This window comes from Marmota flaviventris, chromosome Y, assembly GCF_047511675.1.
Source record: "Marmota flaviventris isolate mMarFla1 chromosome Y, mMarFla1.hap1, whole genome shotgun sequence".
NCBI lineage: Eukaryota > Metazoa > Chordata > Mammalia > Rodentia > Sciuridae > Marmota > Marmota flaviventris.
In genome coordinates, this window is record NC_092519.1 from 16,493,577 (window position 1) to 16,564,739 (window position 71,163).

At 51.6% G+C, this 71,163-nt stretch overlaps 1 protein-coding gene across 1 annotated transcript; it reads left to right on the top strand.

The window, feature by feature from the left end:
- Positions 1-25,162: 25,162 nt before the first annotated feature.
- Positions 25,163-60,552, top strand: LOC114080992 (protein kinase cAMP-dependent X-linked catalytic subunit). The gene is made up of 9 exons (XM_071606940.1): positions 25,163-25,328; positions 39,139-39,307; positions 48,020-48,283; positions 51,842-51,961; positions 53,197-53,292; positions 54,049-54,106; positions 55,007-55,084; positions 55,727-55,877; positions 57,753-60,552. The coding sequence occupies exons 1-8, from the start codon at positions 25,163-25,165 to the stop codon at positions 55,850-55,852; spliced, it is 1,077 nt and encodes a 358-aa protein (XP_071463041.1). The 3' UTR covers positions 55,853-55,877; positions 57,753-60,552.
- The last annotated feature ends 10,611 nt before the right edge of the window (positions 60,553-71,163 follow it).

Genomic DNA, 71,163 nt, shown 5'->3' on the forward strand with positions numbered 1-71,163 from the left:
GCCCTTTTTACATATTTTTAATTAACTTAATAATAATTCAGTTAACTTTATTTATTTATTTATTTATTGGTACCAGGGATCGAACCCAGGGGCCTTCGACCACTGAGCTACATCCCCAACCCTTTTCATTTTTTTTGTTTACAGACAGAGCCTCCCTAAGTTGCCCAAGCTGGCCTCCAACTTCCCCATCCTCCTGCCTCAGACTCCTGGGATCACAGATGTGCACCCACTGTGCCTGGTTCGTGTGGGGTTTTAAGGTGGAAAAACACTAGACGTGCCCCAAATCACTGATTTCTGACTTAAGTCCCTATGTACGTGTATATGTGCACATTCACATGCCAGGTTGGGGCGCCACCTAGTGGGCAGAACGTGCCATTGACGCCGAATAGGTTCTATTGGTTCAATTCCGAGAACCGCCCCCCCCCCAAAAAAATAAATAAATAAAAAGTATCAGTTTTTCTAACAAAGAGGCGACAAGAGGCATTTTAAGACAAATAAAAGAGAAAATTATTTTCCCATAAAACCTGAGCTAAGTTTCAAATTTTCGATGTCGTTCTTTTTGCCGATTCCATTTAGACTTTGCTGAAGGGTGGCGTGTCCTTTGGGGACCATAACACGTGTCTGGGGACCCCACGAAGGTGGTGGCTGCAAGATGTGGTCCAGTCATAAGATGGAAGTGAGCATAGTATCTCAATAAAATGCAGATTTCACAGGTGACGGAGAGGGCTGGCGGGGGAAGGAGCCTGCGCCACTCGACACTCGGTTTGCACGCGTTTGCACGCCCAGGGGTCCTGGCCCGCGCACGAGTGAGCAACCTGGGCACCCGCGGAGGACGCTCGCGAGCTCCCGCACACACGGTCCTGCGCTCGGACCTGGGCAGCCCTTGGCCACGCCGCGGGGACTGGACACCCAGGTGGGCCTCTGGCGCGCACAGCCTTTGAACACCAGCCGGGGGCGGGGACAGTGGGGGCCGAGGGAGTGACGCCTTGCAAGCTGCAGGTCATCAGCTCAAACGGGGACGGTCCAGCTCACATGGGCGACATGGACTTGGCACCCAAAGAAATGCAGGCAGGAAATCCTGTCCCTGAGAGGAGCCAGGTGACCCTGAAGGGGGGACTTCTGGGACCCTGACGCAGACCAGGTCTCGGGACTCATGGGGACAATGATCTTTCCTCCAACCCTAAAATCTGCAAGAACAGGTTCCACTGAGAACCGGGCAGCAGGGGCCAGGGTGACCCAGAGTGGCCATGGCCCTGGGGACTGGAGAGTCGGAGGTCACCCTGCTGTCCCTCAAAGTCAGGAGGGGACCTGGGAGGGGCTCTCTGGGAACTTCCCTGGGACCCCAATAAAAGTGGAGGGCAGGAGGGGCACGCTGTCCCTGTCCTCTCTGAGAGGACCCCTCTGTCCCTTGAGAGTGTCCCCTTCCCCTTTCCACCTCTTCAATACACTCCTCCCTGTCACTTTGAGTGACAGGTCTGACATCTTTCTGATTTGATGGCAAGAATTGGGGTTGGAAGGGGGTCTTCAAGCTGCATCAGTTTCCCAGAAGGTCCCGCTCCGGGACAATTGTCAATGTGCATTGAAGGTGATGGTCAGACCCCAGACTCTTCCTCGTTCTCTCTTTCACTCCCAGCTTCTGAGGCAGCTTGTCCCCAACGCCCTCTCCACGATGACACGTTGTCTTAGACACTAGAGACCCCAACACCACCCGGCCACCCCATATAGACTGAAGCCTCCAGAACTCGCATTCACACTTGAACCTTTTCTCTTTATAAGTGGATCGCCTGGCTTATTTGTTACAGTGATGGAGAACGGGCCAGCACCATCTCCGAACACAGGACTGCTGCCCTTCAGGCCCTAACAATGTCCTTGTCACCAGGACCCTTGGAATTCTTCAAGGGCAAATTCATCTCATAAGAGCCATATTTCAGGAAGACAGTGGTCACCTTGAAAACCTGGTCAGCACACATGTCCCCAGGTCCTGAGCTCCCTCCACAGGCTCCAGGGAGGCTCCTCCTGCCTATCCAGCTCCTGGGCTCCAGGTGGCCCTGGGCTGGTGGCCCCTCACTGCAGTCTCTGCCTGCGTCTCCACGGGGCTCCTCCTCTGGGTCTGTGTCCCCTCCTCTGTCTCTTGTCTCTGTCTCACAGCCATTGCTTGAGGGCCCCCTGACCCAGGAGGAGCCCATCTCAGGACCCTTCACTAACAACCTCTGCAGAGACCCTGTTCCCTCACCAGGTCCCACTCACAGGGAAATAGGACTCAGACAGCCAACATTTGTTGGTTTGTACCAGGGATTGAACCGAAGGGTGCTTAACCCCTGAGCCCCATCCCCAGCTTTTTTAAATATTTTATTTAGAGACAGGGTCTCCCTAAATTGCTGAGGCTGGCCTCCAATCTGTGATCCTCCTGCCTCGGCCTCCGCAGTCTCTAGGATTACAGACCTGCACCACCCACACCTGACCCCCACTGGATTTTTGTACCAAATTTCCTTGACTCTGCCTCAGAAGCCGCTTCTTCTTAAGAACAAAAGCACCTTTTATTTACCAGGGAACCCACGCCACTCCCTGCCTATCATCAGCACATAAAATCTGCCAAATCGATGCACGTTTAACTGAAGCATAAACCCGTCATTTAAAAAAAGAAAAAAAGAAAGAAAAATAACTCTTTTTTGCACATCTCTGCAGAGCGGGTCTGAACCTATCCATGCCCTTTATCGCAAAACCATACAGAAAATAATATTCTTTTTCTTTTTCCCTATTTCATACATCATTTGCTGAAATGCCCTTTCCGACGGAATGGAATAGAGAGCTTTGGGGGGGGGGGGGGGGGGAAAGCTGTAGAAAATAGATGATCTTCTCTCTTTGTGCGAAGAGCTTCTTAACGACCTGGGAGAGTCTCACAAGGCAACCCCCAGGCAGCTGGGCTCAGATTTCATGCGAACACAGAGGCCTTGACCCCGGAGGCTACAAAGAGGTCCTCCCAGGGGGTCGGAGGCTCAGAAAGATCTTTATTAAGACCCTGTGGACGTAAAACGTGCTTTCTTTTCTTTTTTGGGGGGTACCAGGGATTAAACTCGGGGGCCCTCGACCCCTGAGCCCCCTCCCCAGCCCTATTTTGCATTTTATTGAGAGATAGGGTCTCCCTGAGTTGCGTAGGGCCTCGCTTTGGCTGAGGCTGGCTTTGAACTCGCGATCCTCCTGCCTCAGCCTCCAGAGCCTCTGGGAGGACAGCGGTGCGCCACCGTCCATGCGCACGGGCTCCGCGGTGCTTGGCGCCTGCAATGCGGCTCCCTGGCCCTGTCACTCACAGCCCTGCAATGGCCCGTTCCGTGTCATTTAAATAAGAGAGCTGTGCGCCTCTTCCCGGTTGTGGAGATTGCTGGAAAGAGTCCTCCAAGAATTGACTGGTGCTGTTTAAGCTCAAGAATCGGAAGGGACCGGAGAGCCCGCTCTTGCGAGTCCCTCCGCCAGGAACAGATCCGCGGTCAACTCTGCATCAACGCATTCCCTAAAGGAGGCCATTGGCCTCAAGTTACTCCGTTTGGAGTGCTAAGGTGGGCTGAGGCCCCAACTTGTTTCGATAAATCGGCCAGCGACATCCGTCCAGCCATCCGAGAGGCTCAGGAGGCTGAGGCAGGAGGATCACAAAGTGGAGGCCAGCCTCAGCACCTGAGTGAGATCCTCAGCAACTTAGATGGTTTGTTCAGAGCAATTCCGAAAAGATTCCACATAATTAACCCTGATGCAATTCCCCCCGGCCTCCTGCAGTGGGCAGCGTGTCCTCCTGTTGGTTCAAGGACGATGCTTACTGCAAACCTAGAGCCCGGAAGGACACGGCCCAGTTAGACCCTTTATCACGAATATGCATGAATAAGTAGCAAAAAAAAAAAAAAAAAAAAAAATCAATACAATAAATCACACCGTGATGCATCATTATCATGCACAGATTTTAAAAAATGGGGAAAAAGGAAAAAAACGGAACAGACCGCATGTCGGAGATGGGATGAAGGAGATTTGCAAATTCACAAAATCAAAATAATAGAAAAAGCAGACGCTGCTCTTCCCCAGACTGGCCACTAGATGGCGCCGTGCGCACGCGCATCGCCGGTGGCCGAGCTGTGCAGACCCTCGGGTGGAACCAGGGCGTCACCTGCCCATCAAATCCCACCTCCCCCGGGGTCACCAGCTTTAGCATCGCCGGGGTCGCCGTGCACGTCCCAGGATGTCCCCCGGCTGTTTGCAAAATAGCATGCAATTCGCTGGGTCTTAAAAAAAAAAAAAAAAAAAATCCACCGGGATCCAAATTTCAAACCAGATGGTACTTTTTACAAAGGGTCTGGTCCCATTTCTTTTTTCTTTTTTCTTTTTTCTTTTTATTGGTGGAGGGAGGAACCCAGGGGTGCTTCACCCCGAGCCCCAGCCCAGCCCTTTTTCTTTGTGAGTCAGGGTCTCCCTGAGTGGCTTAGGGCCTCACTCAAGGGCTGAGGCTGAGTTTCAATTTGTGATCCTCTAACCTCAGCCTCCAGAGCGCTGGGATTATAGGTGACATCGGGATCCCAGACGCCCTCCCTGTGGGTCCTTGGCAGCGCCACCCTGAGGTTGGTGAAGCCCTGGCTCCGCTGGTGAGGTGTCAGGACGCTGCATAATGACCCCTCCTGGGGCCCTGTCCCTGGAGGAAGAAACAAAGAAACAGGTGTGACCTTCCCTGCGGTTCCCCAGGGCGCATGGCAAGCCACACAATGAGCCACCTGCTAACAAACACGCTGCTCACCACCCCAGGGCGGTCTTTGTGCAGAGAGTTAAACACAGAGCTCCAAGCAAGCAAGGTGGGCCTCCAAGCAGGTGAGGGTGAGGAGGAAGTAGTCCGAGAGGCACATAGTGGGTGTGGTTGATCTCTGTTGTCCTCTGCTTTCTCCATCAGTGTGAACAAAAGACCTGACAAGAACAGTCAGAGGAGGGGACGTCTGGTGAGGCTCAGAGATTCCCACCCGCATCATTTCATTGCTGTGTTTCAGCTCAAACGAACCCTCACACACGTCACAGAGCTGTGACCTAGAAGCGGATTAATCCACTTGAATGGACTCACTGGGTGGTGACTGCAGCAGGTGGGGTGTGGCTGGAGGAGGGGGTCCCTGGGCTGTGCCTTTGGGGTCTCTGTCCTGTCCCTGGTGAGCAGAGCTCTCTCTGCTCCCTGGTGCCCTGTCCTGAGCTGCTCTCCTCCTCCAGGCCCTGCCGCCATCTTGTTCTGCTCCCCTTGGGCCAGAGCCATGGAGTCGGCCACCAGGGACTGGACCTCCGAGAATGTGCACAAAAATTGAAATAAAACTTATTGAAAAAGTAATGTCCATGCTTGATCTTACTGACCCGCACCCCCAGCCCTTTTTAGTTTTTATTCGGAGACAGGGTTTTGCTACGAGGCTGAGGCTGGCCTCCAACTGCTGAGCCTCCTGCCTCAGCCTCCCAAGTGGATGGGATCGTGGGTGTGTACCACTGGGCCTGGCTTCAGTACTTTAATTTTCAGTTGATTACAGCACCTCTAGTTCAATAGCCCTTTTATTTATTTGTTTCTTTCTCTATTATTATTATTTTTTGAGCACTTCCTCGCAGTTATATCCTGAGCTATAAAGGAAATGACATCATTTTTCCTTTAGGAAAAGGCGAAATCACTCCTGGGGAGGATTAAGATTCTCCTGCCACGCCTCTGAGCTTGGGGACCCTGAGGGCAGGTCACCTGTGACAGGGTCCCCACCTTACGCAGGCAGGACCTCGGTGCCAGGAACCTACCTGTGCACACCTGCCCAGGTGAGGTGGCATTTTCTCCCCTGCCCAGGTGTGGTGGCATTTGCTCCCCTGCGCAACTGTGGTGACATTTTCTCCCCTGCACAGCTGTGTCGCATGTCTGAGATGGGATTAAATAAATTTGCAGTTTCACAAAATCAAAAAAAATAGAAAAAGCAGACGCTGCTCTTCCCCAATCTGGCCACTAGATGGCGCCGTGTGCTGGCCTAGTCCCCAGCAGGAGGGAGGCTGGAGGCGGGGAGAAGAGAGGACCCAGGGGCCACCTCAGTCGCTGTAGGAGGCCCTCGGGTGCTTTGCTGAACCCTGCAGCACCCCGAGACTGCGTTCCTCTCTGCACCCCTTTTATGAGCCCCGTCTGCCCGGGTTCCAGCATCCTGCTGCAGGTGCCACCTGTCAGCCCAGCAGCTCGGGAGGCTGAGGCAGGAGGATTGCAGGTTGGAGGCCAGCCTCTGCAATTTATTGAGGCCCTGAGCAGCTCAGGGAGGCCCTGTCTCTAAATAAAATGCAAAATATTTTGCATTTTAAAGCAAATCCGCAAAAAGTCAAGACGTTCCTAAGTACTCTGGATCCAAGAGCTTTCAAGATATATAGCATCTCATTAAACAATGGTCATGCATATAAAAAAAAAAAAAAAGCAGGGGTATTTGGTGCATTGTACAGATAAAAGAGTCAGGGTCAGGGTCAGGGTGAGGGGTTCAGGTGAGGGGTTCGCTGTGGGGTGAGCAAAGATAAATGTCAATCAAACTCCATCTATGGGCACTGACCCCAGAAATGGGGATCCGTAGGCAGGGACATCTGATCCCCGAACGTGCATCCCGTGTGTCCAAGACGTAGCCTGGAGAGGATAGAGGGGCAGATGGAGAGAGGAGAGAGGCTCAGGCCTGCACCAAAATTCTGCAGGTGAAAATGCAGAGCATGGGGCTCTCAGTACACCAGACCCGACAGAGAAAAAAGATGAGCAAATTTGAAGATATATAACATCCAAATAAACCATGCGTAACCGAGGCCAGAGGGGGGAATCGTGTCCTGTGCAATAAGAATAATTCTGTTTTGCATGAAGGAAACAAAGGATGTGGAGACTCCAGTCTCCTCCTACCTGACTGCATTATGGAAAAGATACCCCAAATCATAAGCTGAATAAACCGTTTAAAAAAAAAAAAAAAAAACATTGCTTATCTCGGTTATTTTGTTACAGTACCAGCAAGCTGACTTCTGCAGAATCTCCCCCCCCCCCCCCGAAATATGTCCTTTTGTACATGCAAATGTTCCAGAACCTGAGATGCAAGATACTTCCAATTCGAGCATTTCAGATAGGAGACACGGGACCCAGACACATGTCCACTAAGTGGAGCCCACAGAAGTGGGTCATCTGTACCCTCAGGACCAGGTAGGAAAATGCAGAAAATCTTCTCATTGAGAGAAGGCTAGTGATCCTAAAAATACATTGCAGCCCGGATCGCTGGGCACATGCTTATAGTCCCAGTGACATGGGAGGCTGAAAAAGGAGGATCACAAGTTGGAGGCCAGCCTCGGGAACTTAGCGAGGCCCTAAGCAACTTAAGGAGACCCGGTCCCTAAATAAAATATAGAAAGGGCTGGGGATGGGGCTCAGTGGTTAAGCACCCCCTGGGTTCAATCCCCAATTTAAAAAAAAAATACAGAAAATAAACAGATACAAGAAAGTGAATCACTCTTGGTCAGTATCTGGGGACGTCGGTCACGGGTGGGACGGAGGAATTCTCTGAGGGTTGCCTCACGGGAGAGAGAGAGGTGCCCAGCATTCTGAATACTGTCACTCAGTGTCACCCGGTTCAGCCTTCTCATGTTCCAATTGCAGGACAAACGCTGCGTGTTCCACACCCCCCCTCCTGTCCACAGCTGTCGTGCCAAAGAGGTGGCCCATCCCTATTCCGAGTCCCCTGTTGGTCCAGAATGTCATCGGGAACCCTTTGTAAATTCAACATGCCATGTGGGGGTGGCAGCCCCAATAAAAAGACCCCAAACAGTGGGGAGTGGGGGGGGGGGGAGAGCCAAGATGTGCATCTGCTACATTGGCAAAAAGAAAGGGTGACCGGTGGGCACATGGCGCAGGGTCTGTCAGCCTGAGAAGTCAGAGTTCCCCTCTCTGCAGGGCGCTGGGTGGCCCCCGGGGCAGAGTATTATTCAGGGTCCAGTTGCAGCTGGGGGTCAGCTGTAGGACCCTGCAAAGGGAGTGACTACCCACCCTCCTGCAAGCAGGTGTGCAGGTCGGTGGGTCCCCGTGCGTCCTGGTCATGACTACCTTAATGAGGGCCACCCGGCAAAAAATGCCAGGGGGTGGTGACATGTTTCCTAAGACAAAGAAAAAATATGCGGCAGATGGGACTTCCCAGTGGAGGGGGGTGGGGGGCTTCCCTGGCCCAGCCAAGCTGTCAATCACCCTGAGCGCCGCGTGCCACCTGCAGCGCGCGCTCAAGTCGGCTCCGGGATCGCAGCTGCTGCCTAGCGATTTAAATATTCCCTTTTCCTAACGTCTCCTGTATTTTTTTTTAATGTGTAATTTTAATATTCTTTTTTTTCCCTGAGATTTCCTATGTTTTTTATAATCATGTCACTTTCATATCGCTTTTTTTGGTGAGATTTATTTTTTGAAAACAGGAAATCTTAATATTACTGTTTTTGTAAGCTTTGCTGGGTTTTTGTTGTTTGTTTTTTGGTACTAGGGATTTTACTCAGGGGCACTTGACCCCCTGAGCCCCATCCCCAGCCCTATTTTGTATTTTATTGAGACTCAGAGTCTCACTGAGTTGCTTAGGGCCTCGCTTTGGCTGAGGCGGGCCTCCAACTTCCAATCCTCCTGCCTCAGCCTCCCCAGCCAATGGGATTACCCTTTTCTAAGGCTTCCTCTATTTGTAGAAAACGAGTCAAAACATGTAGAAACGCTTTTTTTCTAAGCCCTCCTTTATTTTTAGAAAATTGCAATCTTAATATCATCATTTTCAGATTCCCTGTACTTCTTTAAAAATGTGTGATATTAATATTACTTATTTTCTTCAGGATGATAAAATTATTTCTGAACATAAAATAGCAAAGGACATTCATCAGGAATGATTGAATGCCCCAAACCAGTTCTCCCTTATTTCATTACAGATATTTAATATAGATGTCTATGTATATCTGTATATTTTATGCTAAATTCTCAGTTTTCAAACACAAAGCAAGCATGTCACCCCAGAGTCTTGGCAGAATTTAGTACAAATCATTTTACTTTCATAAATGACATAAACTCTTGCCGACTCACATCCTAAAATTAGTCATTTTGGGGCTGGGGGAAAGCGGTCTGATTGCTAAAGGGGCAGGAGAGAGTTCTTAAGGGACCAGATGTCCTCCCTGGAGATTCATGGTCAGTTCTACAACCACTTGGTCCCCTTCTGCCCGGTGAAATCACGACAGTGTCCTCCCAAAACCAAGACTCTGAGGATTATGAGAACTGACAGTCCCCGGGAGAGCGTGCTGAAGAGATGAATAATTTATCCGGATCAATATTTTAAACAGGGGAAAAAAATATAAAAACCTTTGTGGCTTTCCTTCTGAGTCATTCCTCTCTAACATCAGGCCTCTCCCTTTGGGGACAGACTCCAGCACATTCAGTAGAAAAAATATCATTTGGTATAAAGTTGCCTTCAATTATTTCTCCAAGTTAAAATTTCTAAGTCAAAAGTTAAGTTTTGTGGGCACGCCGGTCATCCCGACGACTCGGGAGGCCGAGGCACGAGGATCGCAAGTTGGAGGCTGGCCTCAGCAATTTAGTAAGACCCTCAAGAACTTATTGAGACTCTTTCTGAAAATGAAAAACATAAAAGTGGCTTGGGATATGGCTGAGTGATAGACTATCTGGGTAGCATTTGCAGGGCCCTGGATTTTTTTTTTTTTTTTTCTAATACCATAAAAATAAAGGCAGAAAAAAGAAAGAAAAATCACCTCTATTTATCAATATTTTAAATTTCATGATTTCGGTTTTTACCATCCAGTAAGGAAGAATTCAACTCACCACAAGATTAGACAACTTATTGGCAAATCCTGTACCTGACAGACTTGGATTCTAAATAAACAGCGGTTACAACTCAACCATGTGAGGTCTTGCCTCCGCCATGTTCTATGCCACAGGGTGGACTCAGAGGTCAAAAGTGGCTCTGAGGTCATTGGACATCTATGCTAATGGCTCAAGGGCCAGTGGGCTGCTTTTATAAATAAAGTTTTATTGAAACGCAGGTGTGCTCATTCCCGTAAGTACTGCTAAGATACCTTGTCCACACTTAGGAACAACTAGACAAACCCAGTGGGCATCCAAACTGAGACCGATGGGTGTACCCAGGTGTTTAGACGGCTGTGTCTCCCCTGGGCCCACGTCTCCAGGTAGGGCACCTGGGTGTTAGGGTCTGGAAACAAGTCAAGATGGCGCCTGGTATTTTGCCAGGGGGAGTGGTTTGTGAAGTAACGCCAGCGAGCCATTAAGTGTGGAGATTCCTTATTGGTTGACTGCTGTATCTAGTTTATGTTAATTAGATAAGCTGTGTGGAATGTATATATACCCCTCCTGCCCTACAATAAACGGCTCCCACTCCTGCTGCATCAATCTATGCAAGTTGTTCGTCACCCCCCAGTTAGTTTGCTGCAGCCAGACTGCGGCACCTGGGGGTCTTCCCTGTGCCTACTGTGAGGACTTCCACTCCTCCACTGGCCATTGAGTCTCTGACAAGTGCTTTTAGGTGAGTGTGTGGATGGGTGGGTGGATGGATGGGTGGGTGGGGTGGATGGGTGGGTGGTGGGTGGATGGATGGATTGATGGATGGGTGGATGGGTGGATAGATGGATGGAGGGATGGAGGGATGGATGGATGGAGGGATGGAGGGATAGATGGATGGATGGATGGACAGATGGATGGATGGATAGACGGATGGATGGATGGATGGACAGATGGATGGATGGATAGACGGATGGATGGATGGATGGGTAGATGGATGGGTGGATGGGTGGATGGATGGATGGGTGGGTGGGGTGGATGGATGGGTGGATGGGTGGATAGATGGATGGAGGGATGGAGGGATGGATGGATGGATGGATGGATGGACAGATGGATGGATGGATAGACGGATGGATGGATGGATGGACAGATGGATGGATGGATAGACGGATGGATGGATGGATGGGTAGATGGATGGGTGGATGGGTGGATGGATGGATGGGTGGGTGGATGGGTGGATGGGTGGGTGGATGGATGGATGGGTGGATGGATGGGTGGATGGGTAGATGGATGGATGGATGGGTGGGTGGATGGGTGGGTGGATGGATGGGTAGATGGGTAGATGGTGGATGGATGGGAAGGTATATAGATGGATAAATATATGGATGAGGGAGGGATGGATGAATGCATCAATGGATTGATGATGGATGGATAGATAATGGATTGATGGATGGTGGGTGGATGGATAAAGGGTGACTATGCCTTCTGTCCTGATATAGCAAACTTCCCATTCAGTGTGTCTTCATTTCTTTCCACAAGACAAAGCAGTGAGAACTGGTAGATGGTGGGAAATTCAGAATTAGGCCAGCGGCTGAGTTATGGCTTCAGGTGCCTGCGCTCACATGGGACCGTAAATGCAGAGCAAGACTCTGTCCATCAAGATGGGGTCCCACACCAAGTCTGTTTGGTTCTCTTCATCATGTAAATTGGCCCAAACAGTGAGAGTTAGAGGAGATACAAGACCAGTCCTCAGACAGAGGTGCTCTGAACGGTCAGGTATTGACACGTCCTGCTGGGACCTGTGCAGCCGAGTCTCCCTGTTCATGGGGACCAACCTGCCATCAGCTGTGGTCAGTCAGGGCTGACCATGATGGAGGAAGGCTGCTGGTGACCAGGAGGGGTGAGGAGGAGATGGAGGAGGAGATGGAGGAGGAGGAGGAGATGGAGGAGATGGAGGAGGAGGAGGAGATGGAGGAGGAGATGGAGGAGGAGGAGGAGATTGAGGAGGAGGAGGAGGAGGAGGAGGAGATGGAGGAGGAGGAGGAGGAGGAGATGGAGGAGGAGGAGGAGGAAGAAGAGGAAGAGGAGGAGATGGAGGAGGAGGAGGAGGAGGAGGAGATGGAGGAGGAGATGGAGGAGGAGGAGGAGGAGGAGGAGATGGAGGAGGAGGAGGAGGAGGAGGAGATGGAGGAGGAGGAGGAGGAGGAGGAGGAGGAGATGGAGGAGGAGGAGGAGGAGGAGGAGGAGGAGGAGATGGAGGAGGAGGAGGAAGAGGAGGAGGAGATGGAGGAGGGGAGGAGGAGGAGGCACCCCAGGTGATTCAACTACCGAGAAGTGGGAGAGCAATCTCTCCCTAAACAGAAGGGCTCCCACATGGTTCCTCTTTTCGCTTTCTTACAGGAACCGAGAAGCTGGAACTGGGCCGCAGCTTACTTGGAACAGGGCCACCCACCCTCCGGACCGCAGGCCCAGGACCGGTGCCCGGAGGACGCCCTGGATCCGCGCAGCGGTACCTGATCTGCCCGCGGAGGGCTGGTCCCGTGTTTCCGTGACACTGGATGCTCCTCTTTGCACCGAGGGATCGTTTCCTTGGTATCATCTGGTGACACTTGCTACCAAATCCTGTGACACCTGGCCCAGCAGGATGGCCCGGTGTCTGGGGCACACAGAGCCGTTAAAAATGCATGGAATACACTACAGCCCTGTACAGAGCCCGGTGGACGCTCCCTGGTCCGAGAATCCTGCAGGAACCCGTGCGCTCTTCCTCTTAGATTCTGAATTCCACGTCGTCTGCTGGTGACTGTCCCCCTTGATTTCCTGTGCGCTGTTTTCTAGTCCGTTCCCAGCCGCAGTGCAGGAGAGGGACCACTGGGAACCTTCTGAGTCCTGAAGACCACCAGTTCTCAGGTGGTGGGTCACAGTCTGTTTGCCCAAACACTGAAGGGGTCATCCTGTCTTTGACCTTCCAATGCTGAGACCTTAAGTCCAATTCCTTTACTTGATTCTCAGCCTCCTCTCTCTCTCTCTCCCCCCCCCCCTTGCATTTCTCCCACTCCCCATTATTGGAACATTTCTTCTCTCTACCCTTCAGGCTCCAAAATGTCACCACCCATTGACAACACGCGTCATTTCCTGCCCGTTGTGATGGACAGGCAGAAACTTAGACGACCCCATATCTCCTTCCATAAGTTTAGTTTCTTTTTCTTTATTATCAATGTAGCAAGTGGTCCTCCCCATGTTGGCCTGACATCCCAGCGGCTCAGGAGGCTGAGGCAGGAGGATCCTGAGTTCAAAGCCAGCCTCAGCAAAGCGAGGCCCTAAGCAGCTCAGGGAGACCCTGTCTCTAAATAAATTGCAAAATAAGGCTGGGGACGGGGCTCAGGGGCCGAGTTCCCCTGAGTTCAATCCCTGGTACCAAAAATAAAATAAAATAAAATCTGTGATGCATAAAATGACAAATTTGCGGTAGCAACGGGCCCCACAGGCTGTGCCCTGGAAGGTGACTGTCTCCTCCCGCCTGCCGTGAGTGATTGACAGTTCTGCTCCCTGTGGACCCACTTCCCTTGTGGCCTGATTTCCCCTCCTCTTAGCTTCTGGGGACTCCCTGGTCACCCACCTTGCACTTCCAGTGCCCTCTCCGCGGTCCTGAGTACTCTGCCCTCTGGTCTCCAGGGTGGGGCTCTATCCCTACAGCAGCCACCTGATCCCCACGGTGGGGGGGGGGGCTTCCTAGGACCCTGTGGGCTACACCCCCAGGGATCCTGATTCTTCCAAGGCTCAACAACAGCCTGAGAACTGGAACTTGTCACCCGCTCCCTGGGGACGCAGCTGCTCCTGGCCCAGGAGACCGGTGTCTGAGAGCTTCCGTGTGAAATCACAGCGGGGGTTGGGGGGAAGACCCCAGCTCAGCCCTCTGAGGACGGAGACTGCTTGGATGGTCTCCGTGAGGCTGTCATGACCTTGTAACCTCCCTGTCTGGGTGTTCAGGGTGTGGACTGCACAATGCTACCTGGGTGAAGATGTCCATGTGCATTGGCTCCCGGCCACCAGGAGCTGCCCCATTCCTGCCAGGCGAAGTCTCCAACATTATTATTTGCAGACTCAGGGAGACCCTGGTTTCTCCGGCCTCAAGCTGTCTGTCCAATGCAGCCCCTGAAGGTCACCTCTCTGTCTCCTGGTGAGTCCTGTCACCCAGGAGCCTGCAAGATGGTGCCCTTCTAACCCATAGCACAAACTACGCAGATAAAACCTCTGGTCGCCAGGAGCAAACCGGGGTCCAGGGGCTTCATCTGGTGGCCTTCACTCTTCTTTGCACAAGAGAATCCCCCAGGGAGAAGCTCAGGCCTGGATCCCGCCCCAAATCCATGGAACTCCCACCTCCTGGGGTGAGGCTGCCTCCAACCAAGTCCCCGGTGATCTGTGGCACAACAGCTGCAGGGCAGGCTCTATCTATCACCCGTCCATCCAGCTGTCATCTGCCTGTCTGTCTGTCTATCTATGTATCTGTCTATCATCTATCACCTATCCATCCTGTCCATCTATCTCTCTGTCATCGACCCATCCTGTCTGTCCAGGTGGCTCTCACACCCTGGGTGGGGCTGCTCCTGGCTCCTGGTGTGTGGGGCCCAGAGAGGCTGCTCCACCTCCTGCAGCGCACAGCACAGCCCACCCCAGAGCACCCCCAGCCCCAGAGGCCCCCAGGCTCAGGCTGAGCACCCTGTGATTAAAAAACAGGATGTCACACGCAGCAGAGTGAGTGTCATCAGACAGAAAGGAGCCATCTGTGACTCCTCCCTACTCCTTTCTCTGGACCTAGAGATCTACCCTGGGCCTCCGTGTGCAGAGACACAGAATCTCCCTGAGTTGCTCAGGGCCTCGCTTTGGCGGAGGCTGGCTTTGAACTCGCCATCCTCCTGCCTCAGCCTCCTGAGCTGCTGGGAAGACAGGCGTGGGCCACCGTGCCTGGCTGATTGACATTTATAATATATTCAATTTCCTCTTATTAACTCAGAGGACCTGTTTATTTTTGCAGCTGATTTCATATAAAACTTGCCTCAACTCCTCTTGGGTGCAGAAGAAGCTCCAGAGGTGAAGGACACACGTTCTCAGTGCTTTGTCCCTCCATCTGGGAGCATTTTTTCAGGAACTCTTGAGATGAGCTGGGGAGGTGGCCAGCCCGGGGGGCTTCTGTCCCCTTGGAAGGATTCCAGAAAGCGAGGCCATAGCTACTTTGCAACAATGTTGCAAGCAGAGCTAAAAAGCAGGCAGCAAAAAAAAATTGATTAAAAAATCTGTATATTTTAGGAGCTTTTCAAATCCCCAAAAGCACCAACACAGCATCACTTTTCTAGTCACCGACATTGACAAGCAATTTTTTTTGCAAGACGATGACGATTTCCTGCGCCAATAGGACTTCAGTTACACGTGGCCAACTTCTGGTCTAAATATAACGGATGGAAATTTCCACAAATAACAACGCAAGACTTAAAAGCACTCGTCCTTCCTTCCGAGCAGCTAATGCAATCTTGCAGGTTCACCTCCCACAGCGCCCCCTGCAGGAATCATCCCTTTGGTGCAGTGTGTCCGCGCTGTATACGCTACACTCCTGGTGGGTACCCACCAGGAGTGTAGCGTATACAGCGTGGACACACTGCAAAGGGCATCCACGGCTGGCACAGTGGGCACCCTCACCCCCCTTCTCTTGGCTCAGGACTAGGTCTACTCACAGGGAGGACCTTGGCCCCTGGGGACCTGCTTGTTTCCATTTCAACACAGGACCTGCTCTGCGGAGCCCCTGGGTCCCCGCAGTCCCCACCCCCAAACAGAAATACGCCCTGTCTAAACAGGAAGGTGGTGGCCTTGTCTGAAGTCTGGACTGTTTCTTCATGAGGTTGGAGGAAATGCAACTCGGGTGGCTGCCTGTCATCCCAGGAATCGGGGAGGCTGAGGCAGGAGGACGGTAAGTTAGAGTCCAGCCTCAACTCAGCCGTGCCAAAGGCACCCAAGGGTCTCAGGGACAACCTCCCCAAACGGGCAGGTTTGTTCTGAAGACGGATCTTTTGACCCCAGCGAGGCCAGCATTAGGGAGGCCATCGGCGTGGAGGTAAGATGGAGTCAGGTCGGATCCAGGAGGCCCGTTCTGAGCGAGTCCGGGGAAGTTGGAGGCTGCCCCCTGAGGGACTGAAAGAGCCCTTCCCCCACTCTTATCAGGAACCTGACCCTGCTCCAGCCTGTTGCTATGGGCACCAGTCCCGGGAGCTGGCCCTCCCTGCCGGGAGCCACAGGGTTGATAACCCAAGTGTCCCCAGCTGAGAGAATTTTAATTGCTTTTCTGTCACACAGAGAAACTCTCGTATAAGCTATTTTTTTTTTTTTTAAATAGAACCTGGGGATTATTTCATAAATATAGAAACCTGTCAAACATTTCTCTTTAAAATCCACATGTTTGAGTTTCCTTTTCCCGGACGCATCTCAAAGCATCTTGGGACAGAGAAGTGTTCTTATAAATAAGTTAAAAAAAAAAAAAAAGGAGAAGTCATTAGCAGGCAGAGTCACACACGGGCCATTTTTAGTCTCATGGGCTGTTCTAATTATACCAAAGAAGCCACCAAAAGAAAGAAGAAGAAGAAAATCAGAGGGGAAGCCAGGCGTGGTAATGCGCGCCTGCGATCCCAGCACTTCAGGAGGCTGAGGAGGGAGGATTGCAAGTTGGAGGCCAGCCTCAGCAACTTAGCAAGACCGTGTCCAAAAAAAAATAAAATAAAATAGAAATTCAAGGCGGATGATGTCGTTCTCCCTCAACCATGGGGCACACGCTTTTCCAGCCGCGTGTTGAGTTCCTTTTGCCTCCACCGGACTCAGAGATGCAGAAAGAAGTGGAGCAACAGGGAAGAGAAATCCGATCTGCGAGCCCCGGGGGGCGCCCTGCGCTCAGCCTGGGCACTCGGCCCCCTCGCTGGCCGGGCCAGGGACCCGCCCTCTCGCGGGCGCAGCGCCGTCTTCCCCTGGTGACCGAGGGCGCAGGGAGCCGGGCGGCCGGGCTCGGGTCTCCAACGCGCGTCCGCGCTCCAAGGTCTTTAGACAAATGCTCTCCGCAGCCTTTGCAAGTGGGAGATGCGAACAGCATAGAAAAAAAGCTGAGAGAGGGAAAAATAATAATAAGAAGTCCCTCTGTTTGGTCCCCACCCCCTCCGGACCTCGGCGAGCACCGGTGACCTCTAGAGCGAAGTGCGCAGACCTGCTCCTGACCGCGGAATGGAATGCGCTCTTGGAACCCTGGAACCCTGGGGCCTGAGCGTCTTCTTTCCAACCCAACTTTGAGATTATGTCACAAATACCTAGAAATCGCCTTCTTTGAAAAAAAAAAATATGTTTTGAGTTCCGTGGTGAAGAGCGCCTGAGTCCAATCCCCAGTCCAAAAAATGTCAAACTCAAGTCGCCAAATTAAAAAAAAAAAAAAAATAAATAAATAAGAATGCGGGTCGAATTGGGATGTTGGATAAAGAAGGAATAATTTATTTAATAGAAGAATTGTCCCTTGCAGGGTGCGGTGCACACGCCTGTCATCCTGGGAGATGGGGAGGCTGAGGCAGGAGGATGGTGACTTGGAGGCCAGCCTCAGCAATTTAACAAAGGTCTAAGCAACTCAGAGAGACCCTGTCTTTAAACAAAATGTGAAATAGGGCTGAGGAGGGGGCTCAGGGGTCAAGCACCTGTAGGATCCATCCTTTGTACCACAAAAAAAAAAAAAAAAAAAAAAAAAAAAAAAAAAAAAAAAATCAACGGGGTGTTTGGTATAAGTAGGTCCCAGATATTACTTGAGATGTACTTATACCATATATGTATATTGTGGATAAACCTGCTTACACCTAGCACACTGGGAATATCTGCCTCATTTTGCAGGAAGCTAAGGTTTAGCTGGGCTCCTGCTCTTTCTGCGGCTCCCCCTGGCCCCTGCTCAGGGGACCCGGCAGACAGCTCAGCAGAGCTTCCAGGGCCACACCCTGGTCTTGAAGTCAAGGTCCCTCCTCAGCCGCCCAAGGACAGGCAGCACCTGCTCACAAACAAGGGCCCTGTGTTTCCTGAGAAGCTCTGACTCACGCTTCCCGCCCTGGGGCTGTTTTCCAGATGCACTATCTATGCAAGGTCTGTGGGTCACCTGGACGACCAGCTCTTCCTCTTTCTGTGGTGACTTCTCTCTCCAGCCCCATCTCAATTTCCAGCTATCGAAGGATCCATCCGTGGATTCATCCAGCATCCATTCATCATCCACCCACCCACCCAACCACCCATCCATCCACCCATCCATCTTGTTATGAGAGGTGTAGACTAAAAGTGGATTAATCCACTTGGATGGACTCACTAAGTGGAGACTGCAGCAGGTGGGGTGTGGCTGGAGGAGGGGGTCCCTGTGCTGTGCCTTTGGGGTCTCTGTCCTGTCCCTGGTGACAGAGCTCTCTCTGCCCCCTGGTGCCCTGTCCTGAGCTGCTCTCCTCCTCCAGGCCCTGCCGCCATCTTGTTCTGCCTCCCCTTGGGCCAGAGCCATGGAGTCGGCCACCAGGGACTGGACCTCGGAAACCGTGAGCCCAAATAAAAGGTCCCCATCTTTTAAATAGATCCAGGCATTTTGATCACAGAAACATAACGCCCAGCAACACATTCTTTGAGCGTATGGGAATCTGGAAACCAAACCCCTACAGATACTGAAGGATGATTTTATATACATACACACACAGAGAAAAGTTTGCAAACAGATATAAAAATGAGTTTATATATTTATGTTTGTCTATATATGCATCTGGGGGTCTAAATCCATTTTTTAATATATGTGTGTGTGTCTATATAGATATCTCTATATATGTGTGTGAGTTTGTGTACGTACATAAAAACATGCATATTTTTCTAGACGATGTGAACAGAAATGTGCCTTTTTTTTTTTTAATTCCTTAGGTAAGTGTCCTTATTCCGAGTGACATTATTTTATATTAATTACGTAGAAGTACTTTCATTATTCCTAAGACCTACTATAACATAATAATGTAAACAAATGCTTATTATTATATTTTAAACCTTCATATTTTTTTTATCTAATCTTTGATGCTTTTATTTTCCAACATAGATTTTTTTTTTTCTTATATCAGGGATTGAACCCAGGGGTGCTTAACCACTGAGCCACATCCCCAGCTCTGTATTATTATCTATTATTATTATTATTATTATTATTATTATTATCATTATTAGGCAGGGGGTCTTACCAGGTTGCTTAGGCCTCACTAAGTTGCTGAGGCTGGTTTTGAATTTGCCATCCTCCTCCCTCAGCCTCTTGAACCTCTGAGATTACAGACGTGTGTCTCAGGGCCTGACCTCCAACACAGATTTTGACACATCAAAATTTTATTTTAGTACCAGTAGCCAAGAAGGAAGTAGCTTACAACCATTTTTTTTTTTAATTAATCACTAGGCAGTTGTCTGAACATCTGTCATCCGCTCCCCAACATTATTTTTATTTGTTTATATTTTTGATTAACAGGCATTCGTTGTACAGAGTGGATGGGGTTCGGTGTGGTATCTGTACTCACGCACAGGAGGTGCACTGATCAAATCCAACTTCTCCTCCCCAGCCCTCCCTCCCGACGGCCTCCAAACCCCACCCTCTGCTGGAGACGCGAGGGCGCTGAGTCATCCTCCACGGAAGCCTCGGAGTCGCCCAAGTTCATCTCCAAGGTCACGGTGCTTATGGGGTTTTTATTTATCTCGTCTCCCTGGCTCCCAGGCAAACCGGGTTTCCTCCTTGGTGACCTCGGGCTGGTCCATGCTGCAGACTGGCTCCCCCGGGGCTGGGGCTGGCAAGTGAGCTTGCTCCCCGGGGAGGGGTCCCTAAAAACTGTTTCCTCCTCTATTTAGACATTAAGGCACAGCAGTGACACACGCCTGTCATCCCAGCGGCTGGGGAGGCTGAGGCAGGAGAATCGCGAGTTCGAAGCCAGCCTCAGCCAAAGGGAGGCCCCTAAGCAACTCAGGGAGACCCTGTCTCTAAGTAAAATACAAAATAAGGGCTGGGGAGGGGGCTCAGGGGTTGAGGACCCTGAGTTCCATCCCAGTACCCTCCACTAGCCTCAAAAAATAAAAAAATAGAAATTAAGGTAAATACCCAGCATAGCTTTGTAGCCAGGGGTAGGGAGTCAGGTTTCTCAATCCTCCATAAAACCAGTTGGAGCCTGTTCTGAAGTCTGTCTGGGTTTCAATAAAAGTCGACCCGCTGCCAGGAAAAAAAAAAAAAAATGAGAATAAAAATGTAAACGGGAATGAAATGAAAAATGTACACATCCTCCACCCGCAGGACAGACGGGGGCCATTCTCCTAAGGATTGGGGGGATTTGCACACGTCCCTGTGTGTCTTAAAATGCAACCGGAAGCTTCCCATTTTGGAGACCCTGGTGCAGAATCTGACAGTGTCCGTGCACCTTGTCTTTAGATGCTAGAGTTCTCTTTCCTTCATAGTCAAAACTGCCTTAAAAAGTGGGGTCACTTTGCACACGCATTTTTATTTCTTCTCCTCTGCATGCTGCAAAGTTGACTTTGAAAAAATAAATCGCTCCGTGGAGAATCCGGAGAACCCCAACTGTGCCATCCTAGGTATCCCACCAAGGTTTTTGTGCTTATTCACATAGGGGCCCCAAGCAGGTGACAAGGGTTTGTTCTGAGGGTGCAGCGAAGGTGGCTGACTTCCACTTCTGGCCTCCGCTGCGTTACTTTAAAATGTATTTATTTGTTTGATGGCGCTGGCTTCGAACCTGAGACCTCCATACTGCGGAAATCTGCCACCTAGCCACATCCCCAGCCACTCTTATTTATTATAAATCAACTTTACATATGAATGACCCCCGGCTGGATCCCATTTCAATCTTTCCTTTCTATTCCAACAAGGTTCTTGACATTTTTTTTTTCCTATTCTGTGGGATCTCCGGTTCCATTTCTAGGAAATCTAGAAGACCCTTCCATTTGTATAGAGAATGAATAGCCCCCCTTCTTTCTGTTAAGCTTGATACCCCCATTTCAAGATGATTATTTCATTTTTCTTTTTCTTGTAATGTCTTTTGGGATTTTTTTTTTTTTCTTTTGGGTACCAGGGATTGAACTCAGGGGCCCTCGACCCCTGAGCCCCGTCCCCAGCCCTATTTTGTATTTTATTTAGAGACAGGGTCTCACTGAGTTGCTTCGGGCCTCGCTTTGGCTGAGGCCGGCTTTGAACTCGCGATCCTCCTGCCTCAGCCTCCGGAGCAGCTGGGGTGACAGGCGTGGACCCTGGGCTGCTCTTCGACCCCTAGATACAAGGTGCAGTAAGTTGTTACAATGTTTCCTGGGGATGCTCTTGAGTTCCTTAAAGGTTTGGATTTAGGGATGAGCCAAATGGATTCCCAATGTGGCAGTTTCCTGTGTCCCCAAGGCGACCACTTGATTGACAGTTCCCATCCACTTAGCAGGTCTCTATCTAGGTCCGGAGAATCTGAATATTTAAAGGAAACCCACCCCGTGGATGATCCCAGAAGGGGCCAGATGGATCTCCGTGGTGACCCTACTCTTCCGTCACCTCTGTCACCAACTGGTTGACAAACTTATTATTCTTTGGCTAAACTATGATCTATGCCACTCAGATTCAGGAGTCCAGTGAGACCATACAGCAAAGGGCGCAGAAATCAACGCCTGGTTTGGGGAGGCTCACCCCCACCAGCTCAGCGTCCCTGAAATAAAACCTCTCATGAATCTCTAGGTGAGATTTGGCGCCTACTAATTGCAGGCCACCGACCGACCCACGGTTTCCTAGACAGTTTTCTTTGGAATCACTCACGAAAAGCCTCTGAGTCAACAGACGCAGGGAGAAGTGATATTTCTAGGTCTCCCTTGGAACCGGAATCAAACCAACTTGTATTCTTTTTCACATTTGCAGATTTTAATTTTTATTTTAATTCACTTTGGCGGTTAAACCCAGGGGGTGCTTAACCACGGAGCCCCATCCCCAGCCCTTTTTATATCTTATTTAGAGACAGGGTCTCACTGAGTTGCTCAGGGCCTCGCTAAGTTGCTGAGGCTGGCCTCCAACTCACGATCCTCCAGCCTCAGCCTCCCAAGTTGCTGGGATTACACAGATGTACCCCTGCATCCAGATTTTTGGTCCGGATACAGGGTCTGGCTCAGTTGTGCGGACTGGCCCCCATTTTTTTTTTTTTTTTTTTTGTACTGGAGATTGAACCCGGGGTGCTTGACCACTGAGCCACGTCTCCGACCCTTTTTATTTTTAATTAGAGACATGGTCTGCCTAAATTGCTCAGGGCCTCACTAAATGACTTAGGCTGACCTTGAACTTGCAATGCTTCTGCTTCAGGAGATGGGATTACAGGGGTCTCCCAACTCCAGATTTTTTTTTTTTTTTTTTTTTTTTTTTTTTTTTTTTTGCATTATTGGAACCAAGGTATCTCCCACCGGGCTGTGACCCAGCAATGTGTTTTATGGGTTTTTATTCTTTTGAGAAAAACACATAAAATACAATGGAAGGTACAATAAGTACCCTACATTAGCATATATATTTATAAAATGTAAAATATATGGTAAAAGCACTTACTATTTTCACTCTTATTTGTTATTTTTTTCTGCATCAGGGACTGACCTCAGGGTCACTCGACCCCTGAGCCCCGTCCCCAGCCCTATTTTGCATTTTATTTAGAGACAGGGTCTCCCTGAGTTGCTCAGGGCCTCGCTTTGGCGGAGGCTGGCTTTGAACTCAGGATCCTCCTGCCTCAGCCTCCATAACAGGCGTGTGGCACCGCGCCCGGCATATATTATCTTTTTTAAATACTATATGTATTTTGCACATATATAAAACAGTACATATTGCATACATCATGTATATGCAAATACTCATACGCATACTAGCGCATGCATTTAACTTGGTTTGTCAATTATTGCTTAGGTGCAGGTACATGCAAAGACACCGAGTATCCTAATCCCCTGTAAGAAGTGTTCAGTGGCCTTGGGGACTTGACTGCGTGCACAACACCTGTTCCTAGGACTATTTTGCAAGCACAGTTCCATCAGCTTAGGGGCAGGGAGAGACTCATTCCTTGGCTATGACAGAGCTCCCTGACCACCAGAAAACAATCCTGCTCATGCCCAGCTTCGGGGGATTGCTTTTTCTAGTCTGTCAAGTATTGGGATGTGGTTACCAAAGAATTTTTTCCCCCTTTTTAAAGATCCGCCCAGATGCAAGCTGTTTTGTTGCAAAACACACTGGTGCTATTGATAGGAAGGGGTAGGCACGTGGGCCGGGGTAGGGATGCGGGCCAGCTCAGGGTGGACGAGGTCCCATCAGAGCCACCGGGCAGCCACCGAGAAGGGTTGAGACCTGCACGTTCCCCTCTGTGTCTACCTGAATGCACTTTGCAAGCAAAAACATGTGCGTGCCTGCGTGCATTCCGAGCCTCGGTGGCAAAGACTTGATTCGCTGGACGCATCGCATTTCTGGGGTCAGATCCGAGTGCAGAGGAGGTGGGTTTGGGAGCCTCGATCTGCAAGACCTCGGCTGGCCCCCAGTCCCTTCAGCAGGGGCGCGTGTCCTGGGCCTAACCCGGCGCACAGAGTGTCACTAGACGGTGCACATTTTTTGCATTCCATTCCGGCTGAAAGCCGGTCTCCCCGCCCCGCCCCCCAGGAACCTGCCACCCACAAGATGCAGGTGGGGGATGGTAGCCAGGGCCCAGAAAGCCACACCCAGAGCCCGGGTTAGACTTCCTGTCGCCCCCTCGCTGCTGGCTGTGCGGGGTGGCATGGCCTGATTTCCTTAAAAATGCTCCTCTGTGGCTTACACAGGAGGCCCGGGGCTGGGGACAGTCCCTCCAGCCACAGACTACCTGGCGTCCCTCAAAACCATGTATACTTCTGCCCTCCTGCCACTCAAACCCTGCTCCGACCTGAGGGTCAATCAGCGGGTGACATCTAGGCCGCTCCCGCCCAACCCAGGCTGCTTTTAACTAGATCCCCAGGGAAGGGGGTGGCCACTCGCCCGGCGTCCAGTTGCACTTGAAGTGCACGCACAGAAGAGTCCTTTTAAAGCCTGTGGCCAAGTGTGTTTGTGTGTGTGTGTGTGGGGGGGGGGTGTGGGGGGCAGGTTTTCAGGCAAACGACCGTGGTGCATCTGAAACTAAAATGTCTGCAGCTGTTCCCGAGTGGTCAGAGACTGTCCCTGGGTTGGAACGGTGGCCCGTCGGCCCGCCCGCCCTGTGTGCTGTCGCTGTATCGCTTGAATGCTTCTCTCTTTTTTTTTAGTAAAATATTTATTTTGAAATTATCATAGACTCACAGGAAGCTGCCGAGAGCGCCCAGGGAGGTCCCTCTGTCCCTCCTCTGCCCCCAGATCGAGATCTCTCCATCCCCGGAGTCCGGGGGGCGGGGGGGGGGGGGCAGAAGCAGGAAGCCCCCTGGGGCGGGAGCTCTGGCCTGTCCACTCGCTGCACCGAGCGAGCCTTCGCGGGGTTCGCTGGGCACCGCGCGCTTGGGGACCCTGGGGTTGGCGGAGCTGCGGGCCACCAGCACCGAGTTCCATTTTCACTTCTGTTTTTAAACTTTACTCGGGTCCCCGCCCCGCCCTGCCCGGCCCGGCCCCGCCCGCTTCCCGCCTCTCCGCCGGGGGTGGTGGTGGTGGTGGCTGGGGCGCGGCGACCTGGGTGGTGGCCGTGCGCGTCGCCGGGGAGCAGGGTGGGGACCCCCTCGCGGGCGCGCCCTGGGCGCAGACGGGCCGCGGCAGCTCCGGGCGCCCTGGCCGCGCGGCTCGGGGCGGGGCTGCGCGCGGGGCGGAGCGCGGACCCGACACCGCCCCCGGGCTGTCCCCGCGCGCCCGGCCGCGCTCGCGCTCCGGGGATCGCCCCGCCCAGGCCGCTTCCGCCCGGGCCCCCGCTCTCGCCGGTGCGGGGCCAGCGCTGCCCGTGGCTGGTGCGCGACCCGAGGAATGAACAGGGAGCGGGGCGCCCGCGGCCCGGACCCCGCCTCGCCCTGCGCCCCGGCCACGCCACCGCCTCCACCATCTCCTGCGCCTCCTCCGCCTCCTCCGCCTCCACCGCCCTCGCCACCGCCCGGCCCGCGCCGCGCCCCGGAGGCCGCCGGCTACTCCCACCAGCTGCTGCTGCTGCTCCTGCACTGAGCGCCGCCCCGCGCGGCGCCTTTGTCCCCGCCGCGCCGGGCCGCGCACCCGGAGGCGCCGGGCGGGCATGGGGGGCCTCCGCTGATGCCGCCGCCGCCGCCGCGCCGCCCTCCGAGGCTGCGTCTCGGGAAGCCCGGCGGCCCGCGGCCCGCGGCCGGCAACGCGCCCCCATGGAGGCGCCGGGGCTGGCCGCGGCGGCCGCGGCGGACCCCGAGCCTCCGGCAGCCGCGGGGCGCACTCCCGACGGGGCGCCCGCGCCCAGCCCCAGCCCCGAGGCGCCCTCGCCCGAGCCGCCCGGCTACTCCCTGCAGGACTTCGACATCCTGGCCACCGTGGGTGAGTACCACGCGCGACCCCCGTGCGCCCGGGACGCTGAGGTCAGACAAAGGGCCCCCGGAGATTGGCCCCGCTGCCCCTGCACCCAGGCTCCTCCAGGTCGGAAGGCAGCCCCCCACCCCCCCGCGCCCCGGTTTCCCTCCCTAAGTTTCTGATGGTGTCCTCTCCCCCCCTCCCCATAGCAACGCCACCCGGGCGACTGGGCGGTGAGCGTCACAGAAGTTACTGGGAGCCACCAGACACTGGGGACCTCGCGCGCAGTGCTCAGGCTGCGACCCCCAGGGGCAGGCGGCGGCACCGAAGGCACCTGCGGAACTGCCCCAGGGCCGCCTGTCACCGAGCTGAGTGGGAGACTAGCCCCGCGTGGAGTGGACGGGTCCCTCCCCGAGTGGCCGAAGCGCAGGGCTTCGGGGGGGGGGGGCACAGGTGTCCTGCAGCGCCTGGGGACCCGGGGTGCGGCTTGGGACTGAGTGGGGGCCCTTGCTCCATACCGAGTGCGCCTCTCTGTCCCGTGCGTGCGAAATTTGGGGTTCTTTTATTGGCTGCGCCCTGGGCCGCGGAACTGGACCCGACCGGGCAGCTGGAAAGGTCGGGTTCAGGTTGTCCGGGGCCCCGAGGTCCTGGGCAGGGGCTGGCGGGTCCGAAGACGGACTCTTGGCACCCACCCGCCGGCCCGTGGCTTTTTAGCGACACTGTGTTGCTAAGGGTGTCACCGAGGCTTGTCGCTTGCCAGGAAACTCAGCGGAGGAGGGGACAGGGCGTCCTGTGCGTGTCCACGGGGCAAGGGCTGCTCCCGGGCGCTTGCTGGGTGGAGACGCGGAGGGGCGCGGGGTGACAGCCGCACTGTGTTCTCTGCCTCTACCTCCCCGCCTTCCTGTGGCTCCCTGTCCCCTGGGTGACTGTCCCTCCTCCCTCCCCCTCTCTCCCCGGAGGAGGCCGGGCAGGGCGCATCTCCAAGCTGTTTTGCTGTCGAGGACAAGGGCGGGGCGCGGCTCCCCAAGCTCTGATCCAACAGTGGTGGCCGCACACCCAGGTCAACAATGGGAACTGCACCGGGGTCGCCTGTCCCTGTCACACGGTGCACTTGCAGAGGGTCAGTTGGGGAAAGGCTGGGGGTCTGCAGGCCAGGTCCCCAGAGGTGAGGGGTTTGGAGTGTGCGGCCACAGAGCGTGTGTTTGACATCACCGGTGGCTCCAGGTGGCCCGCTAGTGAGCGTCATCCTTAAAAAACAGAACGTGGCTGCCTCTGGGGACCACCCCTAGGGACCCAGGGGGCTGGGCAGGAGTTGCAAGCTCATTTTTGCTGCAGATGTTTGTGCCTGTCCACAAAGAAGGACGATCAGGTGTTCCTGGGGGACCTAGGATTACCGTGTTCCAGGCGTTGGGCAGGCAGGAGGACAGGACCCCAAGCAAAACCTACCCCACACTGAAACATTCTTTCCTCATCCCAGACCCCGTCCCTCGGAACCTTCTAGAATGACTTTGCAAGGAGCTCATTCAGAACTCTGGGGTGCATTCGGAAGGATCCCTGAAATCCCTGTCACACACAGGTGTGCTCGGTTTGGACGGTGTCCCTCTTGTGGGCGATGATGCTCTTCGTCACCAGGGAGCATCTTGACCTCTTTGAGGGTCTCCTCTTTCACTTTTACCCCCGTGAGGACCCCGAGAACAAGGGGCTCATCTCAGGGCCGTCAAATCAATGCTCATTTGCTCTGGAGACTTGTTTCCAAGTTGATCCAATTGTCAGTTCCGAGGCCCAAATATCATTTTTCTTTTCTAACATTTTCTTTGTCTCTCTTTTTTCTTTGTCTTTCTCTCTTTCCCATCTCTTTTTTCCCATACTAGGGATTGAACCCAGGGCTGCTTACCCACTGAGCCACCTCCCCAGCTTATATCTTTATTTTTTTATTTGGAAACAGGGTGTCACTCAGTTGCTTAGGGCTTGGCTGAGCTGCTGAGGCTGGCCTCCCAACTCCCGGATCCTCCAGCCTCAGCCTCCTGAGCCCCAGCACGGTCTCCAGCCAATCTCTCTCTTTCCCCATTTGCTTATGTGAAACATGCACATCACGAGGACCTCCTTGGGCCACCACAGTCCCCGCGAGGAGCACGTTCCCTGATGTAGACCCTGTGCCCAGGCTTGACTGTCACCCAATCCCTGTAACAAACTAACAGAGACCAGGCACCTGCATTGATTGACAGCTACTGCTCATAGCTCTGGAGGATGAAGTCCAGGGTCAAGGTCCAGGTGGGGCCGACTGGGGTCAGCTGAGGCTGCTTCCTGCTCCCAGAGGGCACCTTCTCCTGGGTCCTCCATGGTGGACGGGCAGGGGGCTCTCGGGTCTCTCTTATCAGGACCCTGGTCCCCTTCATGGGCTGCACCTGGGAGCTCAGCCCCTCCCAGAGCCCACGGGGTGAGGGGTGCGGATTTTACCGTGTGCAATGGAGAGGACCGACCTGGGCGCCCCCGCAGGTACCACCACAATGACGACTGGAATGCCACCGGGTGCATTGGATCCCGTGTGTCAACAGAGGGTAGGCGGTGGCGCTGGCCTCCGCCACCTGGACTGCTGTTGACGGCCAAGCAGCAGCCACAGAGTGAAGCCCCACCCTGTAGTCTCATGTGTCTTGAGTGGACGCCGCCGTCGGGTACAGTGGCCAAGGTGTGTGAGTGTCAGTCTCCATCGGGAGGGTCACAAAGGCTTCCCCGGGAGCAGGGGCCACCTGGAGACCCAGGAGCTGGAGACGCAGGAGGAGCCCCCTGGAGCCCTGGAGGGATCTCAGCCTGGGACCCTGGTCCAGCCTGCGCCCTGCATGGCTGACACCATCCGTCTCTACCCCTCATCCCCCCCACCCCCACTGAGTAGCCAAACGAGGCCCCCACAGGACATCACTGTCCTCTGGCCATTCCTCATGACAAACCCACCACGACCGCTGGCATCTCAGGTGGCCGAGCCATGGGGCGCCATCTTGAATCCGTTCCAACCCCGATGGCCTCCTCTTTCTGCCTCCTGAACTCCAGCCTTGGAAGTCAGGTGGGCAGCCCGTCCCCAGGCCCAGGCTCCGCCGGTCCCACCCTGAAATCCCCAGGACAAGACACTTCCTTCCCCCAAGTGCAGACAGGGAACTTGGGCCACCCCTGGGGATGGTTCCAGGCTCTCTGTGGGTGATACAGGGTGGATCCGTCCACAGTAGAGGCTGACTAGAGAGGCCCCCAGGAGGACATTTGTGGGAACAAGGTGCCCAGTGGAGGGCCACAGGGCTGGACTTCCCCACCCAGAAGAAACTCCCGGCCACACCCTGGTTTTCTTGAGACCCATTCCCACTTCGAGGTCAAGCACTTTCGCTTTCTTGGGGAGGACCTCGGGGAGTTTTCTCTGAAATTCCCCCAGCTCTTATTTATTTATTTTCTCCATCCCCGGGATGTGCTGTCCCCAGGCTGGGCCAGCCGTCCACCCCTGAGCCACACCCAGCCCTGCAGGGAACCTCGGTGACATGCTGTATCTGGTAGGCAGGTCCCTTGATTTCGCACATCATGGCTCTCTGTGTGGGGAGTGGGTTGGGGGGGATTATTTTTTTTAAATTTTGGGGGTACCAGGGATTGAACTCAGGGACCCTCGACCCCTGAGCCCCGTCCCCAGCCCTATTTTGCATTTTATTTAGAGACAGGGTCTCCCTGAGTTGCTTAGGGCCTCGCTTTGGCGGAGGCTGGCTTGGAACTCGCCATCCTCCTGCCTCAGCCTCCCGAGCCGCTGGGATGACAGGTGAGCCCCAGTGCGCCCCGCCTGTCTCTGTCTCTCCACGAAGCACCCGGGGTCTGTTCTGATGTGGGAGGTGATCGCCCAGCACCCGCCTGTGGCTTCCTGCACTTCCTGTCCCATGGGGTAGCACCCAGTGAGCCCTGGGCATGACCAGGGAGTCAGGAGGTTCTGCAGAGGGTCATCACATCATAGGGAAGGGACTGGTAATAGGGTCACGGGGACCCGGGTGACACCACGTCAGAGGGGGCGGGACTGTGGCAGCCACTGGAAGAGGAACTGGGAACCTTGATCTCACGCAGAGCTCAGGAGGACAGGGGGAATGTGACCCTGGGGATCCTGCACCTCAGAGGACTGGGCGGAAGAGAACTGGGGCTGATATTCTCAGCCTTAGGTGCCATTAGAGTCCTGTGCATGGGGACTCTGCAAACCTGGAACCCAGCTTAAGAAGAAAAAAAAAAAGTGTGTTGTGGGAGGGTTTTGGGGGCAGCCTTTACTGAAATGCTCAGGCATAATGTTAGCCTTCAGGTAGGGTTTGATCCAGGAGCTCCTGCGAGTATCATTGGAAAGGCAGGTGGGACCCGAGAGTGTGCATTTCTCTCAGGCTTCAAAGGAACACCCGCGCTCCTGGTCCTTTGTGAGCTTCTAGAACCCCTTTGGAGGCCCAGGTTTCGCTGGTGACAATAGATAAAGGACAGAGATGGCCATCTGGACGATGCTGCTGGCCAGGCCCTGTGGGGCTGGTCAAGGGGGTCCACTTGGGGTGTGGTGCATGACCTTGGGCTGCCGAGAGCATCTCCTGAGGGTCCTGAGGACGTTCTTGGGTGCCCATGGGCAGCAGTCGGTGGACACCTGCACCTAAGGGGTGGTGGTGAGGGACGGTGGGTCGCCAGGTTGTGAGGGGTCAGACTCTGGGTCTGCGCTGGAGCCCTTGCAGGAAGGAACGCACCCGCCCTGCTGTTCCTCCCCCAGGGCACTCGGAACAGACGAGAGGAGAGGATTTCTCTAACATTCTTGGAGGCTGGAGGCTGGAGGCCCGAGGTCCAGGGTGGGCAGGACTCATTCTCTGGGGTGGACGGCGGTGGTCTGGCCGTGGGCAGGGGGTTGGTCTTTCTATTGCTTGGGCCATGAGAGTCCAAGAGCATCCAGTCTTAAATCAGGGACCCCGGGGCAGGAGGCCACCAATTGCTCTGTCTCCGTCCCTGGTCACACAGGAGATGTCCCCCCTGAAGACCAGCTGCCGGCATCTTTAATTAAACACCTGCAGCTTCGTTCCGGCCACCACTGTGTGCACTTTGACAGACATGGGAGGGTCCAGGGAGGGTCCCCCCATTGGTCTTCTGAAAGGCAACCTGTGTTCAATGCGCTGTTCTCCTATGAAGGACGCAGGCCTCCGCGGAGGCCGGACTCCAGTCTGGCCTCCGCCCTTGTCCAAGGAGGTTAATGCACATAAACCAAGAACACGTGGTGACAATAAGAGGCTCTGTGGTTGCTGCCCAGGAGGGGAAGGGCCGGCGCCCAGGAGCCACCCACGCGACCATAAATCATGGCTTAGGTGTGGGTGCGCACACGTGGGTGTGCAAGGGGTTATTTGACTTAATTGACGCCTTGGAACCCATCGGCCTCAGTGGAAAGGTATTCCCGAGCTAATGACCCCTCTCCCGAGCTCTTAGCTGCTGCTAGACAAGAAGAAGCTCTCATATTTTATGACTGCTTGAAGGTAAAGTGCAGTCCCTTCAAGGAATTTGATCCTGGCTTTTCGGGGGACATTGGACACAGATAAAGGTCACAGAGAGGGGCTTGTGCACGGATTTTTTTTTTTTTTTTTTTTTGGTGGTGCTGGGGATTGAACCCAGGGCTTTGTGCATGCCAGGCAAGCCCTCTGCCACCCGAGCTCTGTCCCCAGCCCTCAAGCACAGATATTCTTTAGCGTGTCAATGGATTTGTAATACGTGCATGAGTTCTTTTTTTTTTTTCATTGCTATAACAAAATACCCGAGGCTGACTACTTATAAGGAAAACAGGTTTCTTCTTTTTTTTTTTTTCTTTTTTTTCCTATATTTATTTCAAACTCACATGAACCTAGTCCTGCTCAATGACCTGCCACCTCCTGCTAGGCCACACCTCTTCAAAGTCTTGCTACCTACCTGTCTGCAACGCCACCCCAGGAGACCTAACACTTGACCCTTTGATGATTGGCCTTTATGTCCCAGGCAGAGGTGAGGGTCACCCTGGAGGGTCCTGTGTCTTCCAATATTTCCTGGCAGATGATCAATCAACCCGTCCTGCACACGCTGTTGAGAAGTCCCTAGTTCCCCGAGCAGTTTTCCTGTGCATTTCATGGGTGGAGACGCTTTCTCTGGTCTCTCTGATGCTGGGTTGGACCAAGATTGAAATTTTAATTTTTTTTGCTTCATCATTTGTGCCCCGCGTTGGTTTGCACGTGAGGTGTCCCCCAAAAACTCATGTGGGAGATGGTGCAAGAAGGTTCAGAGGTGGAATATTGGGTTATGAGAGGTGTAGACTCATAGTGGATTAATCCACTTGAATGGACTCACTGGGTGGTGACTGCAGCAGGTGGGGTGTGGCTGGAGGAGGGGGTCCCTGGGCTGTGCCTTTGGGGTCTCTGTCCTGTCCCTGGTGAGCAGAGCTCTCTCTGCCCCCTGGTGCCCTGTCCTGAGCTGCTCTCCTCCTCCAGGCCCTGCCGCCATCTTGTTCTGCTCCCCTTGGGCCAGAGCCATGGAGTCGACCAACCACGGACTGAACCTCGGAAGCCATGAGCCCCAGATCAACTTCTCCTCCTATAACTCATTCCTGTCCCATCCTGCTCCGCACACGGGGACTCCACAGTCACCCAACCCTGGGAATCCCAGGGGATTCCATGTTGGACCCTAAATCCTGTTTGGGACCCGCATCTTCCCAGAGAGCCCTGGTGCCTGCTGAGAAATCCTCCCTCACTGACCCACAGGAAGGAAATTGTGTCCCCAGAGTCCTGCTAAGGTGCACAGGTCCCTGGGGTGAATTGCAGCGCGTGCATGACGCACCGCCCTTCTCTGAGGTGGTTATTTGGATAGTTTACGGGTGAGGCCCAGAGAGGTATCAGTCACCCTGCAGGGAGGGCACTTTGGAAATCCTCGGTGACTCATCCGGGTGGTGATTTCACTGGGCTGAATCAGTGCCTTGGAGTCACCCTGCAGACCCAAGGGGCCTTGCAGGTGCAGGGCAGGCGAGCAATGCTCTCCCGTCCTTGGGTGCTTGGGCTCTTCCCATGCTTGGCGGGATGGGAGTGACCCCACCCCTGCAGCTGGCCAGCGTCCGCATGTGCATGCTTCTGTCAGGGATTTGCAACTTGGGGACCCAAGAGGAAGGAGCAGGGACAGCCTGGGCTTGGGGAGAACAGCAAAGCCCATCATCCCAGAGGTCGGGAACCAGCTTGGAACGCACATCAGCCAGCTCTCTGGGACTGTGACAACACGCCTGAGATAATCGACGTATAAGGATAGAAGGTTTGTTCTGTGTTATGGTTCAGATATTAGGTGTCTCCTAAAAAAAAGCTCACCTGTGAGACAGGGTGAAATGTCCAGTGGAGAAATGATTGGGTCGTCGCGAGGGTCTTGACTCAGTTAGTGAATTAATCCCCTGTTGGTATTAACTGGGTGGTAACTGGAGGCAGGTGGGGTGTGGCTGGAGGAGGTGGCATTGGGGATGGGGCTTTGGGGTGTATATTTTGCATCCAGAGAGCGGAGTCTCTCTGCTTCCCTCTGCCACATGCTTCCACCATGATATTCACCCTCTTGGATTATGAGAGAGAGATCTAACCTCATTAGTGGATTAATCCACTTATATGGATTAGCTGGTGGACACTGTAGACAGGTGTAGTGAGCCATGGGGGTTGGCCTTATATTTTGTTCCTGGAGGTAGGGTCTGTCTGTCCCGAGCCCTGTCCTGAGCGGCTTCCCGCCACCACCCACTTCCGCCATGATGTCCTGCCTCACCGCGAGCCTGAGGAATGGCGCTAGCTGGCCATGCACTGAGACCTCTGAAACCTGAGCCCCCAAGGTGTCCAATGTACCCTTGGCTATTTTAGAATATCGCAGGCCAATCCTGGAAGAAATAGGTCAAGAAACCCCCACATGCCAGCTGCCCACTGTGGTTTGGAGATCCCACCACAGATCCCTCCTACTGACCTGTGCGTGTCCAGGGCTCCGAGTTTCTCTCTCCCTCCTTCCCGGGTTTTAGCCTTGGCTTCCTCCTCTGTGTAACCAACACCACCAGCTGCCTCTCCGCCCCACGAGCCACAGGAAGAAAACAATCCCGGTCTCCACCTGTGGCCGAGAGGCGTCCCCACAGCATGCCCCTGCAGCTGACGTGGGCTCCAGGTGCTGGTCTCCTTCTGTACCATCCAAGGACTTTTCAGAGGGCAGATGTGATCAGAGCATCCTGGGCTGGGTGCAAGCAAGGTGCTAATTTTTAGGCTGCTCATTTAGAACTTGGATGTGAAAGAAGCCCCCCACCCCACCCCCAGCAGACAGATGCCGGGCCAGGGTGGAGCTGGCGATGGGTTATGAGAGGTGTAGCCTAGTGAGTGGATTAATCCAGTGATATGGATTAACATGGATTTTTATAACCATATTCTATAAAACAAGCTATCTGAATATGGTCTCTCTCTCTCTCCTAAACACAAGCACTCTGATACTACGGCAGTCAGTCCAGCAACAGAGATGGCTCCTAAGTAACTAACGAGAGGTAGCATATACAAAGATAGTCTAAGTAACTAACGAGAGGGTAGCATATAAAAAGGTGGTCTAAGTAACTAACGAGAGGGTAGCATATACAAAGAAGGTCAAAGTAACTAACGAGAGGGTAGCATATACAGAGATGGTCTAAGTAACTAATGAGAGAGTAGCATATATAGCCTGGATACAATGGGTAAAGGGATGATTCATGTCTAGAGTGGAGAGGAGCAGCATCTTGCCACTCAGAATACCACCTGATTTAGAACTTGTGAATCTTATTTCAGCTCCATCTCTCTGCACGTGGAAACGTGGTGCTTTCTTAAAGGGTCAGTTCCTTGTGGAGCTGAGCTTGCTTTTCTGGTCCTACCTGCACGACTTACAATCTGTCTGTACACATAACCAAATGCACAGAGGCTTGCGCACTTCCCCATTGGGAAGTTTTGGGGCTTGTTCGGTGACACTAAACTAAAAGCAGTGCAGTTCTTTGGATTTGGGCAATGAAACCTGAGAGACGGCCCCACCACCGTCTACCCAGAGACAGTGGCACCATGGTCCAGGGGAGGAGTCTCCCCTGAAGATGGCCACCTCATGTTCTTTCCCACTGAGTGAGCAGGACAGGCTGCCCTTTCAGGGAGACCCAGGCTCTGCTCCCAAACGTGCTGCTGCAAATTGATCCCTTGAGGAGCCTTTGTTCTCTCAACAAGGCTGCGTGTGACCTCTGGGCCGCCAAGATGGCTTGCTTAAGTCAGCTCTTTCTCCGCTGTGACCAAAGGACCCAACAAGAACAGGTTGGAGGAGGAGAAGTTGATCTGGGGTTCATGGTGTCCGAGGTTCAGTCCCTGGTGGCCGACTCCATGGCTCTGGCCCAAGGGGAGGCAGAACAAAATGGCGGCAGGGCCTGGAGGAGGAGAGCAGCTCAGGACAGGGCACCAGGGAGCAGAGAGAGAGGGAGAATCCAGGGACAATATATAGTCCCCCAAAGCCACTCTTAGTAACCTACCTCCTCCACTCATACCCTAACTGCCCTGTTTATCCACATCAGTGGATTAATCCACTGACTAGGTCACACCTCTCCAACCCAATCTTTTCACCTCTAAATTTTCTTGCATTGTCTCATACATGAGCTTTTGGGGGACACTACATCTAAACAATAACCGTGATATGAATAATAAAGCAGAGTGATTTTGTAACCATATCCTGAATTACAAGGTAGCTGAATATGTTCTCTGTCTCTTTAAATGTCATATTGTCCTTCTACTTTTTATCTTGAAGGAAGCGCTTTCTGACTCCTCCGCTTTCTGTATTGGCAGCCTTACTCCTCTTTCATTTGGGGACTCTTATTGAGGAAAGTACCAGTGAGTTGAACACAAGCACTCTGATACTATGACATTCCAGCAACAGAGATGGTCCCAAGTAACTAACGAGAGGGTAGCATATACAGAGACGGTCTAAGTAACTAATGAGAGGGTAGCATATACAGCCTGGATACACTGGGTAAAGGGATGATTCATGTCTCCACTGGAGTGCAGCAGCATCATGCCCCTCAGAATGTAATTTAAAGCTTCTGAATCTTCTTTGTGCAATCTTCTGTGTGTAGTTTGCCCACTTCTTGGGAGGGTGAGTGATAGACTTTTAATCCACTTTGGGGGAGCAGGACATGTGATTTAGAGAACTTCCTGGGGTCCTCAGACCCCTACTTAGGGATGATGTCAAAACCATTTAATAGTTGGGGAAGGAGGGTCATAGTGTGGGAATTGGTTATCTCCAAGGATGCGGAGGCTGAGGAAGGAGGATTGCAGGTTCAAAGCCAACCTCAGCAAAAGCGAGGTGCTAAGTGACTCAGTGAGACTCTGTCTCTAAATAAAATACAAAATAAGTCTGGGGATGGAGCTCAGTGGTTGAGGGCCCCTGAGTTCAATCCCCAGTCCCCTCCTAACAACAACAAAAAAGAAATAACTAGACATGGAGGGAACTTACGCATGCTGCCTCTGCTAGATAAAACTCGTGGTATTTGTTCAAGAGTTGTGTGATGCTTCCATTGAGCATTTGGGGATCTTAAATGACAACAAAAATCACTTCCCACTGAGAATTGAAAGGGCAGATTTGCAAATCTAGCAAACTAAAAGTACAGTGGTCCCCCTGGTAGGCAAAGTTTCCCTTACTGAGTTTTCACAGTTGCCCACGTTAACCACTGTCCAAAAACAGGAAATTTCCAAAAAACTCAGAATTCATTCATTGTTAAGTTGTTCTGATGTTTGATTTGTTTTATTTAGTTGTTCTATTTTATTTTTCACATTTGTTCCTGATCTTTTACCAATCCTGATTGACAAATTAAACTTAATTATAGGCTTATATGTATAGGGAAAAAAAATTATTTTTGTGCCGGATCCCCACCTGCCCTATCTCCAAGAAATGCTGGGATAGCGTTTGATATGGTTGATGGCTTCAGGTACCCCCTGGGGATCTCAGAACACTTCCTTGCCAACCAAGGGGGTGTGATTGTTGCTCTTTCTTTCTGAACAAAGGCAACTAAACATATCCGTTTGCCCTGTTTGCAGAGATGAAAGCATATTCTCAGTACTCTAGGGACACAGTGTCCTTTGCAGGAACACACTGATGTCATGAAAGAGTTGCTTTTATCAGTAGAGAGTGAACTAGCCCAGTGTGGGATCCCCAGGAATCATTTTTTTCCATGTGTGTTGGTTGGAATTTTCCAGAACTTCCTTGAAGTGCGATGACATCATCCCTCCAACACCAATGGCATCTTTCCGGGTGTCCTCTCTTGCTTAACTCTTTCTGCTTGAATTTTTTTCCTACTGTAATGACCTCCACCTACCCCCTATGTAAAGGAGCAAATGCTCCAGAGGGTCCTCGGTGCGTTTTTGAGGAGGTTCAAAGGATCCCAAGACCAACACATTTGAGAGCCGCCATTTTGAATTCACAACCAGGACTGTGATCCTTTCTCCTTGGCATTCTGAGCTGGCCAAGACTGACTCACGTCTGTAGATAGAAGTAATGCCTCAGTGTTGGGTGACAATGTCTCTTTCTGTTCTTTGTCTTTTAAGGTCTTCATTTTTATCATCATACCCAACTGGGGTTATGGGTTGTTGGACGTCTCCCTCGTGTGGAAACCTAGGTCATACCTTGGCTTCCCAACCTCTCTCCAAAGACATTTCCAACCCTGCTCACAACATAATGGCGGACACAAATGTTGGGTCCAAGTAGCCACCACACCAGTTCTTTGATGTCAAAAAAATAGGTCCCACGTAGTGAGAGCCAGAACAAACCTTGGAAAAGGTTGAATGAAGGTCATAGGAATGGATTCTGGTGCCCACCAGGATCAGGGGTTGCATTTTGAGTTTGTGGCATGTGCTCAGCTGGGATTTGGGATTCCCATGAATGAGGATGCTCTGGTCTTCTTAGGGGACTTTAGAGAGAACCAGGTGGATTCAGGAGTTGGCTATCCATGGGGGACATTGACCCAGATGTAGATGTCTGTCCTCCTGGTTTAGAAGTCTCACTCTGGCTAATGGAACCCGAGGCCACAGTGAGGAATGCAAGATGGCGGATTCAGGATGATGGGATGGGTTGGATGGAGGGACCAGGGAGATTGTCCCCTCTGAAGAAGTGTGAGTCTGAATTAAGGTCTTGTCTTCTCTTTCCAGTCTTGGCCTTTGGTTCCAGGACCTGTCACAATCTCAAAGTCTGTGGGTGCTCAGCTCCCCTCTAAGATGGTGTCCTGTGGGCCTAGAACCTGCACCCATCTTCCTGTGTGCTGTATGTCATCTCTCCATGACACGGGACACCCGATACAATGCAAATGCTTTCTCAAGAGTCATGGTACCATATTGTCACCCATGAACCCGTTACCTGTCCATCTATCCATCCACCCCTCTATCCACCAGTTATCTACCAATCTGTCATCTGCCATCCATCTATTAACCAGTTACCCATCCACACCTATCACATCTGTCAGTCAGTTGTGATTGACAACTGGTGTCCACAACGTGGTGTCTACACTGCATAGATGCATTTAACACCACTCAACCGCATACGAGAAAGGGCTATGGTGGTAAATCCCACTCTGTGTACATTTTTTCCACTGAGAAAAAAAAATGCATTAAAGCTAAGTAGAGTCAAGTAGGTCACGGGTTGGGCACCATCTTGGTCCCTGTGTTTGGTTTGAGGAAGCCGATCCATTGAGATAGCTGGGAACGTGGTGTCGTGTGACCGACTCGGGCACATTCTGCATGCAGAATTTACTTGCTTGGATGTCATCCCTGCTGGTGCCCTGTAGGTCCTTCCTGGGTGAGGAGCGACTCTCACTAACATTGTCCCCAGGTGCAGAACCACCTCTAGTCCACCAACAGTGGTCCCAGACATTCTGCTTCTACTGAGGTCAGCTGAGTTTGGTCATCAGAGGACTCCCTGACACACAGTCACACCATCAAGGCCTGCGAGGGATTTGAGGGGCCGATACTTCATGCCCCAACCTCCATCTTACAGACACACCACGGTGTGTCTTCTTAGAATCTTCTTGAGACTTAATATTTTGGACACCTCAGACCTTGGGAGAAAGGAGAGGGGGTGCATTTGTAGAGTTGCTGCCTTTACCCAGACACCCCTGTTTCGATCTTCTGCCCTATGTCACCTGATTGTCCTGTTGAAGCTGCAGTGAAGGCTGACCCACGTGTCCTGCTCATCCTGCAAAGTTTGGGGACATGCTCAAAGATGCCGAGAGCTGGAGGGAGAGGAGGGGTTCTCTTTTTGGATGGGGTGGGCCACGGCGAGTTCCGGAAAGGAGCGGTGGATGCTGCATGGGGCATCTGGTTGGAGTGTGGGGCCGTAGTTGGTGACCCAGTGGTCACCAACCTAAGAATTACTTTGCCCCCAAGGTCAAAGTGGCTGATTTTGAAATAAGAGCATTTTTTTGATTTTTGAAATAAGGGCATTTGTCTACAATTCTTGAAAGAAAGGAAAAGAGAGCAAGCCGTGCTGGAGGAATGATTTGCTATTATCTCCTGTTGCCACCTGGGGGAGGGAATGGTTTCTCCAGGATGGTTTTTTACAAAATGGCGCCCACTTTCCCTCCAAGTGAAAGAGCCATTTGGGAGCAGGTGATTCTGTCCCTCTCTGTAATATGTGTATGCACCTGCAAATTTTATGGGACAGTGACCACCTGGGTACATCAGCCAGGATACCAAGCCTCCAACCCCAGTGGGATTTGTTTGGAGGTCCCAGATCCCCCCCACTGATTCCTTGGATGGCCTTCACCATCATGGACAGACCTGACTGCTTATGTTCCTTCTCTCCTCTCCAGGGACGGGGACCTTCGGGCGCGTGCACTTGGTGAAAGAGAAGGCTGCTAAGAACTACTTTGCCCTCAAGGTCATGAGCATCCCCGAGGTCATCCGCTTGAAGCAGGAGCAGCATGTTCACAACGAGAAGTCGGTCCTCATGGAAGTCAACCACCCCTTCCTCGTCAAGCTGTGAGTTCCTCGCCTTCCCTTCCCCCTTAACCCACCCTGGGATTCCCCAGGGTCTTCTCTTAGAAGAAATGGGTTGAGCCAAATGGACGTGGTGGTACATGTATATAATCCCAGGCTGGAGGCTGAAGGAGGAGGATGGCACATTGGAGGCCAGCCTCAGCAACTTAGCAAAACTCTATCTCAAAATAAAAATAATAAGAGGACTGGGGATGTAGCATCCTAGGATTCTATGTCTTAATGGGAAAAAAAAAAATCTTAATGGCTTTATTAATTCCAATCATCTTTTAGATTTCCATTAAGATGTACCCTGGACCTCCTTCCTGTTGAATGGGTCCAACCTTTACCCAAAGAATCTGGCCTTCCCTGTTTGGCTTAGTCCATATGGGCTGCTACGACAAAATGGTTGAGACTGGGTTAATTATAAACACCATTATGCATTCATTTATTGCTCTTGGTTCTGGGGACCGGACATCCAAGATCAATCTTGATCTTGTATTTGGTGAAGGTTCCTTCTCTTCCAAGATGGCGCCACCTTGTTGGGTCCTCATAGCGTAGAAGGGGCAGGACCTCCCTTGGAGTCATTTATAAGGCTTAATTCCCTTCATAATGATGGCACCCTGGTGACCAAGTCACCTCCCGAAGGCCCACCTCTTATTACTAACACATTGCGGATCAGGGTCCAACATGGAAGTCCAGACCATGGGGACAGAGTAAGAGTATTTTCCATCCATTTGCCAAAGGTACAGATGGCCTGCGTCTCTCTTTCCCCATCCATGGGGCCTTCCACCCAGCAACCACGTCTTCCGTCCGCCATGTTGGTAATGTTCCTCTCCTGGATTATATGGATCCGGATTCACGCCCATCATTCCTAGACACACCCTCACTGACCGCCCATAAGCCTCTTAACCCTCAGCATCTCTTGATCCAATCAAGTCGTCAGTTCAGATTGGCCATGTTAATGGCCATGTTGGTTTTTCCCAGATGCCTCCCCAAGGATGTACCTGCACACCCACATAATAGGCACCCTCCGCACTTGTCTTAGGTCCATTTTTCTCTTACTGTAGCAAAATACCGGATGCCGGGTACTTTATAAAGAAAAGAGGTTTGCTTCGTTCACTGTTTGGGAGGTTGCAAGCCTCACATTGGGAGGCTCCATTTGGTTCAGCCTCATGGCGGTGAGCAGATTGAAGTGGGTTCAGTTCTTCTTTTCAGTAACCTCCTGGGCTTGGTCTTCTGCACACATTCTCTTTCCACGTGCTCCTCTGACTTCACGGCATACACACGTCTCCCCTGGTCTCGGGGCCACCCGATGGCACCAGCCAGGTGTGTTACCTTTTAGTGGGAAAATCACCTTCAGCAAATCTTCTGGAACATTCCAATTTTGGTTAAAAGCCCGTGACCCTTTGCCTCCAGACGGGAGAAATACTATGACACCTTCCATAGGAATCTGCATCCTCTTTAGGATGTGGTGATTTAAAATCCTAATGTACTAATGTCCTTGCCCAGAAGCACAATTTTCACTTATAAAAGAGGAATAGCTAGAAGGTACTACCCTGCCCCACATCCATGGGATTCCTTTCCGGAACTTGGGGAATATTTCTTTTTTGGGGGATTACCAGGGATTGAACTCAGGGCTCTTGACCTCTGAGCCCCGTCTCCAGCCCTGTTTTGTGTTTTATTTAGAGACAGGGTCTCCCTGAGTTGCTTAGGGCCTCGCTTTGGCTGAGGCTGGCTTTGAACTCTCGATCCTCCTGCCTCAGCCTCCCGAGCCGCTGGGATTCCAGACCTGGGCCATCCTGCCTGGCAATTTGGGATTTTCTTTCTTTCTTTTTTTTAACTGTAAAGCACAACAGAGCTCATTCTTCAGGCTGTGTATGTCTTTGACATAACTAAATGGACGCATCCCCTGGGTCGTGGAGGCTGGGAGTCTGAGAATAGGGTCAAGGTGCACCTAGTGCTGCAGAGCCTTAGAGAGTCCCCCCACGGGTCGCTCGGCTGAGCACCCCATGTCTGGCCAGCGCTGTGACTGTCGTGATTCCAAATCCCAAGAGGCACGTGTTTTCCGTGGGGTGGCACCGCTAGCGAAGGAGGCGTGGACTCCAAAGTGCCACCCAGGTCTGTCCCGACAGTCAGTCGCTTCACCTCGCAAGTGATTTCCACCCTCCCCGGGAGCGCTGAGCCGGTTCTGCTTCCATTTTTTTTATAACCACGTGCAATGAGAGCATGGTCAGAATCGAGTTTGCACAATTGGGGCCTCTGGGGCTGGGGGTTCTCTGGGGTGGGCTGTGCTGTGCGCTGCAGGGTGTGGAGCAGCCTCTCTGGGCCCCACACCAGATGCCAGGAGCAGCCCCATCCAGGGTGTGAGAACCCCCTGGACAGACAGAATGGGTAGATGACAAAGAGGTAGATAGACAGACAGAATGGGTAGACAGATTGATAGACAGACAAACAACAGCTGGGTGGACGGATGATTGACAGAGACTCTGTCCTGCAGTCTCCTCTGCACTGTGAGCCTCTGGGGTTGGGGGTTCTCTGGGGTGGGCTGTGCTGTGCACTGCAGAAGGTGGAGCAGCCTCTCTGGGCTCTAGAACACATGGCCTTAAGGGGACATTTATCCAGACCACAGTAATCTGTCATCTACTTGGAAGCAAGATGTTTGTTGACCCAGGACACATCTTCTGCTCTCGGTTGAATGACAGCTCGTGGGCCCACTGATGCGCATTAGGGGCAGTGGAGGGGTCCCTGCTGACCAGGAAAGACCTTGCTTTAGAGTCCGTGCACCTGGGTCTGGTTCCTGACCTCACGGGTCCTGGGGAGGTTCGTTGGAGGAACCGCCTCCAGTTTCTCTGAGCCTGAAGGAAGGAGGAAAAGATCTGCGTGTTCTGACTGTTTGGAGCTCTTCCTGTTTGTTAAAAACAAAGACCTGCCAGGAGCGGTTTCTCCTCCTTGGTCATTCTGTGCAAAGAACAGTTTGGGCACAAGAATAGCCGTCCCTGTCCCCAAACCTCAAATATAAGGAGATGTGTAGTGAGTTTTGGGGTGTTTGTGTGGGGTTGGGCGAGGGAGCTGGGTTCAGACGGTGAATGGGCACATTTTGCTGGAGGAATCGCTTAGTGTTTTTGTTCAGTGCTGGGCAGGGACCGCAGGGTACCACTGAGCCATGTCCCCAGACCCCCCCCCCCTTTTTTTAAATAATAATTTTGCAATACCTGGGATCGATCCCAGGGGTGCTGACCCACTGAGCCCCACCCCCAGCCCTTTTTTTCGCCGTTTATTTACGGACAGTGTCTCGCTAAGTTGCTTAGGGTCTGGCGAAGTTGCTGAGGCTGGCCTTGAACTTGCCATTCTCCTGACTCGGCTTCCCGAGTTGCTGGGAGTACAGGTGGGTGCCCCCGTGACCCCCTAGGATCAGAAGAGAAGCAGGAGGTGGACAGGGCCATTGTTTTAGGGGAGCCGCAGGGGCCAGCAGAGCCAGTGCGGGGAGAGCCAGCCTCTGGTCTCCTGGGGGCAGGGCTGGTGGCCCTAGAGGCAGGTCTGGTTGCAGGGAGCGGTTGCTGCAGAGGCTAACGGGTGGGGTCACGCTTGCTTCCTTCCAGGGCAGCTTTGCAGGCTGTGGGGAAACGGTGACCAACTTTTAAAGACAGCTGACTACCCACAAACAGGCTGGTTTGGTGTTTAATTAGGAGCACCTGCAGTGGGAGCCGTGGCTGCACACTTTGCAGACGAAAGACGGACAGCGCAGCCTCCGCCATAGCCCTGCCTTGAGCTAGAGATGCAGGAGGAGAGGGCCAGGGTCAGGCAGCTACTGCAGGGGCGTGGTCACAGAGGGGTGTGGTCACGAGGGGCGTGGTTACAGGGGCCTATTGGCGTGCTTACTAAGGGGCGTGGTTACAGTGGGGCGTGGTTATGCTGAGGTGTGGTCCTGGTGGGTGTGGTTACAGTGGGGAGTGTTCCGATTGGGTGTGATTGAGGTGGAGGCGTGGTTACAGTGGGGCGTGGTTATCCCTAAAGTGTGGCTGTGGTGGGCGTGGTTATGGGGGAGTGGCCACGATGGGGTGTAATTGAGGTGGGGGCGTGGCCACAGTGGGCGTGGTTATGGCTTAGGCGTGGTTACACTGAGGCATGATTACAATAGGGCTCCTTATACCAGGGTATTATCACTGTGGGTGTGGTCATGGTGGGGGTGTGGCCTCACTGGGGCGTGGTTTATGGCTAGGGGGTGTGGTTACAGTGGGACAGGATCAGGATAGGGCTGGTTGTAGTGGGTGTGGTCGCTATGGGAATGAGTCGTGGTGGGGGCGTGGCCACAGCTGGGCGTGGTTTTTGACTAGGGTGTGGTTACAGTGGGACATGGTCACTATGGGGTTGGTCATAGTGGGGCTGCGGTCACCATGGGCTGTGGCCATGGTGGGGGTGTGGCCTCGGTGGGCGTGGCTTATGATGGGCGTGGTTATGGTGGGATATGATTTATGGGTCTAATTATGCTGGGGCGTGGCCACAGTGAGGCGTGGCCACAGTGGGCGTGGTTATGGGACTGATTATGAGGGTCTCAGTTAAGGGGTGCGGTTATGGGGTCCCTCCTGAGTCTGGGAACTTCTCGAGTGTCCCCACACTTTGCTAACTGTTCATGTTGACTCTCTCTGTTGCTTGACTCTTTGAAAAAGACTTGGTCACAGAGACAAAAATTAAGATGGACACATTCTTTAAATTTAAAAATTTCATTGTCATCAAGAGTAGCATCTTAACATTTATTTTCTTGGCTCTTTTCTTTCGCTCTCTTTTTTTTGGGCGGAGTGAACCCAGGGGTGCTTAACCACTGAGCCCCATCCCCAGCCCTTTTTATTATTTTGAGACACGGTCTCACTAAGTTGCTTAGGGCCTCGCTACGTTGGGAAGACTGGCCTCCAACTTGTCATCCTCCTGCCTCAGCCTCCTGAGCCACTGGGATTATAGTGGTGCAGCATTGTTCCCACCCATCTTCATCATTTTGCAGTGTTTAGTACAGTGTCCTTAAGAATATTCTTAACTGTCAGGGGACTATCCCTACCAGAGATTTTTTAACTTGTGAAATTGGAACTCTTATAACTTTCCATTTTCCCTCTACAAGCCCCTGTAACTACTCGATTCTAGTTTCTGTCTCTGAGCTTGATGACTCTGTAGACCCCTTATGAGTGGACTCATGCAGTGCTGGTCCTTTTGTGTGTGACTGAATTCACTGAGTATGATTTTTCCGGGGTTCACCCACCCTGGACCCTGCTTCAGAATTCTCTTCCTTTTGAAAGCTGCATAATATTCCACTGCATGAATACATCCCTCTGTGTTTATCCGCTCATCCACATACAGGCAAATGGGTTGCTGTCTCCTTTGGGCTTTTGTGGATATGGACCTGATTGTAGTGTTCAATTATTTGCTTTTAATGGTGTGTATAAAATTTCCCCCACTTAGAGAAGACGTATGCATTTTGCTATTTATTTTAAATCGTGCCACATGGGATTATCTTTTTTTCCTGCTGTCTCTAAATACCAGATATCCATTTGACACAGCCTGGAATGGATCTTTGCACACTTTTTTCTGAACTTAAAAACCTGCACACACACATACACACACACACACACACACACACACGTGGTCTTGGCGTTATGACACCATACTACGAACGCAGTTTGGCCAGCCTGCGTGTCCAGTCTGCTGCCCACCAATCAGCTCAGATACCCCCCCACACACACTCAGGTCATTTCCTGCACAGATGTGACCTTGAACTTCCTCCCTGCCCTGCCTTCACCCCCAATCTGTTCCTTCTTTCAACTTCCCCATTTTATAAATGGCCCTTCCAATCTCCCGGGTCCCATGTGGCCACCCATTTCCAACTTCCTTTCTCTCAATGTCATGGTCCCTTCGGCCCCAGCTCCGCTGTCTCCAACCCTGGGACACATCTCAAGGCGTTTTCTGACGTCACCGAGGCCACATGATTTCCTGCGGGCCACCTCCTTTCTCTCCAGGGACCTACCCAGAGTCCTTCCAAGCTCCTGGGTCCCATGTGGCCGCCATTTTTAATTACTTTCCATTGACTTCTCCTCCGGTTGCCGGCCCTGCCCTGTCCATCCCAAGGGCACCATCAGCTGGGCACACACACACACAGAGCCCAGAACATACCCTCTCTGCCCGCGAAGCCCAGCCTTTGATTGGGGCCTCCGTTGATTGGGGCCTCCGTTTCCAGCCTCCTTTGACCCTGATCTCTCTATGCTCCATCCCATCTGTCCTAGTGGGGTGCCACGTGTTTCAGGATTGCACATCGTTTGCGTTTCTGAATCTCCCCACGGATCCCTGGACCCCTTGGGGACGAGACCCGAGTCTGCCCACAGAGTCCCTGTGCATCGCACAGACGTCGTGGAGGATGCGTCAGCCTCCAGTTGTGATTCTGTGCCGGGATCAGCTGCGCGGAGCAGAGTCTCGCGCTGCGGGCTCCCCGTGGTCCTGCGGGGACTTTGGAGACCCCATAGCCTTTGGGGTTTCGGAGACCCGGACTGAGGATGCCCAGCCCCGAGGGGACACATCTTATGGCGAGTCTGATTCCTGCACAGCTGCAGCGCCCATGGTGCGCACGGGATCAGCTCCTACTGTATACCTGCCAGGCGCTTCTGTGTGGGTGGGACAATGCACTTTGTGAGTTATGGACAGACGTGCCCAAGGGACCCCTGGGGGGGGGGGGGTGACAGGAAGCATTAAACATGCAATGCACTTTGCAGAAGCCGCTCTCGTCCGCCCTGGCACTTTTAGGGTCCCCAAGGGACGGAGCCCTCAGCTAATGGGAGTGATCGGGTCAGCTGATGGGCCCCACCCTGCTGCCTGCTGTCTGCTGGGCTCAGATTCCAGTTCACTGGGGCTCAAGTCTTTGGAAATTTGGGGACGGGGACAGAGACAACAGAATCTGCTTGGGACATTTGGGTCCTAATCTCTGTCACCCCCTGAGTCCTGAGCAATCCTTTGCATACACAGGCAGCCGGAAGGGGTGGTTTGCATAATGATCTGGCTACTTCTGTGCAGGACGCAGGGTGGGCCATGTGGACCTTGCCATTTGGGCTTCGTGGGCGCACTCGAGAGGGTTAGGATTTGGGAGGCTTTTTGGAGAAGAACAAGGGAACTGGCACCTCCTAGGATTCTGCTGTCCTCCAGGTAAGGCTGCTGCCCGGCCACTGAGGACGCTGTCTTCTCCCTGTGTCTCCCAGGGGCATCCCTCTGTGTGCGTCTGTGTCCTCATCTCCTCTACAGGGACCCCAGTCCTGCTGGTGGGTCAGGGCCCCTCTGAGACCACACTGTATCCCCATCCCCTCTGTAAAGACCCGTGTCCACACACAGGCACATCCCAAGGTCCTGGGGTCAGGGCTGTAGCAGCAAAATTTGGAAAGGGACCTAAGTGAGCCCATGACTCCCTGGCTTCTTGACAGAACATGGTCTTCGCCCTCCTTCCACACCAGGACAGTGAGACCTGTGTGTCGATCCTGTCTCCCAACAATCCAGATGGCGAACTGTTACTAAGTTGGTTGTATCAAGGGGGTCGAATTGTGAGGCAGGGATTTTGAGAAGGAATACTGGGTTCACAGTAATCTTCTAATGAATGCCTTTCTATACCTGTTGGTCAGTTTTTCATTGCTGTAACAAAAAACCTGAGGGTTAATAATGTATATATAAAAAAGATCTTTTTTTGTTTTTGTTTTTGTTTTTAAGCTCATAGGTCTAGAGGTTGGAGAAGCCAGTTACAGTGGCCTCCTGGGCTGCACTGGAACCTGGCACTTGGCCTCATGGTTGGGAGTATGTGGGACATGATGGGACCTCATGGCAAGACCAGGAGCCAGGGACCTTCAGTAACCACCCCTCCTTTGAGTAGGCGGTCCCTCAATGGCACCCCACCAGGAGCCAACCTGAACTTTGGGGGAACACAGCACACCCAGTTGTCTCTGTCTCTGTGCGTGTTTCTAGCGCATATTCTAAATACATCCTGCGCATTTCTCCAGATTTCCGCCTCTGTGCGCATGTGCTGACACCCGTCTGTATGCACCTCTTAAACCTCTGGGTGCAGCGAGATCTGAACATCTATGCATCACCGGCTCCTAACTGGACGCACATTTTTCTTTTCTTCTTTTGGTGCCGGGGATGGATCTCCCGTGGTCGCTCCTGCTAAGCTGGGCTCCATGATTGAGCTCCGGGTGTCTCCTTCTGGGTCCTCACCAGTACCATAAATCTCTGTGTGGGTCCATCTTCACATCTGTGTGTCCCCGTCCTGGGACATCTCACTGAATATGTCCTAAGCATGTGCGCACACTGAGCATCTATCTGTCTGTGCGTCTTGACATGTCCTCGTCCCCAAGATAGCAGTACGTCCATAGGCACCCTGAGCCTCCTCAACCTGCACCTGCTAACAGGTGTGCACGCCCCATGCATACACCGGTCCCTCTGCACCCTAAGCATCGTGGCGCCTCCATACCCCAAGCGCCTTTTAGTCCCTGTGCATCTGGACACCCACCTCCAGGCGCGTGGCGCACGCCTGTCGTCTCTGCGGCTCCGGAGGCTGAGGCAGGAGGATCGCGAGTTCAAAGCCAGCCTCAGCAGCTGAGCGAGGCCGTGCGCATCCCCCTGGAGCCACAGCCACCTGACGCGTATCTCAGTGTGGAACGTCACCCGCGCTCCAGGGTCACCCTTCCCTGGTCCCCGCAGGTTCTGGACGAGCCACGACGATCGCTTCCTCTACATGCTGATGGAGTACGTGCCGGGCGGCGAGCTCTTCAGCTACCTGCGCAACCGCGGCCGCTTCCCCTGCAGCACGGGGCTCTTCTATGCCACCGAGATCGTGTGCGCCATCGAGTACCTCCACTGCAGGGACATCGTCTACAGGGACTTGAAGCCGGAGAACATACTCTTGGATCGGGACGGCCACATCAAGCTCACGGACTTCGGGTTCGCCAAGAAGCTGGTGGACAGGTAGGAGACCCCCCGGGGATGCGCGTGCGCCTGGAGAGTGGCGAGGCCAGGCACCCAGGTGCAGCGAAAGCGCAGAGCGTCCACTGTCCCGTGCGAAGCCGGGGGTCCAGGGGCAGGCCTGGGGCTCGCTGTGGTCCGCGCTGGTCCCTGGACAGGTCATGCTCCTTCCTGTCCACCTTGGAAGAGGCCCCTGTGTGGCCCTGCCGTGCTGACCCGAGACTGTCCAAGGTGCCCGAGGCGCATGCAGAGCCCCTGTGGGGAACGCGGTGCAGATCCCGCTCCAAAGCTACTGCGTCCTGCGCTCCCGTCCTTCACCCTCTGTCGCGGGGTCTGCGCTGCGTTTCCATTGGATGGGCCTCTGCCATGTGCGTGTCCCTCACACGTACGTGGGTCTCCGCTGCGTTTCCATGTCATGGATGCGTAAAGCTCAGGGTAAGAAAGCGGTGTTTCAGGTTGCACACGACATTACGGATCCAACTGCAATTTTAAATTTTGAACCAGGGATTGAACTCAGGGGCACTCGACCCCTGAGCCCCGTCCCCAGCCCTATTTTGTATTTTATTTAGAGACAGGGTCTCCCTGAGTTGCTCAGGGCCTCGCTTTGGCGGAGGCTGGCTTTGAACTCGCGATCCTCCTGCCTCAGCCTCCCGAGCCCCTGGGAAGACCGGCGTGGACCACCGCGCCTGGCTGGTATTGCACTTTGAATCCCACGTTTTCTATTACGCACGAGGTTACAGGAAACGCGAGTGTTCTCCAGAGAAGGGGAAGGAGGAGGAGACGAGGGTCCCCTATGGAAAACCCTGATCCGTAAAGTCCTCTTGTGCACACGTATGCACACAGCATGTGTCAATATGTGCACATCCATGTGCACGTGTGTGCACGTGCATGTGTTAGCACACGGGACTGATCGTGTCAATCTATTGTATATTAACACGATACAACAATATAACAAGTACATACTGATATAAATACATAGAATTGTACACGGTGTACAATATTTGTTATATATGTAAATACTTAGTACAATAACAAATATTGTACATCTCCCATTGTGTATTGTATTATATACCATATATGATTTTAGTGTTCACCAGAGAAGCAAAACCAGGACACTTATAATCCTGTCTGAAAAACCCTAATTGATATAGACTTAAAGTGCTCTGTATGCATATATATTTATTAATGAAATACGTAAGCATATACCTATATACCTGTATTATATACTATATTATGTTAATATGCATTTATGGGCATGTATACATATAGTATCATATTAATGTACTCACATCCAAACGCAAACCCTTAATACATGCACATGGATACATGTACATATATATATATATATATATATATATATATATATATATATATATATATATATTTCATTATTAATATATTAGCATTAATTATGTCTATAATATATTAATGATGCATTTATATTATATAATGGTGTAATGTAATACATACTTAATGATATGTATTTAATACATATTTAATGATATGCATTTAATACATATTCACATGCATGTGAATATATCATATTGGATTAATGTATGCACACACTCCTACATGCATATATTTGCATATATACATACATGTATAGATTATATCCATATACACACATTGCATATACCCAGGTGTATGTATGTCGTGTTAATATATATGCACATACATGTGTTTATGAACATAAGCTATAATTATATTGGTATTAATCCTGTCGATGTAATGCATTAGCATTTTAATACACATATGTCGTTTTAATATGCATATGTGTGTACATATACATGCATATATAATATAAATCAATATATTAGTATTGATCTTGCCAATTAATACATTAGCATTTTAATACACATGTATCATGTGGTTTTAATGTGCATACGTGTGTGTGTATATACACACATGTGCATAGGATATATATGAACATATTGGTATTAATTCTGTCAATGTCATCCACTGATTTTTGTAACCCACTGAACACATTGATGGTCGTGGGTGACATTCACAGCGTATGCACAATGTGTGACACGCGAACAGCTGTAGGCACCCACACAGTGACGAGCTCACACGGCTGCGCATTTGTGTGTCTAGCACCGCTCTGTCCTGGATGGTGGCCTCTTCTGTGGCCCACACCTGTCATCCCAGTGGCTTGGGAGGCTGAGGCACGAGGATCATGAGTTCAAAGCCAGCCTCAGCCAAAGCGAGGCCTAAGCAACTCAGGGAGACCCTGTCTCTAAATAAAATGCAAAATAGGGCTGGGGAGGGGGCTCAGGGGGCGAGTGTCCCTGAGGTCAATCCCTGGTACCAAAAAGAAAAAAAAAAAAAAATGTCTTCCTGCAGTTTAACCTTGAGAGACCAGACTCATCTGTCCAAGCTGCTGTGAAATACTTTTAAAAGTTTTCCTGCAACTGTCCAGAGTGTTGGTTTTTCAAATTCATTTTAAATTAAGTTGAAGGAGACGGTGACCCTCGTTTTGCCCAGAATAATTAATAAAGAGGTCACTTTTTTCCCTCCAAAAATTTTGGAAAGTCGGTGCTGCCCTCTGCTGGCGGCCCGTGGTACACGGGGAGACCCAGGTCCTTGAATGAATATCCGGGTTCTGAGGCCTCCTCCCGCAGGCCACGCCCTTTTTCTTTTCTTAAAGTTATTTTCCTTAAAAGTCTGATGCAAAGGAACCAGGAAGAAAGTGCTCCCTGTGTTCATTTTTCTATCCGTTGCACAGATTCTGTGGCTTCCTTGTACATCCATCATAATATCCACGGAAGCTCATTTTTTTGAAGGTCACTTGAGATTTTAATTTTGCATTTTAACAATGAATATTATAAAAAATGAATATTATGGTCCCTTTACCATTTATTTATCTGGTGTTGGGCATTGAACCAGAGCCGCTTTACCACTGAGCCACAATCCCCAGCTCTTTTTATTTTATTTTATTTTATTTTTTTATTTAGAGACAGGGCCTCATCCATTGCTTGGGACCTCACTGAGTTGCTGAGGCTGGCCTCCAACTTGCCATCCTCCTGCCTCAGCCTCCCAATCTGCTCTCTGTATGCTCTACAAGAGCTTCTGTGTGTAACTAAAATCTGCAGATTCCCAAATATTCCTTGCAAGAAAGGCGACGATCTGGGCAGCAGCGAAAGCGTTGATGATTAAAAACAAAACATAACAAAAGGGGAAAAAAATAGCAAACCAGGTAGAGTGACCTCCCTGCATCCCGAAGGCCACCCAAGTCGCTGGAACTGAATGTGGTTGATGGTCCTGAAAAATCCAATCCCCTCTTTCACCACTTGTCCACTGGGTGGCGCTAGAAGCTAAGCTAAATTTTTTCTTTTCTTTTTTTTTTTTCCTGCTCCCAAGGATTGAACCCAAGGTGTCCCCGAGTTGCTTAGGGCCTAAGTTGCTGAGGCTGGCCTCCAACTGGCCATCCTCCTGCCTCAGCTTCCGGAGCCTTGGTTTCTCGCCTTTTGCAGATACGTGAGGAGCTGGGTGGGGACATTTGGATGCCCTGTGTCCCTGCAGCAGCTGACCTCCCGGTGCTCCTCTCTGTTGCCCTCCCAGGACGTGGACCCTCTGCGGAACCCCCGAATACCTCGCCCCTGAAGTCATCCAGAGCAAAGGCCACGGGCGGGCCGTGGACTGGTGGGCGCTGGGCATCCTCATCTTCGAAATGGTGGCAGGGTGAGTGGGTCCCCCTCGCAGACAGTGCGCCTGGCACAGCAGCGCCTCTTGCTGTCCGTCTGTCCAAGAGACATTGCTGTCTATCTGTCCAAGGGACGTTGCTGTCCCCAAACTCGAAAATGCATGCATGCTCGGATGACGGACAGGCTGCTGTGCAGGGGAGGGAAAGGCAAACCCGTGAACAGGGGACCGTCCACCCTGGAGATGTCCTGAGAAGCCCGCGCTTTCTTAACTGTGGTGTCCACCTGGGGCCCAAGGCTGACCTGCAACGAACATGCAGAACCGAGCAGCCCACATGTCACACAGAGCTACGGCCATCAAAGGCGGCCAGCATCCTGCAGGGAGCAGCTGGCCATGCTGCCTCCCGAGGTCACTTTCTGGGCATTGGACACAGTCAGGAAAGGTCTCCCGCGTCCCCCAGGTGTGCCGCCCGCTGTCCCTCCTGACCAATGCACACAGGGCCGCATGGCCTGACAGGCTCCAGCTCCCAGGGTTTCCAACCCACTGAGGTCCCCAGGTCCCGAGTCCTGTTTCTGTTTGGGGGACCCCCCCCACCCCCATGAGGACGGACTTTCTTTTTTGAACTGTGGTACCACGGATGGAACCGAGGGGTTCCTAGCGCCGAGCCCCTGTTATTTCATTTCTCTGAAATGGATTTGAGCAGGTGAAGTGTGCGTATCAGTCTGTGCGGCTGCTGTAACAGGTTGGCTCAGCCGAGGGTCCCGGGAGCAAGAGAAATGGATCCACCTCACCCTGCAGGGCAGAGGCTGGACCCGGGTCCCAGGCTGAGCTCCCTCCACGGGATGTCAGCTTTCCGTTACTATAACAAAAAGCTGCGAGAATTATGAAGAAAAAAGGTTTCTTTTTTTTTTTTTTTGCTCATGGATTCAGTGGGTCCCACCCATGATGGTGCCTGGCCACAGACGCTGTCTAACTGAATGTGCATAAGTCGGTACCAATAAAACTTTATTAACAAAACCAGATTCGGGGGCCGGGACATATCACCTTGCAAACCAGATCTCTGCTGCCCACGAGCACCATCTAGAAAGCGCTGTTGGTTTACATGACCTTCCCTGGGAGGTGGTGCCCTCTGCCGGGGACCTTCCCAGACAGATGGGCACCCCGCATTCTGTCCGAGAAAAACCATCGGGACCGCATCATCTCTTCCACACCATGATTTCCGTGTGCAAAAGGTAAGATAAAATAACTAAAATAGACGCTTCTTTTTCCAACAGGTTCCCCCCGTTTTTTGACGACAACCCATTTGGCATCTATCAGAAAATTCTCGCAGGGAGGATAGATTTCCCAAGGTATTTGGATTTCAGCACGAAGTAAGTACCTGGCACCCTGCTTGGTGGTTTCTTCTTATTTTTATTTATTTTTAAACTTTTTGCTGGCAGGGATTGACCTCAGGGGAAGCCCTAAGCAACTCAGGGAGACCCTGTCTCTCAATAAAATGCAGAATAGGGCTGGGGACGGGGCTCAGGGATCGAGGGACCCTAGGTCCAAGCCCCAGCACCAAAAAATAACATAAGAATAAGAATAAGGATCTAGAGGCCAATGGCCACAGAGTTTTCAAGGATTTAAATACTTTTCCAGGTTGTCAATCAAGTCTTGAGAGCATCTGAGACCTACAGCACCCAAGTGCTCTATGAGGTCATCCTGTGGTCTCAGGTTCTGAAACCAGAGAGGGCTTCTGTCGTCACTGAGGGTACACAGCATTACTAATTCCCAGGGTCTCCAATCTTCCGCCACTGTCATTTCCCAGCAGTAGGGACAGGTGCGATTTGCAGCCTAGACCCGGAAGCCTTCTGGGCTTCGGAGATCAGAGATTTCTCTTCTGACCTACTCCCAGTGCCCTAGCTAATGTTAGGAGATTGCACAGTCTCCACCCTGTGCAACAGTCCCAGGGGAAGTTTTGTCACATCTGAAGTACGTGGATATCATTAGGCACATGAGGAATTTACGACGGTGACAAATTGTGCCAGAGAATGGGGTCCCCATGATCATGCGCTTGAGGTAGCTGCTCTCACTGTGGCCCTAAGATGGTGTGTGTTGACTGATTCTGTTTTCTGTTCCCCAAACAGAGACCTCATTAAGAAATTGCTGGTGGTGGACAGGACCAAGCGCCTGGGCAACATGAAGGTCTGTACCTCCCTCACGAATGGGCACCAACCAAGGCCCAGGACTCGCCATTGCGACTCTCTTGTCATTATTCATCTTTTTGACATCCTGGTCCGATTGATGGGAAGAGAATCCAAAACCCATTGAATGTACCCATTGATCCAGTTCCGTGTGCCCATTTTTTTTCCCCTAGAATCAGGGGAACCACTGACCCCAACCCCAGCCGTTTAATTTATTGATTATTATTTACATCGGCGCCGCATCACCCTGCTGTGTGATCTCTGGTCATTCTTGGCCTTAAGCAATCGCACACCTGATTTTTTTTTTTTTTTTTTAACTTTTGTTGGTAGAATTTCCCTGTTCTGGCCCTTTTGAATGTGTGGACGTGTAGAAAGAAAGCGTCACCTTTTGGGTCTTATTCTATTTTATTGCAGTGTTCTCCGGATTTTGCCTCATCCTTACTTTTCCCAGTATGTCTTCCTTATTCATGGCTGAGTAGTATTCCACGGTCTCGATAGACAGCACTGTGTCTGTCCATGGAGGTTTCTGCCGTGACCACCTCTTAGCGACTATGAGCAGGGCCGTGATAGACGTGGATATTTGTGTGAATTAATCGCGTTACATTAAAACTCACATGCTGGTTTTATTTTTAATTTTTTAAATTTTTTTGAGAAAGAGACCCCTTTGTTCACTACACCTTGAGGTCCCCAACGATTCTTTTATATTTTTTTTGCTTGGTACCAGGGATTGAACTCAGGGTCACCCGACCCCTGAGCCCCATCCTCAGCCCTATTTAGTATTTTATTTAGAGACAGGGTCTCCCTGAGCGGCTCAGGGCCTTGCTGTGTCTTTTACTCTCTGGATAATGAGGTGTGTGTGTTTGCACACTCGACACACTGACAGTGCCCCTTCCTCCTGCAGAACGGCGCCAATGACGTCAAGCAGCACCGGTGGTTCCGCGCTGTGGACTGGGATGCTGTCCCCCAGAGGAAGTTGAAGGTGACCCTCTTTTGAACATTTCTTACAGAACGCAATGATCCCAACCTCTGTAAAACCACTCTATTGGTTTCTGGTTGACTATTCCAGATCCCTCACATGAGAGAGAACACGGGGCGCTTGTCTTTCCATGCCTGGCTCATGTCCCTTAATAGAATGTCCTCTGGTTCCATGCATTTTCCTGCAAGCGACATCATTCCATTCTTCTTTCTGGCTGCATAATATTCCATTGGGCATATGTATCGCATTTTCTTTATCCATTCATCCATGGCTGGACACCTAGGTTGGTTAACAGCTGTATCCACGTCTTCAAGGGGTATCTTAGAGCCAGTGACCTTCCCAGGATGGGGTGAAGCTCCCAGTGTTTCAGTACCACTTTTTTTTTTGTGGGTACCAGGAATTGAACTCAGGGGCCCTCGACCACTGAGCCCCCTCCCCAGCCCTGTTTTGTATTTTATTTAGAGACAGGGTCTCCCTGAGTTGCTTAGGGCCTCGCTTTAGTTCCCAGCTGCCCCTGTCCATGAACATTGGAAACCTGTCCATCTTCTTCACGTCCGTTCCCACTTCTATGTAAAATAGCAGAAGGGGAAAAGGGAAACGATATCCTCAGTGTCCCCGTACCTAACTGTGGCTGACCTCCCGCAGCCCCCCATCGTACCCAAGTTATGCAGCGATGGCGACACCTCCAACTTTGAGACGTACTCTGAGAACAACTGTGAGACGACTTCGCCGGTGTCAGAAAAAGACTTGGAAATCTTCAAGAATTTCTGAGGATTCGAACTCACGTTTTCGGAAGGTAGGTCTTTAATGGGGTGGCTTACCTCCTTCATCCGTCGGGACTCAAGCAAAGAAGCCAAACCAAGTCTCCCTCATGTGACACACCACCCTCTGAGATTTCAGGGGCCACCCGTCTGAAAAGGTAAAAAGGAAAATTCTAGAAAATGACAATTTATAAATTATCATTTTTTTTTTTTCTAATTGCACACTGTTTGGCTCATGTGACAAAAATCTCAGGGCCGACTTCCTGGAATGTGAAAAATGTCTTTGCCCCATGTATCCACCCTTTATATGCTACCTACCCGTTAGTCACTTAGCAGCCATGTTGGTTATCAGATGGACAGAAATGAACGTTTGCATCTTTCCCCAACTTCTTCTTACAGGGTAGGCATCTTATCAGCCCAAGAAGTCGGGAGCGTACGGTCCAGTAGGGTATTTTAAGAAAAAGAGACCACAGGCATGAAACTTTCATTAGGGTCTATTATCATAAATGTTATATTTGGAATATGTTCGTTTGGTGGTTGTATTTTATTAGTTATGGTCAGTCTCTTACTGTGCCTGATTTATAAATCAAACTTTCTCATAGGTATGTATATATGGGAAAAAACATAGTGCACGTTGGGTTTGGTGCTCTTTGTGACTTTAGGGAACCCAGGGGGTCTTGGAATGTGTCTCCGGTGGCTAATTGGGGGTCATCAAAATGATAACCAAGGCACAGTGTTTGGCTCAGGACTGTGTGACCCCCAGGATCATAGGATTCAGTCAGTATTTTTTGCTGCTGTGACCAAAACCCTTAAAAAGAACAATTAGAGGAGGAGGAGTTTATTTGGGCTCATGGTGTCCAAGGTTCAGTCCCTGGTGGCCGACTCCATGGCTCTGGCCCAAGGGGAGCAGAACAAGATGGCGGCAGGGCCTGGAGGAGGAGAGCAGCTCAGGACAGGGCACCAGGGAGCAGAGAGAGCTCTGCTCACCAGGGACAGGACAGAGACCCCAAAGGCACAGCCCAGGGACCCCCTCCTCCAGCCACACCCCACCTGCTGCAGTCACCACCCAGTGAGTCCATTCAAGTGGATTAATCCACTATTAGGTTACACCTCTTATAACCCAATTATTTCACCTCTGAATATTGTCTCCCACATAAGATATTGGGGGACATTTTGTGTCCAAACCCATTACAGCTTCTTTGAGTCCCTGTCCTCTGTGTCTGTGAGTGAATGTTAAAATACCAGGGACTACCCCATATGGAATTGCTGAGTTTTTTCAAATTTCAAAATTTCTGAGATCTCAAAATTTCAAATCATTTCAAAATGATCTCAAGTCTGTTTCATTGAGCTTCTACAGGTCTTTTTTGTTTTTCTTTTTAAATATCAGTCATTGCTTATGCATACGGGACTATGTTCCATGACTGGCCTATGGTGCTCAACATCAGAAAGTACCGAATCCTATGTAAAGTAGAACAATTACAGCATTATACTGTAGTAATATTCCCTGTGTCAGTATCAAATTTGGGACCCGTATTAACTAAAACGAGGGTCAGTAGCGCTGTCGTACCACCGCGACGTCCAGTCTGGTCATGAGGAAAGTTACGAGGTGACTAAAGGGAGGGTAGCATATACAGTGTGGAAACACTGGGCAGAGGTGCTGTTCCAAGGTAGAACAGAAGAGGGCGCTGCCCAGATTGGCACATGATGTTTTTAACGTGGTTTTTTTTTTCGTGGAATTTTCCACTGCTACGTTTGCACCCCTGGGATGACAGTACCCCAGATGGAGGACTCGGGGTCCTGCCTTGTTACTTATGAAAGGGAGACGTTTCTATGACTCTCAAGACGATAACCAGGAGTCGTGTCCAGCTGTGCGCAAACCCTAACTCAATCCCTTGTCCCTCTCCTTCCAGGAACACGTCAGCCTGCCCAGGACCAAGAACTTCACCTCCGTCGGCCCAAAGAAATGCTCTCTCTTGGTGCGAGGAGGACTTTGCGCACTTATGGACGCCCAACTGTATATAGAGGCCGGGGGACAGTTGAGATTTCACGGACGGGGCAATTATGGAAGCGACTGGAACCTTCTCCTGCGCCGTAGGAAACGGGTTGTGGGGGTTTTTAATCGTAACCTGTTAGCAGCTGTGCTTCTACTGTGCGTTGGTTGGTTTTCTTGGACTGGAACCTGCAACCAGACCCGCCGGCTCGTAACCACAGGTTGTGCGTGTGTGTGTGTGCGTGCGTGCGTGAGTGTGTGCGTGCGTGTAAGGGCTTCTCCTTGGCCAAACCTATTCTTTTCAGTTTTTAAAAATCCTTTGAAAAAGAAATGGGTCGCCTCGGAGACAAAGCTCAAATCTATGATGGGTGCATTTAAAAAAAATAATTCCCCTAACACCGTCTATGCATTTTATAGATATTTATGGAGTTTTTCCTTCCATATCGATGGGACTTTCTCTCTGGACGCTTTACACTTTGGAAATGCAAAACGGAGAGGGTGCGGATTGGAGCAGCCGGAGACGTGCTAAAAATTTGGAATACAATCTCGACTCTTTTTTTTTTCCTTTTTAATGCCTTTGGGGGATTGAACCCGCTGTGCCTGAGCTCCACGCTCGGCCCCCATCTCTGAACGGTTCATCAGAGAAGGTTCTGGACTTAGAAGATAATGTCTCTTCCTGGCCTTTGCCTCCCAAACTCGATCTATTGATTCATTTAATAATTAATCTGTTAGAAATAAATCAGCCAGCTGTCTGTATACCTGGAGTGTCCCCTGTGAGCAGAGTAACAAATGGTACCTGGACACATGAGTCCTGGGGACTCCCTTATTTTTTGTGCCAGGGATTGAACTCGGGGGTGCTTAACCACAGAGCCCTGTCCCCAGCCCTTTTTTATATTTTATTTAGAGACAGGGCCTCCCTGAGTTTTTTAGGGCCTCCTTTTGGCTGAGGCTGGCTTTGAACTCACGATCCTTCTGCCTCAGCCTCCTGAGCCCCTGGGATAACAGGTGGGTGCCTCCGCACCTGGCTAGGTTTTTATTTTATTTTTTTTTTTTTTATCCACCCATTTAATACTGGAAAAAAAAATAATCCAATGTGCAGAATCACGGGTGACGGGATTCTTCCATGAGATTGCAGTCAGCCCCCCGATGATGCAGAGCAAGTTAGACGCTAAGAGGAAATCCAGCAGCAGGGGACACTGTTATCGCCAACGTTGACAGAAACCTCAGGGGCACGTGCCTTCTCTAAGGACTGGGCCACGGTCACTGGATGTGGCCTCAGGTAGAGACCGATGTCGGTGACCCCAATCACGCACTTGGAACCACTGTTTCATCTCATCCCCAAAGAGTCGACTCTGTGGGGACCTTTGCAAAATTTCCCGATAGGCGTCCAACCTCATCTGGGTGCCAAGAGTCAAAATAAAATACGTGCAACTTTGTATCTGCAAAAGGCCCAGGGGAGATGTTGCTTTTTATTTATTTTTTTTTCTTTTATGATTTATGAATCGGCAGCATTTTGTTCAACAGGAAGACCTTCAAAGATAGAGATTTGCAAGAAAAAAAAAAAATAGAGATATATACGGCCCGGGGGGGATCCCCGTTTCCCCAGGGAGAAGTCTCACCTCTTGCCTTCTTGCGTGTGCATGGAGAAATTCAGGAAGGAAATAAAAGGATCACAGGGAATTTAACACCCAAATGCCACAGAATCTTGCATCCGTGTCCTGCAAGCAGATGCACAATCACTGGATCATAAATCAATTTTTTTTTTTTTTTTTTTTTTTTGTTTGTTTCATTCTGTGCACCTTAAAAGATCAGGTGATTCCAACTCACTGTTTCAGAACGCCCCCCCGGGGGACAGTGACATTTTCGCACACCTTTGCCACACGCCGTCACCTACGTTGCCTGCAGCCTTTGGGACCATTTCAACTGTGAAACCGGCTCAGGACTGTTCATAGTGGACCCCAAGCCTTCACGGCCGAGGCGCCGGGGGGGGGGGGGGCACCCCAGGACTTGCAGATGGGCCCCCCCCCCCCGACGTCTGTCAAAGTCACTGGGTTGACAAAGTGCTTTTCCGAGCATGTCGACATTTTTTTTCCTGTCGAATTTGCTTTTGCAAAAACCACTGGGTCTTATGTCCCCCGGGACCCTCTTCCCTGAGAACAGGAGGACGCCCTGTGTTTTGTTTTGTTTTTTTTTAATAAGTTTTCATGTTGTAAACTCTGTTCACCGTGCAGTTCGTCCCTTTTTGTGGAGGGGTCTGTTATTTAAGTTAAAAAAAAAAAAAATCACTCTACGACGTGGGTGGGATGGGAAGCCCTCCCTCAGGCCTATCTTGTCATTGGATATTAATTTTTTTTTTTTTTTTTTTTTTTGCAATCCTGCATAACTTACAGCTTGAGTCTTTTTGTGTGTGTGTGTGTGTGTGCGCTGTGTCTTGTGCTCTGGGCACACGTAGGTCCTCGGTGCACCCTTTGCAGATCTGGCGTGTGCACCCTGCAGGGCGCTGGGTCCCAGATCCTCACGAGGAATTCCAGAAGCCTGTTTCTCATCCCGCCGATGCATTGCACAAAGGAAATCACTGTGATTTGTGTGTGTGTGTATATATATATATATATATATAGGCCCTAGGAAAATTTTACGGCTAATTTATGGAATAATACTATGGATTCCAGGTTTTGTTTAATAATAATAATAAAAACTTTGTATCTTTTAAGAAATCTGAATCGGCTCCTCTGCTTCTGTCTGAGAACCCACGTTCTGTCGGTGCTGGGGTCGAATGAGGGGTCAGAAGCCGGTAACTGTTTTCATCTTGGCAAGACACAGTGGCTCTTTCGGGTAGGATGCACAAAGGAACCATAGGTGGTTTGTAAAGGATGGTCCCAGCTAAGTTTTATTGACAGCTGAAGTTCAAAAACAGCCCAAAGGAGACAGCAACCCATTTGTCTGTGTCTGGCTAAACAGATAAATACAGGGTGGTGTATCCATGCAGTGGAATATTATGCAGCCTTCAAAAGGAAGAGAATTTGGAAACTGGGTTCAGGATGGGTGAGCCCCAAGGACCTCACGGTCAGTGAAACCAGCCTCACACAAAAGGACAAGCACTGCAGAGTCATCAAGCTCAGAGACAGAAACTAAAATTGGGTAGTTACAGGGGCTGGCAGAGGGAAAATGGAAAGTTATGAATTCCAGTTTCACAAGTTATAAAACTCTGGTAGGGATGGTGCCAGGACAGTTAAGAATATTCTTAAGCACAGTGGTTTAAAGACTTCAAAATTATTAAGATAGGTGGGAACAGTGGTGCACCACTATAATCTCAGCAGCTCAGGAGGCTGAGGCAGGAGGATGACAAGTTGGAGGCCAGTCTTGGCAACTTAGCGAGGCCCAAGGCTACTTAGCAAGAACCTGTCTCAAAATAAAAATAAAAAGGGCTGGGGATGGGGCTCAGTGGTTAAGCACCCCTGGGTTCAACCACCCACCCCCTCAAAAATTAGAGAAATAAAAAAGAACAGGAAAACAAGGTTAAGATGCTACTCTTGATGACAATGACATTTTTAAATTTAAAGAATGTGTCCATCTTGATCTTTGTCTCTGTGAACAAGTCTTTCTCAGTCAGGCAACAGAAAGTCATGAACCGTCAGCAAATCGTGGGGACACACAGGAAGTCCCCAGTCTCAGCAGGGACCCCATAACCACGCCCCTTAACTGAGACCTTCCTGATCAGTCCCGTAGCCACGCCCACTGTGGGCCACGCCCCAACATAATTAGACTCCTCTTAATCATATGCCACTATAACCACGCCCACTGAGGCCACGCCCCACCATGACCACGCCCTGCTATAAACAGCCCCATTGTAATCATGTCTCACTATAACCACGCCTTAACCATAACCACGCCCCCCAGTGAGGCCACGCCCCCCACCATGGCCACACCCCTAGTGGCCACGCCTTGTTATAACCAGCCCCATCATAATCTGCCCCATTGTAACCACGCCCCCACGTTAGCCACGCCCCACTGTGGCCACGCCCCCACCTGAGTCACACCCATGGTGACCGCTTCTGCAAGGATTTCTGTTTTCTTCTTGTTTCTCCAGGGCTGGGGGATCGACCCCTGCGTGCCAGGCCAGCCCTCCAGCCCTGACCTCCATCCCCAGACCATTTTATTTTTATTTGAAGGCAGGGTCTTCCCAAGTTGCCCAGGTTGGCCTCGAACTCCCGATCCTCCTACCTCAGCCTCCCAAGTGGCTGGGATTCTTGGGGTGCACCACTGTAACCATATTGCAGCGTGAATGTCCACACCATCATGGATCAAGACGCGTAAGGCGTTCTTATTGGGAATATGACCTTCAGCTACTTAAATTTTCTGGAAATAAGAAAGCATGCTTTGTAAATTTTGCTTTGTTTTTGCTTATTTAGTTATTTATTCTGTACCGAGCCATTCCCAAACACAACCAGAAATCATGATTTTTTTTTTCTTCCTTTTTTGGTACTAGGGATTGAACTGAGGGGCACGGACCCCCATCCCCAGCCCTATTTTGGATTTTATTCACAGACAGGGTCTCCCTAAGTTCCTTAGCACGTTGCTGAGGCTGGGCCTCCTCCCTCAGCCTCCCGAGCAGCTGGAGTAACAGGCGTGCATCTCCGCGCCCTGCAAACATGACCTGTCTTTCCGGGTTGCTTTTCTTCTGTTTTTGAGGGACACGGTGCATCTGTTTCTATGTCCTGAGATTTTTGCCTCCTGGGCCAGAAGAGAGAGGCAGGAAGGCCCAACAAGGGACTTCAAGGTGGGCTTCCACAGGGTGTGAGTCGGAGGCCCCGGAGGGGAGCAGGCAGCCTGGCGGGATGACTAGGAACTGTTGGGTCTCTGTCACCCTGCAGAGAGCCGATGACGCTCAGTGGCAAACCCTGGGGTGGACTCTCTCCTGGCCTTAAAGAGGAAGGCCAGGGGAAGTTGCTCGTGAATACAAGCGGCCAAGGGATGGTGGCCAGCAGTGGGGTCCCTCGTGATGGGCGCTGGGGAACGTGCACCCAGGGTTTCCCTCGAACTCGAGCTGTCACCCATACAGGTCTCAGGGTGAACAACTCCCTGTCCAGCACCCAGAAGACACAGCCCGCCATGCTGGGGGGGATTCGGGGCTGTCACAATTGTGCACATGGTTAGCATCTAATAGGCAGAGATCAGGGGCGCGCTCAGCACCCCGGGGGCACCAAAATGGTCCTCCAGGCCAATCTGCTGGCCCCAAAGAGGACGATGCAGGTGGACAAAACTGAAGGACACAAAACTCCAATCTCTGCCTCCTGTCTTCTCCACCCCCATAGAATGACCTGGTCCATTCTAGTCTGTAAATTTCTTGTCTTTGGTAGTGCGTGACAGTCGAGTGCATTTGGAGGGATCCCACATCCGTGGGGTGTAACTTCCCTGCCCTGGGCTTCGACAGGGTGCCTCGTCCCTCATTAACTTATTTCTCCCCCTGCACCCGGATCCCCACTCCTGGCACCCTGCCGTTGTCACACCCCCAGGGACATCTGTGGAACATGTGTCGCTAGGGACGCCTGTGGTTTCTCTCTGTCTCTGTCTCTCTCTTTCTCTATAGTTCAACACAATCTGGTGTTTGGTGATTGAGGGGCACTTGTGACCAGCATCAGAACAGGAATTAGCTGTGGCTTTGTTCCATTTTTTTTATGGGGACGATACCTTGGGTTCTGCATTTCAATCATGGTGACCGGCTGTAGGGACCTTCAGCCATAAAGAGAGAGACAGAGAGAGACCTGGCAAGTCTGGGTCAAGGGAACTTCATATTCTAGCTTTGGACCATGTATTAAGAGGAAGGTTTATTTGGACTGAAGCTTCCGCGGTCTCAGTCCATGACACGGCAGACACATTCGTTTTCAGGCTCCATTGGAGAGGGTCACATCATGGTGGCAACATGTGCTCAAGCAAACCTGTCCAAGTAATGTCTAGGAGTGGAAAGACAGACAGAAGAAGAGTCAGAGGTCCCAGGAGCCCCTTCCAGGCCCCGCCCCCAATAGCCTCTTGCAGGCCACGCCCCCAATGACCTAGCTTACTCCCACAAGGCTCCACCTCTTAAAGGCTCCACCACCTTCCACCACCATGTCTCCAATAGCCCCTTGCAGGCCACGCCCCCAATGACCTCACTTACTCCCACTAGGCTCCACCTCTTAAAGGCTCCACCACCTTCCACCACCATGTCTCCAATAGCCCCTTGCAGGCCACGCCCCCAATGACCTCACTTACTCCCACTAGGCTCCACCTCTTAAAGGCTCCACCACCTTCCAACTTGGGGACCAAGCCTTCAACACGAGCCCTGTGGGGGGGTTTTTAAGATCAAAACCATAGCGACAGACACATGCCAATCAACACAGACATACTATCTCTTTCTTTCTTTCTTTTTTTTTTTTAGCAGATCTCTATAAAAACTGAGTTTTCCAAATTCTTGTAAATTTACACATTTTTTTTCTGCTGCAACCAGGACGTCTCTAAAGCAGGAATCGCCTACATGATGTCCGTCACAGCACGTACCTTGTACCTCCCCTTGGCCATTCCCGTGCCCATATCTAGGGAGGGATATCTTATTAAAAGTGGATTTGCCTTTCTCTCATTGGCCAGATACACACTCAAGTCAGACTCTGGCCCTCGAGGCCACTGTGGAATGAAAGAAAATGTCCCAGAAAATTGAAAAGCCATCGAACGTATTCATTCAGACGCTTCCCCTTCCCTCACAGAAGTGAGCTCCACCTGGACAAATCCTCCATCTGCCGTCCAGAGTGGCTGACCTCTTATGATACGACCTTAAGGTAAAGAATTAGGGGAAGCTTGCGTGTGTGTGTGTGTGTGTGTGTGTGTTTCCCAAAACAAACAATAGTTCACTTCTCTGAAACTTCAGGACGCAAGAATCCCAATGAACAGAACTAGGATAAGGCCTAGGGCTGCGGTGTAGCTCAGAGGTAGAACTTTCCCAGTGTGTTCAAGGTCCTGGGTTCAGCCTGCAGCATTGGAAAAAACAAAAAAAAAAAAAAAAAAAAAACACCACCGGTTCTTATCTCCCAGCAGTCTCCGAACCTCCTGGGGAAATCCGTGGTGTTTGTGTGGTGCATTGTTAACCTGCAAAGGATGAGCTCAGAGAATGTCCGGAAAAATACAAGTTTAATGTGTGTGTGTGTGTGTGTGTGTGTGGCATTTCCCAACTCCAGGCTCAAACTGCATTCAGAGAAGAATATTCCTTTGTGAGCAGAGCACCCCCAGGCCCCCGGGCAGGTGGACAAAGCAGCCATTGTCACGGTTCTCTTAAAATACAGCGGCTTCCCTGCCTGCGATGAATGGAGCTTTGTTTTCCGACTTTCAAGATTTACCTTCTTTAACTCCGCGGCCTCCTGACAGAGCACAGCCCTGCCCCCCGCTGCAAGGCCCCTCTGCAAACCCTGAGCCTCGCCATTTGCAGTCATTGCACAAAAATGTCACACCTGTCAATCACAGTGACAGGCAGGAGCTTACAGAAGGGGTGGAGAAGGGACAGAGGGGACCTCTCAGAGAGGACAGGGACAGCGTGCCCCTCCTGCCCTCCAGTTTTATGGGGGTCCCAGGGAAGGCTCCAGAGAGCCCCTCCCAGGTCCCCTCCTGACTTTGACGGACAGCAGGGTGACATCCGACTCTCCAGTCCCCAGGGCCATGGCCACTCTGGGTCACCCTGGCCCCTGCTGCCTGGTTCTCAGTGGAACCTGTTCTTGCAGATTTTAGGGTTGGAGGAAGGATCCTGGTCCCCCTGGGTCCTGGGACCTGGTCTGCGTCAGGGTCCCAGAAGTTCCCCCTTCAGGGTCACCTGGCTCCTCTCAGGGACATGACTTCCCTCCTGCATGTCCCCTGCAGGTCACAGGTGGTCTGTGAGGAAGGTGCCTGGAGGCCAGGCAGGGCTGCAGGTCCAGGGCTACTGGGAAGGAAGCTGTGGGGTCAGCACCGGGGGCTGTTGATAGAACTGTCCCCTGGACCTCGTGTCCCACCCCCCAGGTCTGTCTGTCCTCTGTCATTATTTAGGATTCTTATTTATTGACTTACTCAGTTGTTGGTGTCAGGGATTGAACCCAGGGGCACTTTACCTGACCCCCATCTGCACTCATTTCTATTTTATTTTTATTCTTGAGACAGGACCTCACTCAGTGGCTGAGGCTGGCCTCGACCTTGCGATCCTCCTGCCTTAGCCTCCCGAGTCACTGGAATAGCCGCTGAGGGCCACCGCGCCAGGCCTCAGCCTCTCTTTTATTCCCAGGACAAGGAGGACATTATTCTCCGGCCACAAACAAGGGACAGCAGAGGCCTTTATGGATGGTGGTCGGTTCGGCAGGTACAAACACAGGCTGCGAGGTATTTAAGTATGACACTTAAAAAAATTATTATTTACCCTGCATTTCATCCACGAACCCTGTCTTTAGGAGCTCAAACTACGGTTGTTTTACGCCCTGGAAAGCAGAATAGTGTGCTGCTCTCAAACAGTCCTGGAAAAGTAACCATCGGCCTCCACAAGACAATTTTGGAAGTCAGACATTATGTCTAATTAGGGATTTTCTGTGTTTTCCTGCAACAATGTCTCTTTTCTACTCTCTTCTTTCTCCAGGGCTGGGGGACCCACCCCTGCATGCCTGGCCAGCCCTCCACCCCGACCTACATCCCCAGACCATTTATTTTTTTTTATTTGAAGGCAGGGTCTTCCCAAGTTGCCCAGGTTGGCCTCGACCTCCTGATCCTCCTGCCTCAGCCTCCCCGGGTGGCTGGGATGCCAGGTGTGGACCACTGTGCCCAGCTGAGAGCACGTCTTTCAAACACGAGTCTTGCTGTGCATTTTGCACGTCAAAGTTTCCCTTCGACTTGCAGGATGTGTGACATCCTGCCACGAAATGGAAGCCCTTCCGCTTACGGCAGGTCAGAAACACCTCAGCAGGACCTGAAATGGGTTGTGAAACGACGCCCCGGATCCTCGATGAAATGATAAACAGACCTCGCATCTGCTGGGCCCTGTTTAAGGAAAGAAATCACGAAACCACAGCAAAAAAAAAAAAAAAAAAAAAAATAACCATTCAGCCTTTTGTGAGCCAAGAGTCGAGGCTGATCCGTTCTTATTCTCCTGCTGTTACCCGTCTTGAGCTCTTCTTTGCATTGTGTGATCATCTGGACCCGATTCTTCACAGAACACTGATTTTATGATGGCATGTGTGTGTGCGTGCGTGTGCCTGTGTGTGTGCGCATGTGCGTGTGTGTGTGTGTGTGCGTGTGCACCATCTATTCCTTCTCGGCACACCACCGACCACTCCATCCCCAGCCTAACCCAAGGCAGGTGACCCCCAAAGCTCATGCGTGGGACCCTGAGAGAGGGTTCGGAGGTGGAATGATGAGATGACGAGGAGTGTAGCCAAGCAAGTGGATTAATCCACTTGAGTGGATTAACTGGGTGGTGACTGCAGGCAAGTGGGTGTGGCTGGAGGGGGGTGGCTGATCTCTCCATTCACCATCATTCATCTATATCAGCCATCTATCCGTCTGTCACCCATTTATATGGTCATTCATGTCATATCTGGATATATACCCACCCATTACCTACCTTCCTATGAATCTCCATGGTGTGTCCACCCATCGTCACCCACCCATGTGTCACCCACCTCCGCCTGCTATCCGTCCATCATCTACCTGTGACTATTCATTCATCTGTCATCTCCTTAGATCTACCTATGTGTGCATCCAGCGTCATCTGTCAATCATCTATCTCTCTCTCTGTTATCTACCAATTCTGTCTTATCTGTATGCATCTGTCTATCTGTCTATCATCTACCCATCCTGTCTATCTATCTATCATCTATCATCTACCGATCCTGTCTATCAGTCTATCTATCTCTCTGTCATCGACCCATCCTGTCTGTCCAGGTGGCTCTCACACCCTGGGTGGGGCTGCTCCTGGCTCCTGGTGTGTGGGGCCCAGAGAGGCTGCTCCACCTCCTGCAGCGCACAGCACAGCCCACCCCAGAGCACCCCAGCCCTCTGCGTCCACACGGATGAGGACTGAGCTCTTGCTTTGGGGAAGAACTGGACCCCTGCTGTCCCCGCTGTGCCCCTCTGCACACGCCATGGCTGACCTGAGCTCTGTCCTCCTTGCTGTGCCCTGGGCGCACTTTCCTGTGTTGAAGGGGACCCAGGGGACCACAGAGTGGGTGTCTTGGTGGCAGGAAGATCCGCACAGGAGCAGAGGTGCTCACCCCGGGAGGCTCAGTGGTCGGTGGACCAGAGGGACGAGGCCAGCTCCTGGGGTGGCCAGAGCCTGGGCTTCAGCAGGATCCTCTGCAAACCTGCAAGTGAGACCGGACCTCAGCCGCAGCCTCTCAGGACCGTGGCGGTCACAGAGACCATCAAGGGGTCTTAGGGGCCGAAGGGTCTCTTCTCTTCCTCCCTGTCCCCGATCTCTCAGTCTCTACGTGCACACGAAGCAGGTTTTCTTTGCAAGCTCTACTTGATTTTTTTTTTTTCATTGCAAGTAAATATGTCACCATATCTAACGATATTAAAATTGCAATGCTAAAATTAAAATTGCAAATTGATTGAATACTTTAAATGCTGGCTATTATAAATTTGAGGGGGTGGACCACACCCCTTTAAAAATGACCTTTGAAATTCATTTTTAAGAACAGTCAATGCACTTAGACATTTATTCCGGGTTTTCACTGAGCTGCTTAGGGCCTCACTAACTTGAAGAGGCTGGCCTCCAACTTGCCATCCTCCTGCCTCAGCCTCCCGAGCCACTGGGCTCACAGGCCTGCACCACGGAGCCCCGCTGAGATCCTGAATTCTTCAGCCACAGATATTGAGACTCGGATACGGAGCTGAGCCCCCAAAATGAGGTTTCTCCTCCAAAAAAGAGCAGCCTCAGGAACTCCCACGCCCATCCCCAGCCTCAGCAGAGTTGGAAATGTCTTGCAAAGGGTCTGGTGCGTGGTCCCCGGCTGCCAGGAGGTACCCGGGGGGGTTCCTGGACCACGAGGGAGGGGGCTCCATCCGGCTGGCAACCCAACAAGGGCCGTGTGCAAGGTCACGGGCCTTCCTGAATCAATCAACCGCCCCCCCAAACCCCAACCCGTAGAAATAACGGGAACAAGTTTTTGCCAGAGCAGAAATTGACAGGATCTGGGAACCAGGGGGCTGCGGAGGCTCAGCTGTCACTCAAACTACAGGGGACGTACCCGGACTGGGAACTCAGAGGAGCACGCAGGCTTGTCTTGCAAGGGGAGTCTGAATTGCAGCCCGAGTTTTGCAAGAAAGAAAAGCAACTGTGTGTCTATTTTTGCTGACATGATAGTGTCTTGCTGAATCCTGAATTCACTCGCAACATCACTATTTGCACCCGGATGATTGCTCCTGACGATTTGCAATAATTCTTCCTGTGCTTGCTCAACTTTAGCTGTGGGGGGGTGTGTGCATGTGTATTTCAGGGTCTTTTTGCAAAATACGCCACTTGCCACTTGCATTTGTCAGTGCCCCCCCCCCCCCCCTACTAAAGATCTGCATAAAAAAATCAGCTTGTGAACAGCTCGTTCCTCCGGAAAAATGGGTGGGGGGCAGTTCAGAAGAAAAAAAAATGCATTAGAAAAAAATAAATAAATTTCCATGCAGACACAAATGCACAGAGCCTCGGGACATTGGCTTGGCTTTTATATATGTTGGGGGCCTGTCTTGTTCCCCTGCCCTTGGACAGAGAAAATCAGCCCAGCATCCGATAATTGCAAAAAAACCCAGACTTCCGTCAACCTTTGGCCGCTCAGTGCAATGACATCACTTTCCAAACTGAGCCTTTGGTGAATTTTCTTTCTTTTTTTCCTGTGGATTTGAAGCAGCCTCCTCTGGGCACATCCCGACTCCTGATGAGGAACCGGCTCTGGGCCAGCGGTTTCCCAGACAGGGTCCCCCCCGGGGGGACAGTGAAAGCTAAATTGGCCACAGGCGGGAAGCCAGATGTCCAGAGCTGGGAGAAGGGGCTTTCAGCACGGTGACAGGTGCCCTGTCCTCCCAGGGGCTGGGGAGGCTGAGGCAGGAGGATCCTGAGTTGGAGGCCAGCCTCTGCCAAAGCGAGGCCCTAAGCAACTCAGGGAGACCCTGTCTCTAAATAAAATGCAAAATAGGGCTGGGGACGGGGCTCAGGGGTCGGGTGTCCCTCAGTACAATCCCTGGGACCAAAAAAAAATATATAGTGAGTCTTGGACTTTGAGAGTTTCCAGTATTTCCTTGGAAAACCGAGAATCTCGTCCTCTGTTTCTTTAGTGGACGCCTCAGGGCCCTGCATGTCTGAATCCTTCCCAGGTCGTGGAGACTTCAGCACTAGGCAGAGTGGGAAGCCCACGGCGTCAGCCATGCCTCCTGTCACTCAGCCTCTATCCGATGTCACGGTATTTTAAGCGTTGACTGTTCCCGGGGAAGAGCTGGCATCTCGTCTCTGCCTTGCAAAACGGTGGTGGGGGACACATTTCCTGTTTAACTGTCCTGCAACCTCAAAAAACAGGGCCACCCATTGGTATTTTAATTTTTCTTAACTTTATCTGCTCTTTTCTTTTTTTTTTGGTACCAGGGATTGAACCCAGGGGGTGCTTAACCACTGAGCCACATCCCTAAACCCCCCTTTTAAAATTTATTTTTTATCTAGAGACAGGGTCTCCTGAAGTTGCCTCAGGTCTGACTAAGTTGCTGAGGCTGGCCTCCAACTTGCAAATCCTCCTGCCTCAGCCTCCCATATCACTGGGGCTACAGCAGCACCCCACGGTGGCCAGCCACCAGCTCCCTCGAGATCTGTCATTTCTCCCTTGAGCTGAGGAGAAAGTGCCACCTGTCTTTGATCAGCCCCGTCTGGGACAAAAGTGGCTGATCCTCCTAAAAATCTGGGCAGAAATGACTCCAGCTAATGCCGTCTGTAAAGAAAGAAGGAGTCGGAAATCGTCCTTGGATGGACACCCTGTCCCCCTTCGCCCTCCCCGGGGAGCCGGAGAACATGGGCAGTGTGGCCCGTCCAACGGGAGGACGCAGCTCCGAGGACAGATGCCCTCAGAAAAAGTCGAAGCCCCGTGCCAATGTGGTCGGTGCCCTTAACCACAGGCACCTGGTTCCAGCAGCTGTCCCTGCAACACACAGAGACTGTGTCAGGTTTTGGGGGGGATTGGCTTATTACACTTAGCACGATAGTCTCCAGCCTGCACCCTGCATCCATTTACCTGCGGATGCCATAATGCCATCCTTCTTCATGGCTGAGTAATATTCCATTGTGTACATATACCACAGGTTGGTCTGAGCTCTCGGTT

Bases quoted from the DNA above. Each gene is read 5' to 3' on its own strand.
- LOC114080992 (XM_071606940.1), top strand. From the start codon at position 25,163: ATGGAGGCGCCGGGGCTGGCCGCGGCGGCCGCGGCGGACCCCGAGCCT. The intron at 39,308-48,019 runs GTGAGTTCCTCG...TGGTCCCCGCAG, and splicing joins CACCCCTTCCTCGTCAAGCT to GTTCTGGACGAGCCACGACG. The intron at 55,085-55,726 runs GTGACCCTCTTT...GACCTCCCGCAG, and splicing joins TCCCCCAGAGGAAGTTGAAG to CCCCCCATCGTACCCAAGTT.